We start from the raw sequence: 65,755 nt of genomic DNA, 5'->3' as shown, positions 1-65,755 counted from the left end.
TGGAATGGGGGAGGGGGAGGCGGGGAAGGACAAGGGGATCTTGTCAGGATCTCTGCAGGAAACTCCCCGGACCCTGAGGTGCCTGTGTGACTGGGTAAGTCAGGTGATTTCCTTTCAACTTCTCAGTTTCTGCGTTTTGTAAAATGTCATACCCCTCAAGTTGGGGTATATAAGTACATCGAACAAGGGCGCCGAGCAGACATTTACCGATAATAAATCTCAATCTTGTGACCCCACATTTGGTTCCAATACCCCGTGTGGGGTTGTGACCCACGGTTTCAGAACCGAAGGCCCTCCCGGCTCAGCCCACGATCCTTCGCTTGTTCCCTCTCTCCTCACGCTGACCTCACTTTCCTGCCTGGGCCAAGGCTCTGGGGAGGAGGAAGACGAGGATGACCAGGAAGAAATGAATCTAGAAGGCCTGCAGGAAGTGGTGCCCAAGGAGAAGGTGGTGCCCATCCCTGATGGCAGTGCCTTCTTCTGCCTCAGTCACACAAACCCGTGAGTGCTCAGGAGCCGGAGTGGGCGTTCCGGGAGCCGGGAGCACAGCTGAAGGCCGAGCCTCAGAAGGGAGGCGGGGACCAGGGCCCACGCTCACCCCCGGTCTCTCCTCCCTCACTGGCCCAGGCTGCGGGTGAGCTGCCACGCTCTCATCCACCACCGCATCTTCACCAACCTCATCCTGGTCTTCATCATCCTGAGCAGCGTCTCCCTGGCTGCCGAGGACCCCATCCGGGCTCACTCCTTCCGAAACCACGTGAGGGACACACAGAGGCGTCTGGCGGGACGGGGAGGAGGGGGGAGAGAGGGGAAGGGACTGGGGAGAGGGGATGAGGGAGGAGAGAGAAGGGAGGAGGGAGTCGGTCCCCTGAGGAATTAAAGAATACATCTTTTGCAAAAGTAATAGTGTGACTGCCATGTCAGAACAGGAGCCGGAATGGGAAAGGGGGGGAGACAAGAGGTGGGGGGAAGGCGGACCGGGAAGCAGAGTCTGCTCTGCTCCAAGACCCGCTGCAGAAAGCGGCCTAGGTGAGTCTGAACTCGCTCTAGATAGCTCAGCCTAGCCTAGGATACTGGGCAGAACCCGAGTTCTAGGTGCTGATCCACACGGAGAAGGCGGAGACCAAGAAATAAAAAAGACACAAGAGGAGGACAGGGACACAGAGAGGGAGAGAGAGACAGAGAGGAGGGACAGAGAAAGACAGACAGAGGAAGAGAGACAGAGAGAGAGGAGAGAGACAGAGATAGAGGAGAGACAGAAACAGAGACACAGAGAGAGGGAGAGAAGACAGAGAGAGAGGAGAGAGACAGAGATAGAGGACAGACAGAAACAGAGACACAGAAAGAGGGAGAGAGACAGAGAAGAGATACAAAGAGAGTGGGAGAAAGAACTCCAGACCCCCAAGACTGGGGAGATGATGACTCAGACTTTCAGTTGGGGGACAGGAAAGAGACCAAAACCTAGAGAGCAGATCAGAGTCTGGAGTCTGAAGCAGAGAAACCCAGAGGGAACAAATCAGGGAGGGACCACAGCTGAGACCCCCCCGGGGGGGGCGTAATCGGGGGCAGAGCCCCAGAGGTGCAAGGGGAGGCTTCTCAAGCAGCCAGAGGGTCACATGGGCACCCTGTGCTCCCCTCAGGTGCTTGGGTACTTCGACTATGCTTTCACCTCCATCTTCACTGTGGAGATCCTGCTCAAGGTGAGCCTCCCAGCCCCACCCAGCAGCCCCCGCCCCATGCCATCTGTCCGCCCGTCTGTCTCCTTGGCACTGGGCCTCGGAGCCTGGGCACCCGGGGCTGACCCACGCTGCTCTCCTCTGCTCTCCCTTCCCCCAGATGACTGCTTTTGGGGCCTTCCTCCACCAAGGCTCCTTCTGCCGGAACTGGTTCAATCTCCTGGACCTGCTGGTGGTCAGCGTGTCCCTCATCTCCTTTGGCATCCAGTGAGTCCCTCCTTCCGCCCCATGGGCCCCCCGAGAACTGGGAACCGCAGACCCCAGAATATTCCCCCTGCCGTCTCTACTGAAATGGAAATCACCAAACCGGGAATGACTAGAACCCAGAACTTCAAGCCCAGAATCCTCTCTGCCCAACTGTAGACTCTCAGAAGCCAAGATGGCCTCGAATCCCACCCTGGGGTCCTCCCACCCCCAGACCCCAATGAATCGTTCTGAACCCAAGACTCACCAAACTAGAGATCTCCAAACCTAGTCGGGCCCTGCCAAAGCTCGGACTCAGGACCTCCGAGTTAGATAGCTCCGGCAGGAATCTGGGCCCCTCTGCCAGCCTCAATGTCCAGGAAATCCCCCAAAAGCCTCTGTGACCAGGCTCTGTAAATGTGGGAGCCCCGGAGCCAGAGAACCAGCAGTCCCAAACCCCAGAACTCCAAGGGAGGAGGAGGCTGATGGTGACTCTGGTCCCCCAGTTCCAGCGCCATCTCCGTGGTCAAGATCCTGCGGGTGCTGCGGGTGCTCCGGCCCCTGCGTGCCATCAATCGGGCCAAGGGCCTCAAGGTGACTGAGCTTGTCCAGAATCTCCCTGGCTCGGGGCACAGCTCAGAGTACGGGGCTCCTTTGCCAGTCCCGGGCACTGCTCTTGTGTCCCCAGCACGTGGTCCAATGCGTCTTCGTGGCCATTCGCACAATTGGCAACATCCTGATCGTGACCAGCCTGCTCCAGTTCATGTTCGCCTGCATCGGCGTCCAGCTTTTCAAGGTAGGGAGTCCCCGGGCTGGCAGGGGCCTCAGCACGCGTGGGGCCCGCGCCAGCCAAAGCCCGCTCAACGGTCACTGCGTCTCCACAGGGCAAACTGTACAGCTGCACAGACGAAGCCAAACACACCCCCACAGAGTGCAAGTGAGTGGCCCCAAATCTCCCCCCGCTTCCCTCCACCCCCATCGTGTTCCTCGGAGGCCCTCTCCTAGGAGTACCCCCCAAAGTGTGGCAGAGCCCTGATTCCTTTGGCGTCCAAGCCCCCATTCCTCCCCAAATCCTCTTTCTTCTCCCCCTAAGAGGCACCTTCCTTGTGTACCCCGATGGAGATGTGGCCCACCCGGCCATGAAGGAGCGTGTCTGGCAGAACAGCGACTTCAACTTTGACAACGTTCTGTCGGCCATGATGGCGCTGTTCACCGTGTCCACCTTCGAAGGCTGGCCTTCGTGAGCTCCACTCCCACATATGCCCGTGGGGTTGGCTGGAAGGGCATCCCCCCCACAGCGCCCACCTGGCCAGCCGGCCTCCTAGCATCTCTGGTCCATGCACCACCCCCCAACACACACACACACACACACACACACACACACACCCCTTCAAGAAAGTCTGTTAGGACCGTTAGTTCTGGGTCTGGGTTCCTCGCTACCTAAAACTCTTGGGCCAGTTGCTTCCCTTCCCTGGGGCACTTCCCGAGTCTATGGCCACGCGCCTCCCTCGCCCCATCTTTCTCGCTCTCCTCCACCCCCCACCAGGTTGCTCTATAAGGCGATTGACGCCCACGCGGAGGACGAGGGCCCCATCTACAACTACCGACTGGAAATCTCCATCTTCTTCATTGTCTATATCATCATCATCGCCTTCTTCATGATGAACATCTTTGTGGGCTTTGTCATCATCACCTTCCGAGCCCAAGGCGAGCAAGAGTACAAGAATTGTGAGCTCGACAAGAACCAGGTCCCAGCCTTCCCCCTCCCTGCAGCGTCTCCCCGTGCCCCGGTTCCCCGTCTGACCCCGACCCTCCCCCGCCGACATCCGCCGTCTCCGTTACAGCGCCAGTGTGTGGAATATGCCCTGAAAGCCCAGCCTCTGCGACGCTACATTCCCAAGAACAGGCACCAACACCGCGTCTGGGCGACTGTCAACTCCCCCGCTTTCGAGTACCTCATGTTCCTGCTCATCCTACTCAACACCATTGCTCTGGCTATGCAGGTCAGTCAACGGCCGGCCCCCCAGCTTCCATCCCTTCTGCCTCGGCGGGCCTCCCCCTCTCCGGGCACGGCTTATTCTTCTGTAAGCGGAGAGGCTTACAGCCAGTGGTCTGGAATGAGATCGGACAAGGCCTGTTACCCAGTCTCAGGCTCTTCCTCTCCAAAGGAAGGACATTGTACCAGATGGCAGATAGGCCCTTCTGCGACCCTAAGCCCCGGCCCACCCTGTAGCCCTCTGCGCTCCTCCCTCCTCTCTCACTGGCCCGTGTTCTCTGCTCAGCACTACGAACAGACAGCTCCCTTCAATTATGCCATGGATATCCTCAACATGGTCTTCACAGGCCTGTTCACTGTGGAGATGTTGCTCAAGATCATCGCCTTCAATCCCAAGGTTGGCAGCATACTCATCCCCGTGCGCCTTCCTGGGGGGAGCGGGATGGGCCCAGCTCTGTGGGACTCAGAGTTTAGGGGGGCAGGGAAAGAGCTTCGAGATGCAGACACCATTTAATGGAAGAGGGCAACGCCAGCCTAGTGCAGGCTTAGGACGCGACTGAGGTCGGCACAGCAAGTTGGGAAAAGGGCCCAGGAGAAGGCCTCGTTTGCCTGCCTCTGGGCGCAAGGCTATTTCCGCTAGAGTTCAGGGATCTCAGCGTGCAGTTTCTCACATCGGTCCCCCTCCCCTCAGAATTACTTCTGCGATGCGTGGAACACTTTTGACGCCCTGATCGTGGTGGGCAGTGTGGTGGACATTGCAGTCACTGAGGTCAACGTGAGGATACTGCTCCCCCGCCCCAGCTTCCCCGGTGCTTTCACCCCCTTTTTCCGGACTCAAATTGTCCCGCCCCCCTTGCCCTCGGAGCAGTCTCCTCCATCATCTCCATGGTTTTGTCCACGTTCCCCGACTTCTGTCCTTTCTTCATTCTCTCTGTGTGTTTTCTTTGTGCCCTCCACTTTCTCCTCCATCTTCTCTGCTGATTCTCCATAGTTTCCTTTTCGGTCCCTCTATCCCCTCCATCGCCCCCACCGCCACCCACTCTTTCCTCTGCATTACCCTCCATTTCCCTGCTACGGGAAAGGCCCGGGCCTTCATGTTCCTCATCTCCATTGTTCCCTCATCTCCATCATTTCTTCCATCATTCATTTATCTCTTCCGTTTTCTCCCTTTTTTTCTGTTTCTGTCTCATAATGTCCACCATCATGTCCGTCATGTCTTCCATCTTCTCCTCCGCCATCTCCATCGCCCCCAGAATGGAGGCCATCTGGGTGAGGTAACTTGATTGGGTCACCGTCAGCCTGACGTGTCTCTAAGATGGCTCTGTTCCATCGCCGGTCCCCCAGAGGATTCCCAAGTCCCGGGATCCGTGTGGGCAGAAGTTTGGGGAAGGTGGCGGGGGATGGGAGTGAGGGGATCTGGGAGCGGCACCGTCTGGGGAGGGGGGGAGGCCATCAGTGTTGGAATGGATCTCCATTCCAGAGCTCGGAGGATAGCTCCCGGATCTCCATTACCTTCTTCCGCCTCTTCCGCGTCATGCGGTTGGTCAAGCTTCTCAGTAAAGGGGAAGGGATCCGTACTCTCCTGTGGACCTTTATCAAGTCTTTCCAGGTAAGGTCTAGCAGGGAAAGGCCAGGGAACTCCCCACATTTTCCGTGCTTATCCCAGATTGGAACTCATAAAACTCCCAGCATTCTTCCTGTGCCCTTCCCCTCCCACCCAAAGCTCCAAGTCCTCAAACTAGTCCTGGAGAACCAGGACCGTGGTTCTCAGAATTCTCCCCGAGAGTAACTAGGGCACTGTTGTCCCTGGATGGAAAATTGGAAGAGAAGCTGAGAGCCCTTGCACCCCTCTAAGGGAGGAGCATAGCAGATTTTAGGAAGAGGCCGGGGAAGAGGCAGAGGGGCTGGTGAGAAGGTGACCCCCAAACTGCTCCCCGCCTCCTGGCCCGCAGTTGGGCTTCTCCAGTGCTTAGAGGAAAGAAGCGCTGTCCTTGGTACCTAATTCGGCAGGAGTCATAATGGAGAGGGTGGCTTCTTCCAGAGGAGGAGGGACGGGGGAGGGGAGGGGAGGGGTCCCTCATGTCTGTTGGTGCCCCCCCCCACTCAGTATCCAGTGCTGACCCTCTGTCCATGGCTCTCTGTGTGTCCGTGTGTCTGTCCGCCATGGCCCTAAGGCTCTCCCCTACGTGGCCCTGCTCATCGCCATGATCTTCTTCATCTACGCAGTCATTGGCATGCAGGTGAGCCTCCGGGAGGGAAGGCTGGGGGAGGAAGGGGCCGCTGGCTCCCCTGGGGCATCCCATCATCCTCTCAGGTCTTCTTTCAGATGTTCGGGAAGGTGGCCCTCCAGGATGGGACCCAAATCAACCGCAACAATAACTTCCAGACCTTCCCCCAGGCGGTGCTCCTCCTCTTCCGGTGAGGAGCCCCATTTGGAGCCCTGGGGCTCTGGGATTTGGGGTGTTCTCACGGCGGAGAGCGGCCGCTCACCCTTTCTGAGGCCTGATTCCCCCCCTCTAAAGCCAAGGCGGGGAGATTCTATGTTCTCAGAGGCTCTTACTGGCTCTGCCATCTGATGATACCCTTTGGGCCATTTTAGCTGATTTCTCGGTAATAGGCCCTTTAGAACTCTTGACGCCACTTGGAAACTCAGGCAGGGTGCTTCTAAAAGGCTGCCCCTGTTGGGGAAACAGGACACTACCTAGAGCTACTCACTTCCTGTGTGACCCGAGCCTCCGATTTAAGGACTCCGGCGGCCGCCAGTACTTGCCGGCGGGGACTTTGGACCGACCCCTTTCCCTGCGCTTGCGGTTCCCCTATATCTGTCGGAGGGTGGTGGGGCCCTGGCCGCTGGCTCTCTGAAGACGGTTTTGCCCCCCGAGTCCGGACCTTGGCTCTGGCCCTAACTGCCCGTGTTCTTCTGGGGTGCCGTGGCCCAGGTGTGCCACGGGGGAGGCCTGGCAAGAGATCATGCTGGCCAGCCTGCCGGGGAAGCGCTGTGACCCCGAGTCGGACTTCGGCCCCGGAGAGGAGTTCACCTGTGGGAGTAACTTCGCCATTGTCTATTTCATCAGCTTCTTCATGCTCTGTGCGTTCCTGGTAAGCCCTGGGGGTGGGGGGCAGAGAGCAGGTCTTTGTGGGCCCTCCACCCCCTCCCCACCAAGTCCTGTGGCAGAGTTGCAGGCTCACACTGTAGAAAGGAGGATGTGGCTCCCCGCAAGGGGGGAGGGGCAAACCAAGGAAAAAGCGGGAAGGACGGGGTCTGGAGGCTGGCTCTGGCACTGACTGGTGCTGCGGGTGGGTTACTCGGCATGAGGCTCCTCATCCGCCACCCACAGTCAGCATCCCCGTAGCGCCTTCTGTCCAGTTTCGAGGTTCCCAGCTTTGAAAGCTCTACCCGAGTCACCGAGGCCGGTCTCTGCCCCCCTAAGCCTCGTTTCCTCAGTCTTCACCTTCTATGAACTGAAGCAATTTGCGCCTCATTCGCAGTCAGAGCCCAGGAGCTGATGCTCTTGGAAGTCGCCAGTGTTGGCAGAGGACCTTCTCCCAGGGGGGCTTCTGCTCCCCCTAATCTTCCTGCAGGCCGTGGTTCTCCAGGGGCCCCTCCCCTAACTCTGTTTCTCCCCTCCCCTTGGGGCAGATCATCAATTTATTCGTGGCCGTCATCATGGACAACTTCGATTACCTGACACGGGACTGGTCCATCCTCGGCCCCCACCACCTGGATGAGTTCAAGAGGGTCTGGTCTGAGTACGACCCCGGGGCCAAGTATGAGTCCATCCCCTAACCTGGCAGTGCCCCCAGCCCGGGCCCGCTTTTCCCGGATCCCCCCCGGCCCCTTGAGTCCCATGCCCGCCAAACCCTGCCCCATCCTCACCCCAGAACTTAGATTGTCCGGGAGGCACGGGAGGCTCCGAGACCTAAAAGGCTCTGCCCTCTTCTCTCTGGGCTAACTAGGGGCCACATCAAGCATCTGGACGTCGTGGCCCTGCTCCGGCGCATCCAGCCTCCACTGGGGTTTGGGAAGCTCTGCCCTCACCGTGTGGCCTGCAAGGTCTGTCCCACAGAGTAGCCGGGGGAAGTGTCCCCGGTTCCCCGGACTCCCCCAGAGTCCCCAAAGTCCCCTGGCCCTGAGACCCCTTAAGCCATTTCCAAGAGCTCTCAGCCCCCCAAAATGCTCCGTGCGCAGGGAATCCAGTCTGGGGCCTGGGCCCTTCGGGGGCCCTTCAGCCAGATTCAGTCTGTGGCTGTGTCATACCCACGTCTCCCTCTCGCACCGTGCACGTGCGCACGTGTGCTACGCAAGCTCTTGGCCTTCACAGCGACTGGTGGCCATGAACATGCCCTTGAACGCGGATGGGACGGTGACTTTTAACGCCACCCTCTTCGCCCTGGTCCGGACATCTCTGAGGATTAAGACGGAGGGTAGGAGGGCATCCGGGAAGGGATGGATGGGGGCCAGCTAAGTAAGCGGAGTGACCCCCCAGTCTACAGGAGGCACCCCTCTGGACCCTCTTCCTTGCCACCCCCAGGGAACCTGGACAGGGCCAATCAGGAACTCCGGGTCGTCATTCGCAAGATCTGGAAGCACACCAAGCCCAAACTGCTGAATGAGCTCATCCCACCTCCTGAAGGTCAAATGGCTCCCAGCTCCCCCCCAGTCACCTCAGCCCTATCTACCATCCCTGGGGGGTGTTGGGGGATTTTAAGCAAGTCCCCTCCCCTCCTAGGGCTCCCTTTCCCTGTTTTACAAGACGGACCAGGGAGGAGCTATGATTGCTAAGCACTCCGGCCAGGTCTCAAGATGAGTCTTGATCGTCCCTCCTGCCGTTTTCCCATGCCCTCCCCTCCATCCGCCCCCACCCCAAGGGAGCACCAGTGGGGCAGCTCTGTGTTTCCCCTCGCTCACATCCACCTACTTGTTTGGCCGGCCACAGAGGAGGAAGTGACTGTCGGGAAGTTTTATGCCACGTTCTTGATCCAGGATTATTTCCGAAAGTTCCGGCGTCGCAAAGAGAAGGGCCTCCTGGGGGCCGAGGACTTGCCCAGCAACTCATCTGCCCTCCAGGTCTGTGGGCATATCGAGAGGGCCCTGGGGAGGGAGCCTGAGCCTGACCTTTTCCGGGGACCAACCCAGCATCCCACTCCCATTTCACACCATTGGAATGTGAGACTAGGGGAACGGGAAGGAAGAGGCTAGAACTAGGGGACAGCGAGCCCCAGGAAGCAGGCCCAACGGGACAAGGGAAGGTCACGGAGTGGGTGCCCCCTCCTGGGTTTCCCCACCCTCAGGCCGGCCTGAAGACGCTGCAGGACCTGGCCCGGAGATCCGCCAGGCCCTCACGTGTGACCTGGAAGAAGAAGCGGAGGACGCCAACCTCGGGGAAGAGCCGGACAGGGTGAGTGCCTGAGCTGCCTCTGAGGTCAAGGACCGCTTGTCAACTCTGGAGGCTAGAGCAAGTCCCCATACCACTCTGGGTCTCACATGCAAAATGGGAGGATCGAGCTCAATCATCTTAAAGCCAAATCTCCCGGCTGTGACTACTGCCCACAGGATGCCCTGGAAGTTCCCTCGCCAACCTGCCACGATTCTGCCACTTCTGTGTCTCTCACGATGCCCACTGAGGAGGAGAGGGAAGCAGTGAGAAGACCTCCTGGAACCCACTCTCACAGGTATCGGGCAGAAGGGGCCTCGGGAAGGCCAACGGGCAAGCTTTTTACCTTTTTATCTTTGGCTGCTCTTGGAGGCCTCCCCGAGGGGCGTGGGGCCAGAAGGAGGACTTCTTCCAGGGCTGGGTAACAAAGAACAAGGAATACGACAGCTGGCGCTGAGAGGGTACTCGGAGGCTTGCGGAGCACTTTCTAAATGATTCCATTTCATCTCCCACCGACCCGGAGAGGCAGGGATCACGTCCCCGTTGAAGATGGGCGACCCGGGGCGTACAAAGACAGATGCTTGTCTTGGGTCCCACCAATAGGAACTGTCTGAGGCTGGATTGGAACTCGGTCTCACTCGGGTCTTTGTGATTCCAGGCCCAGGGTTCTAGCCATTGTGGTGCCCCTTGGCTGCATGTAGCTTAATGAATGAGTGAATGACTGAAGGGTGAAGGAGTTTATGGAAAGCATCGATTAAGCACTCGGTGTGTGAGAGTCACGATCAGAAAAGCAAGACCGGACTAGACGGCCCGATTAGCTTCTCGGCCCTGTGGGACTTAGCTGCCCTTTTGGAATCCAAGCTTAGTTTGGGGTTTTCTCTCAGTAAACATTTAGTGAATTGAAAAGAGTGATGAGTAGATGAGTAGAAAAACATCATAATTAGACAAATCGTGGCGTCTTGCTCAGTTTGAATGACGGGGCAGACGGCCAAACGTAGCGATCCCACGCCAGGCAGATTCTGTGACGTCGATCGAGCCGATCGGCGACGAGCCGCGTCCACGGCCCGGTAACGCCCGAGGAGCAAACGGGGGAAAGCGGCCCCTCCGAGTTAGGGGCTGTTTTTAAATACCAAATGAAATCAGAGCAGCCCCTAAATCCAGCTGCACACCTCCACGGACTGTGCTGGTTGTGCTCCCCACGCTCGGGCGGTTGGTGGCAGGCCGCTCCCCCGGCTCTGAGTCCACCTGTCCTATTGCTGGAGTTATGGAGGAGTTCCTGTCTCTGTTCCTGCTCGAAAGTGGCCCTACCCTCGGTGTAGCCACCATGGAGCCCAGCTTTAGGGAGGTGGGGGGGGAGGAGGGGAAGCGGGGAAGGCCGGGAAGGAACTCCCGTCTCCAGAATATCTCCCTCCTCCGTTGGCAGTGCTTCCCCCATGTCAGAAGAGCCTCCCTCGGGACCCGAGGGCTTGGCAGAGCGCGAGGAAGAGGAGGATCGTTCCCCTAGCCAGGACAGGTAAAAATGATTTCAGGGAGCCCGTGGAACCCCCCTTCACAAAGTCGCTTCTTCTACTTCCGATTTCCTCCTTGACTCTCCAGCAGACAAGCGCATCGAAACGATCTCACCGAGAGGCCCCATCACATCCTCCTCCCACCGCCTCCTTGTCCTCCTCGGGAGCCCCTCAGACAGCCGGGCAAGCCGCTGGGCCCACATCCTCGCCGTCGCCGTCTGCTGCCCCCAACGCCTGCCAGTGAGAGCCCTGCTGTGGGGAGAGCTAAAAGGGGTCTGGGGGGTGAGCCGTGGGCATCGGGGCACTGGGGGAGAGGACCCATCTCAGAGGACAGAGGTCGCTGACCCTCCGCCCCTGGCCTCTGTCAGCCCGGAAGCCCTCTTTCACCATCCAGTGCATGCAGCGTCAAGGAAGCTGTGATGACTTCCCGATCCCTGGAACCTATCAACGTGGGGGATCTTCTGGCCGCCACCAGGCCCAGGTGAGGGGAAGCCTGGGGCCCAGGGAGTGGGAACGAGCTTGATCAGCCAAACGCCGGCCAAGCCTTCTACCTCTGGGGCCTGTTTCTCCTTTCTTCAGGGCTCATGGGCCACCCCTCCTCAGCGGGGCCACCTGCTCTACGCACCTCTGCTCCTGGTGGAGGAGGGCAGGCTCCAGGGGGATTATGCCAAAGGAGGGTCCCGGGGCCCACTGCACACCTACGCCCGCCTGCATGTGCCCAGCACCCACATAGCACCTGGCCCAGGGAAGAGGGGCAGTGCTGACAGCCTAGTGGAAGCTGTAAGTCTGACTGGGCCAAGGGGAGGGAGGAGAAAGGGACCGTGCTTTCCTAGCTCCGGACGTGTGGACCCCTGTCAGGTGGTTGTGAAAGTAGTCCCCTGCCTTCCTCCTTTTCCCCTTCCCTCACTTCCCCAAATCTGCCCTTACTTAGTTCCCCTCTGGGCTCTGACGTTTCCTCTGGACTCTCTGGCCTGGCCATCCCAAACTCTCGTCCCCTCCGTCCCCTCGCCGATGCTAAAATGCCCCGTCACCCCCGCCTTCCCTCAGCCACGGACTGTCTGTCCGCAGGTGCTGATCTCTGAGGGCCTGGGCCTCTTTGCCCGTGACCCTCGCTTCGTGGCCCTGACAAAGCAGGAGATCGCTGACGCCTGCCGGCTGACCCTGGACGAGATGGACAGCGCCGCCTGTGACCTGCTGGCCCTGGGGACCACCGGGCCCCCCCCGGCCCAGCCCCAAATGTGGGGTCCCATGGGCAGCGATGAAGACGAGGAGGTCCTCGGGGCCATGCAGGTGGAGGAGGAAGAACTGGCAGATGAGATGGTCTGCGTCCCGGTCCCTTAGGAGGCGTCTCTTTCTGGGTCCCAAGAGCCCTGGAGAAGTCTCCGCAGGCCATCTCCTGTATTTGGCTCGGGATGAGGAAGAGGCAGGGAAGCCCAGTGGAGACAGAGCCTAACTATCGAGATCCAGAAAGAGCTAAAGCTGGAGATCACCAAAATATGTCAGTCCCCAAGAGGTACGCCCCCCCCGGAAGATCCCCCCAACACTAACCTCTGCGCTCAACACATCGGAGGGGGGGGTCTGTGAGAGACTCCAAGAGCTCAAAGAGCCCCCTGAGTACCGGCTCTTCCAAAGAGTCGACATGGAAGGAAAAGAGAGAAGGGGAGGGAGGGAGAGAACCATGAGACTCTGCATCGTCTCAGGCAGACGATTTCATTGCCCGGTGACATCCAAGCCTTTTCTAGCAGAGAGGGAGGGAGTGGGGGGAAGTCTGCACTGGCCTCTGCCCTCCCATATACCTCCAGGAGGGCTCTACTCCCGGAATGCTGAGGGAGCATTTAGAGGGGAAGGGCAGGAGATGTCACGATCCAGAACAACAGGAGTAGCAGTCCCCCTCTGAGTCCTTCCACAAGTAAAAGGCGCCACATCTCCTCTGAATCCGAGAAGACGGGAAGGGCCCCGTCCCCTCTGCCCGCATCTTAAACCGATCCCGTGTGGATGTGTGTGGATCCCTGCCTGGGGCCATAGCTCCATCCCTCCTGGAGGGTGGGGGGGCCAGGATGTGGACCAGAGCCGGGGGCTCTTTCCGTGAGTCTTCCTCGTCCCGGCCCTCATACCAAAGCCGGAAGTCTTCGAAGGGGCTCGTGGCCAGCGGACGGTTATTTCTTCATACTCCCAAAGAAAATGTGGGGGGAGTGCTTAAATAGCCTCGCACATGAGAGCGGCCTCTGAAGAGGCGAGGACACAGTGTGAGACCCGGAGAGTCTCGATGAGCCCTCAAGAGAGGCCTGAAGAGCTCTGAAGTGTCTCCAAGAGTGACAGAAAAGCCCTGGAAAAAAGGCCTGGAGAGACCCCAAGTGCCCTCGAGACCGCAAGTCCCCAAGAGTGCTTAAGACACTGGAGAGAACCCTCGAGAGCACTCCAAAGGCCATTTGCATCTGAGAGAGGCTTCAGAGACCCTGATTATCTACAGTATCCCCGCAGGCTCCTCCGGGCACCCATAGGAACATCCAGAGTTTTGCCGCAAGAGATAGAACACCCAAGCACTCAGGCTTTGTCACTGAAGGCGGGCCTGACGAAGACCAAATCCGGGGCCCCGTGGGTGGGGAACGTTCCCCATCTCCTTAGCCTACCTTTGGTCCTGGAGCAAACACGCTCATCCGACTGTAGTCAGCTGGAGTAGGTGACTTCAGCGCCGGGCCGTTGCTCGCTCTGTGGGATTAGGGCAAGCAGAGGTTGGGGGTCCCACGGCTAGTGAGTGTCTGAGGCCACATCTGAACTCGGGTCTTCCCGCTCGGGCCCATCTTTGCATCCACTGAGCCCCCTGTAGGCTTCCTGAAAGAAAGAGCTGATCTTAGTTTTAGGCAAACACTTGGCTTGCCTTCTCCTGACTAGGTGTGGGCAGCTATAGCTAAAGAGAGCCAGGCTACCCTCACCTGGGAGAGCTTTGGACACTATACACAATTCAAGCTGCAGCTGAGCTGACCGGGCTACCCCTGAAGGGCGAGTGTACCAAGAGAGACCAGAACAAGGTGCTGGAACGGGAGGCCGGGGTAGAAACACCAAGGAGCCAAAGAGCCAGTGCAGCGTGCCCAGTGAGGAGCAGACCAGAAGGGAGCAGGTCAACGGGCTCCCCCGAAGATGCCCTTTGGCTGCGAGGGGTACCTACCCACCCCCTCTGCCCATTGGCGATCTGTGGGAGCATACCCCTTGTGTTGGGGGATGGGAAGACATTCCACTGCAAATATTCTGTTATTTCACCAAATGCTCTGGCCTGGATACTCTGGGTGTTACCTAGGGCTGGGATCCTGAGTGCGCGTTTTAGGAGCCGTAGGCCCACAGAGGACCATGAAGCCGGGGGGCCCAAGCGCATGTGTATGTGGCTAGGTGTTGTACCAGAATAAAGATCATCCTGGAGGAGGAGAGCTCAGGTACACCAGCTCCAGCCACTATCTCGTGGGTCCACAAGGGATGGTAACAGCTCACTTGGGCTCTGGGTTTGATGGAATCATATTACATCTAGACACTGAGAGTTCCATAGACGAAGAAGGAAACGGGGGGAACACGGAGGGAAGGGAAGATATGAGGTAGACCAAGGATTCTTTTTCTTTGCAGAATTTTATTTTTTTCCAATGTCACATAAAGCATTTTTTTACATTTTTTTAAAAAAATTCTTTTGACTTCTAAAAGCTCTCCCTTGATCTCTTTTTTTTTTTTTTTTTTTTTTTTTTTTGCTGAGGCAATTGGGGACTTGCCCAGGGTCACCTCTCCCTTGATCTCTAACCCTGCCTTCTCCCCTAAGCGAGCAATCTGATACAGGTCATACAAGTGCAGTCGGGAAAAACCCATTTCCATATTAGTCATGTTATAAAGACCAAAGAGAAAAATAAAGTTTTCAAAAGTCTGTTTCGATCTGCATTCAGAGTCCATGGGTTCTTTCTCTGGAGGGGTATGGCAGTTTTCTTCGATCGTCTTGGATCTCCAGATGGCCAAGAATAGCTAAGATATTCACGGGACGTCCCGTGTCTGATGTTCTCCTGCTTCTACTCCACTTTGCGTCGGCTCGTATGAGTCTCCCCCGATTTTCCTGAACCCGTCCTGTTCCTCATTTCTTATAACATATAGTATTATATACATATTTAGATTTATATCAGAGTATTCCCTCACAATCATATACCACAACTTATCCAGCTGTTCCCTACTTAATAGAGTTCTCTTCTTCAGTAGAGTTTCATACTTCTTTTCCCATTTGTCCAATGCTGCTCTTTAATGGGTTCTTCTCTCCAGTGGGGGCTTTTTTATGTGCCTCCTTTACCATTTGGCCTCTGTTATTTTCTTCAGTATTTTTTTCCTGGCTCCTGCCAGTGCTTTCTGCTGCATCGGAATCCATTTCGAGCCATCCTTTTGCCACTGGACAGGAATTTGGGAGAATCGGGTGATTTCCTATCTTTAGTCCAACATCTTGGCTCTGCCCCAGACCAAGGATTCTGAAAAGAGACCTCCAAGAAGTCTGTGGATAGATTACAAGAGGTCCGTGACCTCATATAGGTGGGAAAACTACATTTCAATTTGACAAGTTTTAATTGAGTCTTTTTTTCCCATCCCCGTAATTTTTCCTCGAATCCCTTCCCTTTGTCCTCCCTCAGAGTTATCCCATAAAATAAATAGCATTTTAGACACGGCCCCCCCGCCAAAAAAGGAGATACAGAAAAACAGCATAAGTGATCGATACATCAAAAAGTATGAAAATCTGCACGGCACCACCTGGACATCCGCCCTCCCACCTGGATGGATGATCTCCTGTCTCTTTTTTGGAACCAGGCTCATTCTTTGTAAAGCTGGATTGTCCATTTGGAGTCATGGCTAACATGGCGGTTCTTCCGGTCCTTGCTCAGCTCACTTCCCTTTGCGTAAGTTCATGGAAATCTTTATTTTCACAAAGTATAACTGAAATTGAGTATTTCCTTGACGATGATGAGTTTTTCCAAATTTGGAGAATTCTGGACTTCCCCAGCTTGCCCAGAGGAGACCCCAAATGTTATTTAAAAACAACTACCACCCTGAGATGGACGAAGAGAAGGGGAGGAAAGACAGCGAAGAGAGGGGTGGAAGAAACAGAGACAGAGAGTGTCGTCTACTAACCTTCAGGATATTCTCCTTTCTTACCCAGTGAGGTCAGGGCAAGGCTCCCAGTCTTTCTGCCCCAGCTCCTGCTCTAGTACAAACGCATCGTCTCTCCCTCAAACACCCAAGGCTCCCAGTCTGCCCAGTCGCCGTGATCTGCTCCTTGACCCCACCTCATTTCCACCAGATGAGGTCGTCACTTTGATCTTGTCAACCTAATGCCCTACCTCCGAGTTCATGACCCAGATGTGATCAAAAATATGATCATGTGATCAAAATCTTTGATTATTCCATCTCTCCCTCTCCCTTCCACCCCTCAGCTCTTTCCCCGAGAGGAAAGGACAAGAGAAGCATTTATACGTGTCTACTATGGGCCAAGCACTTTCCAAACATTATCTCATTCCATCTTTATAACAACCCTTTGTGGTAGATGCTGTAATTATTCCCATTTTACAGTGGAGGAAATTGAGGCAGACAGAAATGAAGTGACTTAGCCAGGGTCTGACAGCTAGGAAGTATCTGAAATCATATTCTTGCCTCTCAGCCCAGTTCTCTGGTGGCACGGTGCCATCAACCGTCTTCCAGGATGACACCCTAGCACCGGTTACACTTTCCCCCCATCTACCTCAACCCCTCTGTGAGTCAGCCGAAGTCCGCATTCTTCTTCTCTCACGTCGCGTGCTCCCTTACCATAACACTGACCTTGCCCTGGCAAACCTCAGTCTTGGATTGTTCCCACGCCATCTGCTTTTACTTCTTCCTATGTTTTCTGAAGAAATGGCCCTCCTCCTTAACAAGGCCAACTTCTCTACATGCACAAGTGATCTTATTCTAACCCATCTTTCCCCAGCAAGTTTCCTTTTCTATCACCCCACTATCTCACTCACCCTCTTCACTGTCTCTTTACTGGATATTGCCCTACTGCCCAAAACAGGTCCTCACGTCTCCCATCCTCAAAGGGCTCTCACCAGATCCACCCGTACATGCTGAATTTCACCTCATACCTCTGTTCCCTAAACACATTTAGGGTTTTGAAGGCTATCTAGAAAAGGTATCTCCATTTCCCTTCCTACTCCCTTCGCTGCTTTTTACAATTTGACTTCTAACTTCATTATTCAAATGAAGCTGCTCTTTCCAAAGTTGTTCCTGAAAGATAATGATGAACATTGGAGGGGAAGTGGGAAAACTGGAACACTAATACATTGTTGGTGGAGTCGTACAATGATCCGACCGTTTTGGAGAGCGATTTGCAACTATGCCCAATTATGTCCCAATTATGGAACTATCAAACTGTGCACACCCTTTGATCCAGCAGTCTCTCTTCTGGGTCCGTATCCCAAAGAGCTCCTTAAAAAAGGGGAAAGGACCCATTGTGAAAAACCTCTGAAGCAGTCTTTTTTTATAGCGGCCAGGAACTGGAAACCGAGTGGACGTCCATCAGCTGGGGAATGGCTGAACAAGTTGTGGTCTGTGAATGTTACGGAATATTATTGTTCTGTAAGAAACGATCAGAGGGCTGATTTTGGAAAAGCCGGGAAAGGTTAAGAGGAACTGATGCCGCGTGAGGTGAACAGAACCAGGAGAGCATTGTCCAAGGCAACAAGAAGATTATGTGACGGTCAACTGTCATGGACCTGACTCTTCTCCACGATGAGGTGATTTGGGCCATTGCCACAGGCTTGGAATGGAGAGAGCCATCGGCATCCAGAGAGAGGACTGAGTGTGAATCAGAGCACAGTATTGCAATGATCAACCAGGAAAGACTCAATTCTTCTCACTGGTCCAGCGATCCAAAGTCATCCCAATAGACTTTGGACAGAAAACGCCATCTGGATCCAGAAAAGGAGACTCAATGTAAATCACCACATGCTCTATTCACTTTCTTTTTCTGTTTTGTTTTGTTTTTTTCTCTTCCATGGTTTTTCCCTTTTGCTCTGATTTTTCTCTTCCAACATGATTCATAAAGTAATGTGTGTTAAAATAAACATTTTTTTAAAAGCACAGCATTTTCACCTTTTTGTTGTTTGTTTGCTTGGGGTTTTTTCCCTCTCTCATGCTTTTTTCCCTTTTGATTTGATTTTTCTTGTGTATCATGACAATTATGGAAATATGTTTAGAAAAATTCCACATTTAACCTATATCAGATTGCTTGCTGTCTTGGAGAGGGGGGAGAGAGGGGGAAAAAATCTGGAAGCCAAGGTTCTGCAAAGGTGAACATTAAGAACTCCCTTTGCATGTATTTGGGGAAATAAAATACTATTCAAAATTTTTTAAAAAAGAAAAGAAAGAAGACCCAAAGTTTTGCATGTTCTTCTTTTTTTTTTTTTTGGCTGAGGCAATTGGGGTTAAGTGACTTGCCCAGGGTCACCCAGTCAGGAAGTGTTGAGTGTCTGAGGTCAGATTTGAACTCAGGTCCTCCTGACTTCAAGGCTGGACTGTGCCACCTAGCTGCCCCTCTATGATCTCTTAGTTGCCAAATCCAGTGGCGTTTTCTCAGCTGTGATGCTTTTTGATCTCTCTGCAGCCCGTGGCACTGTCAATCCCTCTCTTCTCCTTGCTACTCTCTTCTCGAGAGGTTTCTGTAACCCTGTTTTGTTCTGGTTTCCCTTCTACTTCTCTGAGCACTCCTCCCCAGTTGCTTTTCCTAGATCTTCATCCGTGGTGGCCGTCCTCCAGGGCTCTGTCCTGAGCCCTCTTCTTCTCCCGACTGCCTCAGCTCCCCGGGACCCGATCTTTGTCTCTCCACAAATGAGGCGCAGATCCGTTTGTTCAGCTTGATCCTCCCTTCTGACCTCCAGTCTCACGTCTTCAGCTCCTAGCGGAAATCTCATGTGCACATCTCAAAGTCGTGTTCCAAACGGAATTCATTAGCTCTTCCCCCAAGCCCTCCCCCTGCAGCTTCCTTATTACTTTCCCCAGCACTTCTACCATCCCCAACTTGTGATCTATGTGTCATCCCTGACTCCTCACTTTCTCTCACCTCCCATATACAATCTGTTGCCTAGTTCTGTTGTTTCTATCTTTGTCACATCTCTCAAATATACTCCCTTTTCTCCTCTGACACCCCCCCCCCAGTGCAGGTTCTGATCGCCTCATACCTTGATCATTTTGGGGGGCTCTGCCTGAGTCAGCTCTCTCCCCCCTTGAATCCATCCTCTACTCCAAAGCTTCTTTTTTAAAAAAAAAATTTAATATCTTTTTATTTACATGTTATATGCATAGGTAACTTCACAGCATTGACAGTTGCCAACCTTTTGTTCCAATTTTTCCCTTCCTTCCCCCCCTCCCCCAGATGGCAGGATGACCAATACATGTTAAATATATTAAAGTATAAGTTAAATGCAATATAAGCAGACACGTCTCGACAGTTATTTTGCTGGACAAAAAGAATCAGAGTTTGAAAGAATGTACAATTAGCCTGTGAAGGAAATCCAAAATGCAGGCGGACAAAAATAGAGGGATTGGGAATTCTAGGTAGTGGTTCTTAGTCATCTCCCAGAGTTCTTTCGCTGGGCGTAGCTGGTTCAGTTCATTCTTGCTCTATTGGAGCTGATTTGGTTGATCTCATTGCTGGAGAGGGCCACGTCCATCAGAATGGATCATCATCTCTTATTGTTGTTGAAGTGTATAATGATCTGGTCCTGCTCATTTCACTCAGCCTCAGTTCGTGTAAGTCTCTCCAGGCCTCTCTGTAGTCATCCTGCTGGTCATTTCTTACAGAACAATAATATTCCATAACCTTCATATACCACACTTTATTCAGCCATTCTCCAATGGATGGGCGTCCACTCCGTTTCCAGTTTCTGGCCACTCCAAAGAGGGCTGCCCCAAACATTCTTGCACATACAGGTCCCTTTCCCTTCTTTAAGATTTCTTTTACTCCAAAACTTCTTAAAGTGTGGGTTGTTACTCCATATGGGGTCACGTAACCGAAGATGGGGGGTGTGAAAAATCAGCAAGAGGTACCAAATATTCTGCCAAGTCTTCATTCTTTATATAAAAAATAACCAAGCATATTCATCTCACTAGTGGGCAAATTTGCTTTCATTTTTAATAAATGGCAACATTCTACTCATACCAAAGAATTGTTTTAAAAGAAATGTCTTGGGGGTTTCTTATCGGTAAGTACCGATTTTATTTGCCTATATACCCCGGGTCAAGTAAAAATGTCTCCGATGAAGAGTGGGAAAAGTTTCAAAGTCCTGCTCTACTCTGCTGCCCAAGTCATTTTCCTAGGTCCCAGATCTAACCGTATTGCTTACCTACCTGATAGACTCCTGTGGCTCCCTGTCATCCTAGGATGCTCTGTCTGACATTTAAAGCCCTTCATGACCTGGTCCCCGTGTACCTGTCCAGTCTCCTCATACCTTTCTTCCCTCCCTCCCCTTCAGTCTAGGGTGATACTGACCTTCCCGCTTTTCCTTAAACAAAACACTCCATCTCTCTGGCTATTTCCACGGGCTGTCAGCCAGACATAAAATCTCTCCCTTCTCATCACCACCTCTTGACTTTGCTGGCTTCCTTCAGGTCCCAGCTAAAATCTCACTTTCTAAAAGCAGCCTTTTCTGATTCCTCCTTATTTCTAGTGCCTCCTCTCAGAGATCAGCTCTGTTTTAACCAGTGTACAGCTCGTTGGAAGACAGCTAGCCATCTGCATGTCGACCATATGAGAAAGGGAGGAGACAAAAACCACACGCTGATACAGAGACGGTAATGGAAGCAGTGCGGGTTTCAGTGACTTTCTTTAGACGTGGGACCCAGGGGCCACTTGCAGGGATGTGTGAGGAGCTGTAGTTAGGGGCCAAATAGAAGGGTCCCGGGACCCTCCAAGAGTCACAAGTATTGATTTCCTTCACGGTTTTCTTCTATCACCATCTGAGATTTCAGTGGGATCTCTCCTGATTTTTGTTTTGTTTCTAATTCCATTTGAAACTTTGTAAAAGTCTCTGATCAATTTCCTTCCTAGGGTGTGAAGTGCGTAGGTGCTTAATAGCTACAATTTTGGAAGCTGCTACATTGTAGCATCATTACAGCCCGAGAAGAAATGTTGGGGACAGCAACCCCGAGGAGGGAGGCAGCCGCAAATCCCTAGTCTTGGGTATCTGTGAACAAAGGCCGCTGTATAGGCGACACACCGAGAAAATCAAAGGTTTCCAGTGAAGGCAGCAAACTTGGTCTCACAAGCGATGATTATGCCGGGTAGGGGGCCCCTGCCTGAATTCCGACTGGCAAAAATGGCTGCAAACGGGCCCTTCTTTATCGGGCTCGGGAGCGCTCCGGCCGCTCCCGTCCCGGCTTTTTCGGCTCCTGGCTCCGGATGAATGGGCAGCGGGATGGCCGCCGGGATGAAGGACGTGCCAGTCCCGTCATCCTCAGCTCCTTTCTGGCAAAAGGACATTAATAAGCATATCCTCTGAAAAGGGTTTGGAGGAACTGGGATATTTGACCTGAAAAAGAGCTGACGCACAAAGGTGACAAGGAAAAGCCTTAACCTGTTTGGCTCCAGAGGGCAGAAGCAGGTTCAGTGATGACAGTTGCAAAGCTCCTCTGGGTCGGGTCAAAGTGTCCAATAATGGGAGATTCAGGCTTGAGCTCCTTCTTCCTACAAGGAGGGTGGAGAGGCCTTATTGACCCCTGCTTTCAAAAAGGAGCCCTGACTCTGCTTATTCCTCATTGAAAGTTTCAACCCTGGAAAAATTCAGCTCAATGAGGGGAGCAGTAAATAGTGAGGGATTTATTCGGATTTATTCCCATTTCGGGCCAATGGGCTGCCTTATTCGGGCAGGAAGAAAGGAGGTCCTTAGTCTATGGAGTGGGGAGACACAGAAGGAGGGTGTGTAGATGCCTGGACTATGGGACAAGAGCGCTGAGAAAGAAAAAGAATCACGTTTGCAGAAGCAGCCTGGCTTTGTCTGGGAACAAGGATGGCTAGAAACTGCTTGGAAATGGGGGGGGGGGGGGCTGTTAGAAACTGCTCAGAGATTCCCAGGGGCTGACAAAACAAGGCTTTCCCAACCACTCTAAGCTGGGGGGGGTGCCCCTCCCTGGAGGCCTTCAAGTTAAGGCTGGCTGATTTGTGCTCCGAGGGGGTTGGAGAACTCTGGCTCCCTTCTAGACTGGGCTCATTTTCCCTTCCACTGGGAGAAGAGCTCCTTGAGTTCGGGCCACCTCTGGTCTCAAGCATGACCCCCAAAGGAGGGCTGAGAGGGATTCCGGGGGGAATGGCCATTGTGAGCTCCCTTCCACAGCTGGGAAGGAAATCTCAGAAGGCCTCCGGGAAGAAGGGGGGGGGGGGGGAAGGAGTTGGAAGCTTAGGAAGTCACCTTCCTCAGGGCCCCCCAGCGCCCCTACCAAAACCTGCTCCGTCTCCACTCCGGAAACAGCCAATGACCCTAGGAGGGCCGCCCGCCCTTGCCTCCCCAGCTCCCTTCCGCTAACGCGCCTGCGCTCTGGGAGGGGGGGGCGGGGAGTGGCGAGACGAGCAGCGGAAGGAGGAGGTGCGCCGACAAGAGCAGCTGAGGCTGTTCCAGCGATTGTAGCGCTCCGCCCCCCGTCCTGCCGCTGCCACTGCTTCTGCTCCTCCCCCCGCTGCGGCTGCGGCTGCGGCGGCTGCTGGGCATCCAAAAGGCCGCCATGGACGTGCTCAACCAGGTGGGGAGATGCGGAGGCGACCGAGGGCGATTCAGCACCACGGACAGCCGCCCCGATCTAGCTCCTGGGCCCCAGGGGTCGCTCCTCCCCCTTCGCGGAGGTCTCCGGGAGGGTAGTCTAGAGATGAACAAAAGGGCGGGGTGGCGGGGGGGGGGGGGGGGGGGGGGGGAGGAGGAGAGGGGTGCAGAAGGTAAAGGAGCCAGAGGGGAGGGGGATCTGGGGTGGGCAATAGATGGAGGAGCTAGAGAAAAAGGGGACCTGGGCGGAGGAGGGGGGAGGAGATGAAGGAGCCAGAGGGAAAGGGGATGGGGGGGGGCAGTAAGAGCCAGAGGAAAAGGGGAGGAGGGCAGTAAGAGCCAGAGGGAAAGGAAAGGGGGGCAGTAGGAGCCAGAGGAAAAGGGGAGGGGGGCAGTAAGAGCCAGAGGAAAGGAAAGGGGGGCAGTAGGAGCCAGAGGAAAAGGGGAGGGGGGCAGTAGGAGCCAGAGGAAAAGGGGAGGGGGGCAGTAGGAGCCAGAGGAAAAGGGGAGGGGGGCAGTAGGAGCCAGAGGAAAAGGGGAGGGGGCAATTGGAGCCAGAGGAAAAGGGGAGGGGGCGATTGAGCCCGAGGAAAAGGGGAGGGGGCAGTAGGAGCCAGAGGGAAAGGGGAGGGGGCAGTAGGAGCCAGAGGAAAAGGGGAGGGGGGCAGTAGAAGCCAGAGGAAAAGGGGAGGGGGCAATTGGAGCCAGAGGAAAAGGGGAGGGGGCGATTGAGCCACAGGAAAAGGGGAGGGGGCAGTAGGAGCCAGAGGGAAAGGGGAGGGGGCAGTAGAAGCCAGAAGGAAAAGGGAGGGGGGAGGAAGGGAGGAGGAGGAAAGAAGGAGATGAAGAAGCCAGAGGGGAGAGGATCTGGGATGGGCTGGAGATGAAGGAGCCAAAGGGAAAGGGGAGGGGGGAGGGAATCCAGCAGATGAAGGGACAGAGGGAAAAGGGATCAGTTGGGGGTGTAAAAGATGGAGCCAGAGATGAAGGGGAGCTGGGATGGCAGGAGATTAAGGAGCTAGAGGAAAAGGGATGGGGCGGGGGCGGGGGGGGGAGGGAGAGAAAAAGAGGGGAGGATATGAAGGAGCTAGAGGGGAGGGGGACATCCAGGCAGCAGAAGATGAAGGCACTGGGGAGGGAAGAGGGGACTTGCAGGGGCAGGGGCAGGAGATGAAGAAACCAGGGAGAAGATGAATTGGGGGAAGAGGGCATGCAGGGAATGGAGATGAAGGAGATCCAGGCGGGAGAGGAGCATTCGGGAGGTGCAAGATGAAAGTGGGATGGGGGGCTGGCACATAGGGGGGTAAGAGCTGGAGAGGATCCCTAGAATTGAGAACGGCGGGGAAGAGGGGCGATGGATCTCAGAGGATGCAGGGAAGGCCCAATTGACTAGTCATGATGAACAGTTGGTGAGGGAGAAAGCCCAGAGGACAGCCAGGAGGAAAAAAGGAAGGGCAAGAAGGGAGGGACAAGGAGAGGCGATGAATGCTCAGGACGGGGAGGAAAAAGGAGAGAACAATAATTCCTGAGAGCATACAGTAAAGCGGGGACTAGAGAGATGCTGGACACATGGGGCGGGGGTGCCGAGTTTCGGGGCGAACCATGTGAGAGGACTTTCGGACAGAAGCTAGGGAGACCCCCCTCCACTGCCAGGAGAGGGCAGGAAGCCAGGGCACACTTGAAAGGTAGAGCTAGGAACAAATTAGGAAAGGGGAGGGGGGAGCAGCCAAGAGGAGAGGAAGGGAAGGGTGGAAAAGCCAAGGGTGTTGAGGGATGCAGATGGGACAGGTGGAGAAATCCCAAAAGGCTGCCAGAAAAAAGGAGGAGGAAACAGCCCTGGAAGTGACAGAGATGCTGGAAAATTGCAGGGGGTTACCAGGGAGAAGAGGACGCTTGTCCAGGAAGTGGAGGCGGTGGGGATTAGAAGATAATTGATAAGGATGGATGTGGGGATATTTATGAGTGGGGAGAGGATTGGAGACGGCCATTTCAGAGACAGAAAGCTTGAAGGTCACCTAGAAGGAAAGGGATGGCCTCGGGGGCTTGGTGGCTCAGAAATCCCGCAGGAACATCTCGATGAAATGGGAGGTCTGGATCTGGGGGAGTAGGGGAGAAAGGGGAGGGGGGGTCAAGCAGGAGGGAGAGACACAGGGAGAGGGAGGCACAAAGAGAGCCCGAGAGGGAGCTGGAAATACATCCCCATGTCCCGGCCGGGAGGAAGGGAGAGGTCTACATGGCAGCTAGGGGAAGACAGTGGGACTGGGGAGGAAGGAGAGAGAGAAATCCCAGAGCATTCAAGAGAAGGAAGGGCTGAAATACAGAGGATGGAAATGGCGGCAGGGTACCTTGGCAGAGGAGGGAGGTCTTAGAGAGAGCACGGTGGGGGGTGGGGATGGGGTTAGATAATAAGGCTGGGGATAGGAAAGTAGAAATCTGGGAGGGGGGGAGGAGAGGAAGAGGAGGAGGAGGAGGAGGAGGAGGAGGAGGAGGAGGAGGAGGAGGAGGAGGAGGAGGAGGAGGAGGAGGAGGAGGAGGAAGGCACCTGAAGAGAGGAGGGCTGGAGGAAGGTGAAGGGAGAAATCCTGGAAGGAATCCGGGAGGATGGGGGATGAATTTTGTGAGGGAAATGGCCAGATCATGCGGGAACAGATGGCCTAGAAAGACTAGGTAGGAGAAAGAGGGAGGGAGATGGAGAAATCCTGGAGTCAGAGTCAGAAGAGCTTCGGAAGGCAAAGAGGATTGTGGGGGGACCTTCTGTCGAGCTGAGAAGTTGGGTTGACAGGAGGCAGAGTTAGGGCGAGGCTGAAGGGGCAGTGAAAGGACTGGGAAGAAAGGACCCAGGAGGGCGGGTCCCCCTTTCCCTGGCCACCCAAATCATCCTGCATGAGAGCAGGACTCTTTGCAGAGGCCGGCCCCAGGGCTAACTGGGAAGGCGGTCAGCGGCCTGGGCTCATGCTCCCCCCAGAAAGGGCTGCTCTCCTCTTCGCCCTGCCCCCATCTCCCTGCCTCTCTTCCAGGCTTCTTGCTTCCCCGTGTCCCTTTTTTCTTCTCCCCCTTCATCGGGCCTTGCCTTATCCCCCTTTTTCTCTCTCCTGTAATCTCCATTTCCCCTTTTATCTTTCTTTCTTATGGTTTCTTGTCTCTACAGCTGGTGGCTGGGGGTCAGTTCCGAGTGGTCAAGGAGCCCCTGGGCTTTCTGAAGTTACTTGAATGGGTGAGTTTCTTCGACATAGAATTTCCGGAGGGACTAGGTGGGGGGGGGGTTCTCTCTGGTTCTCAAAGGGGGCAAGAAAGGAGCCAACTAATTCTGATCTGGAACAGATCCATGGCAAAAGCTGAGAAAGGAGGGCCCCAGTTAATCCACTCTCAACCTTGGTAGGCAGAGATGGGAATAGAGGGTAGGGCGTGGCTTATCCTGGATTAGGAGAGGAGAGGGCCCAAGGATGGCTGAGCCATCTGCCATCCGCCTGCCCACCCATCGGGTGAGAGGAGGGAAGGCCGGAGAAGGCAGCTGACCGAAGCTGACCAAAGCCAAAGAGTCGGGATGCCCGGATCTCGGCAGAGGCGTATTCATGCTTAAGATGGAAGGCGGGGGGCCGGGAGAGTCCCCTGGGGTGGGCCTGGAGATGATCAGATGGCTCAGTTCCCAGTGACGAACAACAGATTAAGGTCATTCTGGAGGGAGGAGGTCTCTGGGTGTTGGCGAGATCTAGGGGGACCCTCCAGGAGAAGTAGGAGGGGGAAGGTGGGGGAGCATGGCTGGGAGACATGGTGTTTAAGGGAGGGGTACAGAGATAGGTGAGCAGGGAAAGGAAGGGAGGGAGGGAGAGAAGGAGAGAGGGAGGAAGGGAGGGAGGGAAAGGAGTGAGAGAGAAGAAAAGGGAAAGAGAGAAATCCTGACATTCTGGGTTGGAATAGATGGCTACTGAGCTCCATGGTAGTGGTTTGAGGTTTGGAGAATTAGGTTTTTTTGTTTTTTTCAAAATAAGCCATCAAATGGTGTTTACTTTTCTTAATGCAGAAAGTAATGGGGGGGGTTAGATTTTTTGTATACTTTATTTTTATTAATTGCTTTATTTTACATGTATATTAACTTTTTAATACATATTTCTTTACGAATCATGCTGGGAGACAAGAATCAAAACAAAAGGGAAAAACCACAGGAGAGGAAAAAAAAAAAACCCGAAAAAAAAAGGGAACATAGCATGTGTTGATTTACATTCAATCCCCATAGTTCTCTCTCTGGATGAAGATGGCGTTTTCTACCCAGAGTTCATTGGGATTGCCTTGGATGAAATGTCATTTATTAATTTGGGATTCACCTCGAACGGGGAGGGGCCAGAAGAATCCAAATTCAAAAATCAACATTGTGATGAGCTAGAAGCTTTGGAGTCCCAGAGCCTGGGTTCAAATGCCAGCTCTGTGATTCAGTGGTTGTGAGACCTTTTCCTTCTCGAGGCCTTGGTTTTCTCCTCTGGCCTTCCGGTTGACAGCAGGTCCCTTCCACCTCTAAATCCAGTGATCCTAAGGATAGCGAGTTAGGGTATCCAATGAACACTAACAGGGACCGATGTAAAGTTTCATCCCGAAGCTCATGGTCAATTGGGGAAGAATAGAGTGAGGAGGGCCGGAGGCTGTGTCCACTTCTGGGGGCCAAACGTAAGAGGGACATGGAAAAGCTGGAATGGATTCAAATGGGGGCCTGAGTAGAGGATGGGGAGGAGCCAGGCCCTCTGAAGGTCAGTTAAAGAAAGAGGAACAGTTGAAGCTTTGGGTTTGTGATCTGACATCCCTCTGGGTGGCAAGCGGAGCGAAGCTAAGCCCCTTGTTCTGTGGGCCAGCCGGCCCTTCCCATCATCTGGCTCCAAGCTCAGTGTCAGGTTGGCGTGATCTTGAGTCCCCTCTCCTCCTTCTCAGCTGCCCCTGGCGACACTCCGGCTTCTCACTGTCCTCCCTAGACTTTGGTTCCCAGAACACAGTCTTTCGTTGGGCTCTGAGCAGGGCAGAAGCCGGAGCCGTTCGCCCTCTTGGCTGCTCCGTGTCACCCCTCAGACTCGCAGGTTAGGCTCAAATGACCGTCATCCAACCGGCCCTCCGCCATCTTGGGCTTGGGAATCCAAGTAGGATTATTTCTATGGCCCTTTGTTTCAGCCTCAGTCAGAGGCTCTAACCTGTCCATATGTTTGCGGATCCCGAGTGCCTGTCATCTGCTCTGTCAGCTGTGGTCCTTGCAGCCTGGTACCATCTGCAGGCTTGCTAATCGGCCCAGCTAGGCCTTTATTCAATTCCCGGGTAAAAATAAGAACCAGGCCAGGGCCAAACACCCATCCGGTGAGCATTCCAGTAGAGACTTCCTGCCTACTTGACGGTGAACCATTAACGGCTGCTCTCGGGCCTGCCGTCTGATCGCCTGACCCAAATCTTTCCATCTTCCCCACGAGAATAATATGAGAAACTTCACGTGTGGTTTCTGAATTGTGGGTGGGGATTTTACAAAACGGATGTTTAAAAAAAAGGCGTTCTGAGCGTAATGGGGGCAAAGCAGTAAATAAATCTGATACAAAAAGCATCGTGCAAATCTTGGCAAAGTACCTCAGCAGACTGCCCCTCACCGACCAGGTCAGCCACCTGAGGGGGAACGGCAGCGACGGCAGGGAGGCTTGCTGGAGCCAGGCTGGCCCTGGGGGATAGGCCCTGCCTTTTGCTGCCATGGACCAGTCGTACCTTTAACAGCGTACGCCAGGTGGGATCCCGAGACCTGCTCCGTGCTTTTAGAGCAAGTCACGGAATGGTGGGTCCTAATGGCCCGGGGAGGAGGCTGCAGCTCGACAGGAAGAGGAGCTTGTCGGTCGTCTCGGCCGTCCTAAAGCAGAAGAGACTTCCCCGTGGGCTGTGGGGGGCCCTCAGCGGGCAGCTCCGAGGGGGCCGCTAATGAGAATGTCGGAGCCGGGCTCTTGGTTCGAGTGGGGTGACCCCAGCTGAGCCCCGAGAACCCTTCCCTTTCGGGGTGTCTGTGACCACCTTTCTGTGTCTCTCCCACCGCCCAAGGTTTTCGCCATCTTTGCCTTCGCTACTTGTGGCAGCTACACAGGGGAACTGAAGCTCAGTGTGGAATGTGCCAACCGCAGCGAAAGCCAGCTCAGCATCGATGTGGAGTTCGCCTACCCTTTCAGGTGCCCGCGCCTCCCCCCAGGCTCCTCCCGTGCTCAGGGGCCCCCGGCTCCACATGCTGCGCTGCTTGGGTCCCCCCCAGCTCATCGGAGACCTATGAAAGCGCCGACTTACCTGGGGCATCTATAGCCCGGCAGGCCCCAGATCTCGCTCCCTTGGGAGCTTTTCCTGTCCCTCCCCCGTCCCCTTCCGTCCCCTTTTTCTGGTCTCCACATCTGCCCGCTGCCGCTCCCGGGGTCCCTGTTCTGTGTCATCTGCAATTACCGAGTCCACATTTACTCTTCTCTGTCCCGCCCCCCTCGCTCTTGTCTCCCTCACCGGCTCTGTCTCTGTTCCATGGGGCTGCTGCGAGGTCTGGGTGGGACCCCCTGGGAGGAGAATGAAGGGAATGGCTGGGAGCATGGAGGGATACCTCAGCCTCTCTCCCAGAGGAGTAGAGGCCATTCTGGGAAGCACCACGCCCTTTGCCCTTGAACAGCCTGAGCTCTGTCCCTACCTCTGCCTGGCTTCTGTTTCTGTGTCTCTGTGTGTCTCCCTCCCTCCTCTCTCCTTCCCTCCCTCCCTTCTTCCCCTGCCCCCCCCCCAGGACAGATGGCAGGCTGTGAGGCCCCAGGCCTGACTCTGGCTTTGCCCTGCCCCCCCAGGCTGCACCAAGTGTACTTCGATGCCCCCACCTGTCAGAACGCGGGCTCCAAGAAGGTGTTCCTGGTGGGCGATTACTCCTCGTCGGCCGAGTTCTTCGTCACCGTGGCCGTGTTCGCCTTCCTCTACTCCACGGGCGCCCTGGCCACCTACATCTTCCTGCAGGACAAGTACAGAGAAAACAACAAGGGCCCCATGATCGTGAGTCAGCGGCGGCCCCCCTCCCCCCCGGCCCAGGCCCGAGCCTCGCCTCTGGGAGCCCCCTCAACCCCTTTTCCCTCCCCTCCCTCTAGGACTTCCTGGTCACAGCGGCCTTCGCTTTCCTGTGGCTGGTGAGCTCTTCCGCCTGGGCCAAGGGCCTGTCTGACGTGAAGATGGCCACCGACCCCGAGAACATCATCAAGGGGATGAGCGGCATCTGTTCCCAGCCCGGCGTGTCCTGCAAGGAACTGAGGGACCCCGTGACCTCCGGCCTCAACACCTCAGTGGTGAGATGGCTCCCCGCCCCCAGCCCACCATCCAAAAGAAGGGACTTCTCAGGAAGTGGACTTCTGGGAGTTTCCAGAGCAAGGGGAGCTTGAATGGGGAGAGGAGATGGAGGGCCAGGGGGGAGGGGGGAAGGGGTCCGGCAAAAACTCTGTCCCGTCTGCCCCCCACAGGTGTTCGGCTTCCTCAATCTGGTCCTGTGGCTGGGCAACGTGTGGTTCGTGTTCAAGGAGACCGGCTGGTCCGCCCCGTTCCTGCGCCCCCAGCCCCCCGCCCCCGAGAAGCAGCCGGCTCCCCCAGGAGACAGCTATGGGGAGTCGGGCTACGGCCAGGGCCCCGGCAGCTACGGGCCCCAGGGCGGCTACCAGCCCGACTACGGGCAGCCTGCGGGTGGCATGGGAGGCTACGGGGGCCAGCCCGCAGACTACGGCCCCCAGGGAGCCCCCACCTCCTTCTCGAATCAGATGTAGGCTCGGTGAGTGGCTGGCGTCTGGGGCTCGGGAGGTGGGGGTGGGGTTCGGCACCCTGGAGGGTTCCAACCGGCTCTGTGCTCACGCTCTGTCTCTATCTCTCTGTCCTGTCTCTGTCTCTCCCTGTCTCTGTCTCTGTCTGTCTCTTTCTCTTTCTAGGTTGGAAGCAGGGTGGGGAGTGAAGCAGCCCCCTCTGCCACCTCCTGCAGGAAGCCCTCCGGTGTGTGGCGAGTGCACGTGTGCCTGTGTGTGTGCATAGTGGGGAATATCAGAGCCTGCCTAGAAACCCCAAGTTCAATCCTACTCCCCTCCCCCACCCTGGGGGACGTTCTGGTTGTCTTTGATGTTTATATAATATATATATATATTCCATAGAAAGATATATTATTTATGTGTCTGGAGATCCCTCGCCCATTCTCCTGCCCCAAGATGCCCCTTTGTAGTCTGGGGAATGGGAGCCAGACCAACCGGATGATCCTCCCCAAGCCGGACCCCTCCCCACTCCTGGTGATGCTCCGTCCCCTACCCCCTCCATCCCTCTCCTTTCCTGGGGGTGCAGGTCGAGGGGGCTGGGACGGAGCAGGGACCCCCCATCTCCCTGGGGAGGACTCGACAAGGAGCTGGACTCAGAACAAAGCCCCAGTTGGGAGCATGTAGCGGACTCTTAGTGAACCTCCACCTGGTAGCTTTGAGAAAGGAGAGGCCGGGAGGCTCAGCCAGGCCGGGGAAGCTCCCGGAAGGGCAGGAGGCGAGGGTCCGGAGCGGCCGGTGGCCCCGGGCCCCGAGGGAGGGCGTCCGCGGCCCCGCTGGGATTGAGGAGGCCCTATCCGCGGGGCAAGCCCGTCCGCCCCAGCCCTACCTGCCGGCCTCGCCCTCCTCTCCCTGGCCCTCTCCCCCCTTTCTCTGCTGCTCTCCCGCATCCGTGACCCCTGGTGGTGCCCGTGCCGTGTGTCTATGTTGTCCAGCTTTGTGGCCCTGCCCCTTTTCTCCTTGCTGCCCTCGCCTTTCGGGGAAACACCCGCTCCGTGGATTCTCTCTTTCCGTCCCCTTGAAATAAAACGTACCAAGCCCACCACGGTTCGTCTCTTCTCTGGGAATCGAGGGAAGGGGGCGGTCAAAGAGGAAGGAGGGGAGCTGTTTGTCAAGCCATTTCTTAGAAAGTTGCCCCTTGCTCCTTGAGGTTCCTTTGAAGCCCCCAAAGTACCACTCCTCCCGTTGGAAGGCCACCCCGCTCCCCCAGCTGCCTTCTCGGTGGGGGGGTGCGGCCTGCCCACGTGTCAAGAAGGGGGAACCCTAACTGTGCACGCTCCGGGGCCGTCTCCTCGCCCGTCCGGCCTGGCGGGGGGCGGTTGAGGAGGGCTGCTTGTTCCGACTCAGTCCCTGACTCGTCTCCTTTTGTTCTTGCCTGGGCATATGAGGCTCGGAGCTTCCCTGGTGAGAGGATGCTGAGAGGCCAGATCCTGAAATCAGCAGGGTGCCTGGGAAGTTAGAAAGCACCGCCCCCTCTGCATCCCTCCACACAGGAGCCAAGGCTCCTAACCGCCAGCGTGGCCCTAAGCCACGAGCAAGCCCGGGTCTAGTGCCCACATGGCTCCTGCGGTCCTTCCTCTTGGTGGGGGCAGGTCCCTCCTCACCTCCAATCCCGGGCCACCCGAGTGCTCTGAGCACCACGTGGCCCAAGGAGAAAGGCCGGCCCCCACGGCTGAGCCCCCAAAGTCACCCAGGCAAACCCAGTCACACCTACCACAGCTCTTAAAGCACCGTTCGGACATAGCCAACTTGTGGTTTGGGAGCACTGTGGGGGGCCAGTGGAAAGGCTGTCGGGCCAGGGTTACACATCAACTCCGTGCAGGGCTTGTGCTGCGTTTGAACCCAATTCTGCCTGTCTCTGAGATCCTTGAGCTTCTGGGTCACCACATCCCCTCTCCCGCACAGCGCGTGCTGAAGGACCCAGATGTGGCTCTCCGCCTTCCGCTCTTCTCCTTCAGGTGCTCCTCTGGTGGGCAGCTCCGCGGACACCTGCCCTTCCTCCCTTCCCATGCCATGCTATTTGTGACTTTATATGCCAGCCTATGTACCCATGCCATCCTCCCCATCTGTGCCATCATCCACATCAGGCTATGTGGCCCATCTCTCTGGACTTGGGGAGCATGACAGAGGGTCCTTTCTGAGTACCGGGGGTGCAGTGCTGGAACGGGGGCCACAGGGGGGTTGCCCTCTTTCTCGGGGTTCGCCACCAGATGGGTAGAAAGAGTTGTCTGCGGGCCACAGGAGTCATTGAGGGCGCGAGGCCTGGGGCTGTGGGGCGGGGCCTGGGGCTGCGGCTCAGCCCTGCCCAGGTCCGAGCTGGAATCGGGGACTGGGGGAGGGGGCCCCGCTGGGGGACCCCGGCTCCCGGAGAAGGAGCGTAATTCGGGACGGGCCCGGGCGATCGGGGATCTCTTGGCAGGAGGCAGCTGAAGGCCAGGGAGAAGGGAGCCCGTGGGCTCGGCTCCGGTGGTTCTAGGCCGGTTTTCTTGGTCCCCGCACCGGCCGCCAGGGGGAGCCCCCGCCGGGGCTCCGCCTCCAGGGACTCCTGATGGGGCTGAGGGAGGAGGGAAAGGAGGGCTCCCCCCCCCCCCCTGCAGTCAGCAGCTTGTCTCCTCCCTTCCCGGGGCTGTGCCCCAGTGACAGGAGTTGCCTTAGCCGGGGGGGGGGGGGGGGGGGGGGGGGGGGGGGAAGACGCGCAGAGGGGAAGAGGAGGGAGGAGGGCGAAGGAAGGGGAGAGCTGGGAGGGAAGGGGGAAGGAGGAAGGAGAGATCGGGAAGGGAGGAGCGGGGGGAGGGGAGACCGAGGAGGAGGAGGGAGGAGCAGGGGGAGGAGTCCTGGCGGCCGGGAGGGCGGTGGGGGCTGCCAAGAGGGAGCGCACTGCCGCCCGTGGTGGCCATGTTCGCCCGAGGATCCCGCCGGCGCCGCTCCGGACGGGGGGTAAGGAGCGGCGGGCTGGTCGGGGGGGAAAGAGCTGGTCCCCACGGGGGCGGGGCCCCAGGCGTCCCAGGCTTCCAGCTCCAGCAGGGTGGAGATGGCTACCGGGCCCGGGGCGGGCCGGCGCGCCCTGGGAGGGAGGGGGATGGCGCAATGGAGGCTCAGGTGGGAAGCAGAGAGGCCCCCGCGCCCCTTCTTTCCCCCTCCCCGCTTCTGTCTGGGACAAGGTGAAATCAAGGAAGAAGAGGGCCAGGTGGGGGTGGGCGGGGCTGAGGGCTCCTCCTGGCCTGTCTGCCCCCAGCCTCCTGAGTCTCCAGACCCGGGCTCCGGGAGGCCGTGCAATCGCTGTGGGGACCAGTGTCCGGGCTTCCTGGTGCATGGCTGGAGGTGAGGGCCCCTCAGGGCTGACCTAAAGCCCCCTGGAGGTTGCTGAGGGGGAGGGGTGCCTCAGTTTCCACACCTGTCACCCAGAGGGGAGGGAGGACTCCCTGGGTTGTGCTCTGGAGAGTGGGCAGGGAGGGAGCGGCGAAGGCCAGACATCTCCAAAGCTTGGCCTCCCACAGGAAGATCTGTCAGCACTGCAAGTGCTCCCGGGAGGAGCACACCGGGCCCGGGGTCCCAGAGGACCTGGAGCAGCTCATGGCCCAGCTCACCTCTGACTTCCAGTGGCACTCCCTGTCAGACGCCGGCATGGGCTGCGCCTCGGAGGAGTACGCCTGGGTGCCCCCGGGCCTCAGGCCCGAGCAGGTAACCTCCGGCCTTCCACTGCCCATTGGACTTTTCTCAGGCCGCCCGCAGGGCCTCAGGTTCCCCTGGGTGTGTGTTGAGGGGGTGGAGATGAGGCAGCTCAACGAGGTCTGAGATGCTGGATGCTGGGATTCTGCTGCCTCTTAAGATGAGCCCAGTGACCTTGGCCCTCTGCCACTCCCTTGGGAGCCCCGCCACCCCTGACAAGCTGTTAGATCCGAGGCACTTCCCGTGTTCCCACCACTGGGCTAAGAGGTCACCAAATTCTGTCCACTGGGCCTCTCAGCAGCTCCTCCTAGGGCTGTTGGCTGGATCCACTGAGATCCGGCTCCGGGCACCTAGTAAGCATCTGATCTGTGCCCTTTCCCTCCTCTTCCCTTCCCCCCCTCCCCCCACCATGGACAGTAGAGTTCTCCCAGAGTTCTAGCCCCTCTGACAAAACTGCGTTCTCCAGCCCAAGCTCCGCCCCTCTCTGGTCACCCATTTCTCCTGGATGCTCCCAGAGCAGAGGCTTCTGGGGGGATGCAGACTGGGCCAGGCAGAGTCGTTAAGTACCCACATGTTCCAAGCTGCAGAAACCTGAAATGCGCAGAGGGGCAGGGCCCGGCCCAGGCGCCAGTCCTGCCCGGAGTCGGCACTTGCTCAGGTTTTCTGTGCTGGGAGCCATTTGCCCTAAAAGTCCCAGAGCAGGTTGGTTTAGGGTTGAGTTTGGGGGACAGCAGAACCAAGTGTGCTTGTGTTGGGGGGCGGAGAGCCCCTCCCCCCGGTGACCCTGCATCTATGACGGCGTCTCCTTTGCTCTTTAACCCTCAATTGTTTCCAGGTGGACCAGTTTTTCAGCTGTCTGCCCGAGGACAAAGTTCCTTATGTGAACAGCCTTGGGGAAAGGTACCGGGTTCAACAGCTGCTTCGACAACTCCCCCCACATGACAGTGAGGTGAGATTCCCCCAGACTGTGGGCAGCCTTCCAGAGCGGGCCTTCATTGAGTCCGAGGGCGGAGAGCGGGTAGGGGAAGCCTGAGAGAGAGCCCCAGTGAGCCTCACAGGGATGGCGCGGGGTGGGAGGGGGAAGCTGGGGACCGGCTGGAGGATTGGGGGTGAGGGCCCTAGGGCGGGGCCCTGGCTGGCGGGGCTCCCTGCTCGCTGGGGTGTCCGGGCGGAAGGGTGGTGTTTGAGATGGTGGGGGGCCCGCCTCCCCTCCTGCTGGGGTCTGTGGAAGGCATCCAGCTCGGGGAACTGAGTCGGCAGCAGTGGGGGACTCAGATGGTTTTAGAAGCGTTCTCCCCCCCCCCCAATGCCCCTCATCAGGCCCAGTACTGTGCAGCGCTGGAGGAGGAGGAAGAGAAGGAACTGAAGCTCTTCAGCCAAAAGCGGAGACGGGAAAACCTGGGCCGGGGAGCCGTGCGAGCGTTCCCAGTGTCCATCACCGGGGCCATCTGCGAGCAGGTGAGGAGATCCCACCCCCTCGTGTCACCCTCTCCCTGTGGCTTCGGGGATCAGTCGGGAGCACCTGTTTCTTTTTTGTTTGAGCCCCGGACCACATAGATGCCCTCCACAAGTTGTAATACAGCCAAAATGGCCCTTGCCACCTTCTGCTTCCGCCTTCATCCCCCCACCCCCACCCCTGTGCAGGCCGTCCCCTTGGTCCAAAAGGCCCTCAGTCCCCCACCCTGCTTCCTCAAATCCAGGCTCGGGCGCTGTGTCTTTGAGGAGATCTGGCTTGATCCGGGCCCAGCCACCTCCCTCAGCTGCTGGGACCTCCTCCTCCTAAATAGACTTGGGATTGACTTGGGGAATATTGCATCTGTGGGTCATTCTTTCCCCTAGTAAAAGGCGAAGCCCTTGAGGGGTCAGGGGCCGGGGGCCACAGTCTCGTGTTCCAGCCCTATGGCGGCAGACGCTTTGTGGCAGACCGTTGGCCGGCACGGGCAAAGCACCCGCCATGTGCCAGGGCCGCAGAGGAAGAGGCGGGAGCAGGGCTGCCCCAGAGGAGCGCCTGTTCTCATTTGCTCCGATTTCTTGGCACGTGGCGCCCTGCCCGTGCCCTTCCCTAGTGCGGGAAGCAGATCGGAGGAGGAGATCTGGCCGTGTTTGCCAGCCGAGCCGGCCACGGGACCTGCTGGCATCCCCAATGCTTCCTCTGTGCGACTTGTGGCGAACTGCTGGTGGATCTCATCTACTTCTACCAGGCCGGGAAGATCTACTGTGGGCGCCACCACGCCGAGTGCCTTCGGCCCCGCTGCCAAGCCTGCGACGAAGTATCTGAGGGGACCGGGGAGGGGCTTGGCAGGGGGTGGGGCCCACAGACCCAGGGCAGCAGGGAGAAGCTGGCCGTGGGCCCCCCGGCTCTTCCGTCTGCTCATTTCCCTGTCATCTCCTTCCCACCCTCTGGAACCCCAGATCATCTTCGCAGCTGAATGCACAGAGGCTGAAGGCCGGCACTGGCACATCCGACACTTTTGCTGCTTTGACTGTGAGGGGCCTCTGGGGGGGCAGCGCTACGTGATGAGGGGGAGCCGACCCCACTGCGGGGCCTGCTACGAGGCCCGGCACACCCAGTACTGCGACAGCTGTGGAGAGCGCATTGGTGAGGAAGGTGCCCCCATGCAGCCCGAGGAAGCACAATGAAGGTTTGCTTCCAGGTTTTCCTGGGCCTCCGCTCGCTGGCTGGAGAGGTTGTGGGCCATTGAGCCCGGAGCCTAGAGGCCGAGGAGGGGTGGCCAGAGGGCCTCCCGTCCGAGCTCGGCCTTAAGGGAAAAAGAGAACGGGCAGGAGGGAGCCGTGGTCTCCTCCACTTTCTCCCCACCAGCCACCAGCCTGACGCTCTATTTTCTCTCCCGGCCAGGGATGGAGCAGGGCCAGATGACTTATGGCGGGCAGCACTGGCACGCCTCCGAAAGCTGCTTCAGTTGCTGCCGCTGTGGGCGGCCCCTGCTGGGGGAGCCCTTTCTGCCCAGGCAAGGGCAGATCTTCTGCTCTCGGGCCTGCAGTCTTCCCGCTCGGGCAGAGGCGGCGGGGGCCGTGGCGACAGCGGGGGCGGCCGCCACCACCTACCGCCCGGCTCCCACCGCGACGGTGCTTCGGGCGCGCTCGAGGGCAGGCTCGCTGGCGGGCAGAGAGTGCGGCCACTTTTACCGGGCGGCTCCACAGCGCCACTCCATGCCCGTTCTGGGCCTCCGCCGGGTGGATCCTCCTCCTCGTCAGCCCCCACGGCCGACCCCTCGGCCCGCATGTCCCCCGGACCTGACGGCCATCTCGGGGGGCTCTGTGTTCTGCCGGCGAGGGGAACTCCGGGTTAGCTTCCAAGAACCCCCGGAGGCCCGAGCCTCCCAGGAGAGGGAGCAGCTCCAGGACCCTCCTCCTCCCACTCCGCCTCAATGCAGCCCTCCGGTCCAGCCCTGTCCAAGGAGGAGGCAGTGGCCTCAGAGACTGCCTCCCCATAACCACCTGGAGTGGGACTTGGCTTGGGCCTCCTCTTCTTCTCTCTCCTCCTCCTCCTCTGACTCAGAGGAAGATGGCTACTTCCTCGGGGAGCCCATTCCTTTGCCCCCAGCTCTACGGAGAGCCACTCTCGGCCCTCAGGGGAAGGAAGAGAAGTGGGGGCCTCCCCCTGGGCCTCCCAGGCAGGCTCGGAGCCAGGGCCAACACCAAGACAGGGACAGGAACTGCATCGTGGCCTGAGGCCCGGCTGGTCTCGGGCGTGCCCATACCAAAGAGATCTGGAACAGAGCTCTCTGCCTCATTTTCCCCAGCTATAAATGGGGGTTGGAGTGGATGCCAGCTGAAGCTCTCCATGTCCCTCTTCTACCACCCCGGGGTCCGTGTTCTGGCCGCCCGGCCCCCTGGCCCACCAGCACCTTTAGAGTGTTGTCCGTGCCATTGGCAGGCTGGCTCTGCTCATTAAAAGGATTATTTTCATGTTTTTGAGGCTCCAGGAAGTGTTTCTGTTAAGCTGCCCTCCCCCCCCATGTCAGTGTCTGCTGCCCCCCAATGAGGCTCATGGTCAACAGAAGAGCTGATTTTATTACCCCTTTATTCCTCCTCCTGCCCTCTGCCCCCCAGCTCTCGCCCATTTCTCCAGAAAAAGTTGGGCCAGCTTGGCTGATGGCTAGAGCTGAAGCTCGGGGGAGCAGAGAAGGGGGGCCAAGGGAGAGGAGATCCACGGGCTCTGGGCTTCTCCTCGGGGCCCCCTCTTCAGCCTCCTTTTGCGGGAGAGCCCACGGCGGCCACGTCGCCGCTAGGAGGGGCCGTCTGGAGACTCTGCGGGGGGAAGGGTGGGAAAGTGAAGAAGAGCTCGTCGTGGTGGGGCTTGCCCCCCGCGGTCCCCCCCCCCCGGCCTCGGTACTCACCGGTGGCCGCGGGGGTGTGGCGGCTCCGCTGGGTATGGAAGGTGCTGTAGGCGTCGTAGGCGAACAGGATGGTGGCCACCAGCCCCAGCACCTGGGGGCAGGAGGAGCGAGTGAGAAACAAGCAGCGGGTACCGGCCAGCCCCCGGCCCCCAGTGCCGAGGGGAAGAGAGTGGCGGGAATGCCCGCGAGCTTACCCCTCCAACTGTACTCTGAGCATCCACGTTTTTGATGATGGTGATGAGGGAGGTGATGAAGAAGAGGACAGAGGCGATGAGAGCCCGGAAGAAGTCCTGCATGGGAAGCGGGAGGGGACAGCAGTGAGGGGGGGTGCCGGGACACAGCAGCGAGTGGGCCCCAAGGCCCCAGCGATCCTCAGGGCTGGCCAGGTGGGAACTCTGGGAGGAAAGCCCCGGCCCCTAGCCCCCATCCCGCACCCCAGGGCAGGCGTGGCCTTCCTGCTCCCCGACCCCCAGGAGCACTCACAGTCCAGGGCCAGTTGATGAACTGCAGCTGGTGATGGACATTGAACATGAAGATGGCAAAGAAGACGGCCGCCAGGACCATCTCCACCACGGGGACGCTGAGGTAGCCCATCACTCGCGAGGCCGAGTAACAGATGACGATCACCAAGCACAGCACCTGGCCCGGGGACAGGGGGGACAAGGCCGAGGCTGGAACCCCACCACCTGCCAGCCCTCCGACAGAGGGCGCCGCTTGGGCGGGGGCCAAGATTTCTCCCAGGCACCCCTTCCCCTCCCCCCCCTCAGGGAACCTGGGGGAGTTGCCATCTGGACCCAGGGCCTCGGGCTCCCGCCCCCCCCCCACTTGCCCCAGGCCCACAGGCGGCCTCAGACGGCCCCCTGGCCTGTGGGACGTGAGCGGAGGCATCAGGGAATGAAGGAACAAATGAATCAATCGGTTCAGATTCAAGTGGGGGGGGAGGGGAGAGCCACAGGTGGCTCGAGATGCCTCCGTTTGAGAAGGGGAGGGGAAGTTGAGGCAAGAGCCACAGGCCCGCAACCTCCACCTCCAGACTCCCTTGCCCCCAGCAGCCCAGAAAAATGGGGGGGGGGACTATCTCCCAGCAGGCATCGAGCGAGAGGAGAGAGGGAGGAAGGCCAGAGGGAGCATCCCGGGGGCGGTGGTGGGGAGTTGCCCAGGTAAACAAGCGGCACCCGAGGCCTGCCAGGGTGGTGGGGGGGGGGAGGGGGAAGAGGAGAAAGAACCCAAGGGGAGGAAAATAGAACAGGGAGGAAGGAGACAGACCGCGGGCTTCTGGAGGGGGGACACACCTTTTTTTTTTGGCTTCCCGCCCCGCCCTACCCAGCCAGCCTCTCCCGGCTCACCTAGCCTTTCTCCCCCCACCCCCCACCCCCATTCTTTCCACTCCACGCGGGGGCGCGGGAAAAAGTTCTCTTGGTCTCCATCCGGCCTCAGTTTCCCCCTTTCTCTCCTCTCCCCCCCCACCCTCCCTATTCTCTGGGTCACACGTTTAGAGAGAAGATCCGATGGAGTGGGGGCCGTCCCTCGTCCCATCCACAGAGACCCCGAGGCTGCTCCTTCCTCCTCCTCTCCACGTGCTCAGACACACCCTTCTTTCCTCACCACGGGCAACCGGCTCCAAGCCCCCACCCCCGGCCCCGCCAGGCCCCACTGCCAAGCATCCCGACCGACCCCCGATCTTTCCCTCCCCCCGCCCCCAGGGGCACTCACCGTCTCGACCAGGAGTAAAATCCCCTTGCGGGTTCGGGAGAACGCCTTGCAGGCGGCCGAACAGTCCGGGGCCGCGCTGCGCTCCGAGTCCGCCATCCTGGGGCCACAGGGAGAGAGGCAGGCGCCGCTTCAGAGGCCCTCCTTCCTGGAGCTCCCTGCCTGGGAAGCGCTGGACGCTGCCCCACAGCTCCAGCCGCAAGGGCGATCCCCGACAGCCTGGGTCCCCCGCCGCCCAGTAGGAAGTAGGTGAGGCTGCTGTCCACCCCACCCCTGCCCCGCTCCAGCGTGAATCACCACCTCTGGGCGAGAGGCAGGGAGGGAGTGGTGAGGGCGGGGCCGCCGCTCCTGTCTCCCTATATGGAGGGGACTCGGAACGGGCGGGAGGCCCTCCTGGCCCAGGGGAGGGGAAACGCACGCTCCCTCCCGAGGTGGGAGTCTGGGAAGGCAGAATGGGCCGAGCCGGCCCGGCCTGAGGGATGGGGACAGCTGCGGTTTCCTCCCTGGAACGGCCGTCCGCCCGGGCGATGGGAGGCTCACTCCCCAGTCGGCAGTGCGGGTTCTTGGGCCTGAACTTAGGGAAGTTTACTTTGCCGGGTCTACCTAAAAAGCCACTTAGCTACAGCGTGCCCTCCTCCTCCCTTTCCCCCAGGAGACACAGGGTGAAGCTGCAACAATCTACCAATAGGAGAAAAAAGCCCCTACTAATAGGAAGACTAAAGGGAGAAGACTCATGGGAGAAAAAAAGCACCTAAGCCCTGACTGACAGCTTCTTCCCCTCCCCCCTCCAGACTCGGCTACTACTTCCCAACTCCAGCTATAACCCTCCCCAAGTCCTGGGCCTCTTGGGGGGAGGATGTCCCCAGAGGATGCAGATCCCTTGGCCCCGATCTCCAGGACCAGGCCAAGCCCTTATCCCGTGCCCCTGACCTCACCCCCTCCCTATCCCTTCTGAGAGTCGGCTCACAGGAGCTCTCCTTCGGGCCCGGCTGCCTTCAGCCCCCTTTGCCAGATGAACATCCCGCCAAGTCGGTGTATTTCATAAGCCTTGCAAAGCCAACACATCCACAGACCTTCCTGTTTTCTTCACTGAGCCCAGACCTCTTCAGCACTTCCCCATTTCTGTCGAGAACACCGCCATCCTCCCAGTCACCAAGGTTTGAAACGTCACTGTCACGGACCCTAAAGGACTCCTCAGCCGACCCACATCCCAAAAGAGCCCTCGCTAGGATCGGGACTTGCCAAGTGCCCAACTCTCTGCCTTTGCTTTAGCGCCTCGAGCGAGGCCGACTTGGCTGGCCACTTGAGGACCACTCCAGTGGTCAGGAAGGCTTGCCCACCAGGCCTCCGTTTGTGTCTTGGCGATGTGACTCACTGCTCCGGGTTCTGCTCTCAGGAGGGACTGAACAGAACTAATAGTTGACTTTGTTTTCTACGGGGTAACCCTTCAGATGTAGAAGCAAGCTTTTCAGTCTTCTCCTGGACCTCTCCCCCACTTCCCTCAGTGTTTTTCCTCCTTCAGGCTAAACATTCTCTGCTTCTTAAATTGATCCCCATATGACATAGAGTTGAGGCCCTTCCCCGTTACACACCCTCCAGTTCCCCAAAGCCCCTCTTAAACTATACTGCCCCAAGGCGGAGACGATACCAAAGATGTGGCGTGACCGGGACGAAGTAGAGCTGACTGGCCGATGCCTGCTGGTTCATAGAGACCCCGAAACTTTATCGGGCCGCCCCCATAGCTGGATCTACCCCAAGTTGATTATTCGAACCCATACGGATAACTTCCCAATCATCCCCAGTCGCATTTTATCACATGACTTCAGCTCAGCCCTCTACCCTAACTCTGGGGACTCCGACCATCCTCTTAGGACGTGTCTTCTCCAGATCTGCTGAGTATTCCAATGGTTTTGTTCAGTTCACCCAACAGAAAAAAATTAAAAGATGAAGCAGCCTATGGCTGGACAAAGAGCCCTACGGCACTCCCGGAAGACCTCCTACCGAGCTGACATCGAGTCTTAAAGGATTCATTTTTGTCTCTGACCAGCCAGTTAGTTCTGAATCCGCCACCTGAAAATGGGATTATTGTCTAATCCGTACCTCTCCATTTTCTCCTTACCAGAAATAGGAGTTATGCCCCAAACGTCGTACAGGAATGTCAGCAAACTCCATCTACAGCCTTCCTGCCAATGACTGGATCAGAAATCATGTGAAAAAGTGGCATTTCAGTCTTGCTCTCTGAAATCCCCACGTCCCTTTTAAAGAAGGATGTTCCCCGTTCGTGTCTTTTGTGATCCGTTCCTACCAACAGACAGCAAGCTCGCTGGCCTGTATCCTTGCGGGTCGGTTCTGAAAGATCAGAAGGCTTGCCTTTTCTTTCCAATTGGGAGGTACCTCATCCATTTCTCATTATCTTCCAGGTACCAGGACAGTCAGCCTAAATTCACATGAAAAAGGGGACAAAATCATCCAGAGCAACTCTGTATTTTCCTACTATTTTCTCATCTTAGGGATCCGCTCCCCATTAGCCATTTCTGTCTGTGAGGTCGTGTTCTTTGGTAAAGAAAAAAGCAGCTAAATATAAGAGATCCAGCATCTCCCCTCCTCTGCCCCATTCTCTCTGCAGCTTCCTAAGATGCATAAATGGCCGTGTCACTTGACTATTTCCTCTAGAATCTAAATCTAAAATCCAAATTTTGGCTGGGCTTTTCTAGCCTTTCCCAACTTGCCCCCCAATTACCTTTCCACATCAGGTTTCAGCTCAAATGGGCCAATGTGCCCCCACTCCTGGCTTACTTTGGGCCCCCTCTGCAGTCTGAATCCCCATTCTGATCAAGGCTTAGCCCAGATGTCATGGCTTTCCTGCAGGAGGGAGGCCTTTCCCGATCTCCTCAAGGGTCAGTGATTGCCAGCTCCCAGATTTCTTTCCATTCATCTTTGTCTAGCCTAATCCACTGAACCTTAATCTCTAAGCCTATCTTACTATATGTCATCAGACATCTCCCACCAGACCCATTTCCTTATTGGTGAGCTTCTCCAAGAAACTCATATCCATTGGGAAAAAGGGCTCAGACCCACCATGCTTCACCTTCTAGATTCTGCCAGCATGTGAGGGTACCCTCTCCTCTTTTTCACTGTCTCTTTCATCTCATCTTTATTAGCTATTAGACCAAACTCTTAGAGAGCTGGGACTTTGTCTCAGTTTTTCTTTGTACCTTCAGGATTTAGCACAGAGTGGGCACTTCATATAGGCTTGTTGACTTGACTTTTCCGTGTCTAGTCCAGGAACTTATATGCAGCAATCACCTCACGTCTGCTAGATTAGATTGGGAGACGGTGACCGCAAGATACATTTCAATTCCGGGTAAGGAAGAACTTGTTACTGGGGAGATTATTAGTCTACCTGAAAGTCATGATCAAAAAAAGAGCCTGGATATCATCTTTTAAGAAGTTATCAAGGAAAACTATCCTGACATTCTAGAACCAGAGGGTGAAAAAGAAATTGTAAGAATCCACTGATGAGCTCCTGAAAGAGATCCCCAAATGAAAACTCCCAGGATTCTGGGACTTCCAGAGAAGCCAAGGAGATGATATTGCATCCAGAAAGAAACAATTCAAGTATAGTGGAGCCACAGTCAGGGTCACACAAGATGTAGCAGCTTCTACATTCAAGGACCAGAGAGCTTGGAATATGGTATTCGGGAGAGCAATGGAGCTGGGAGTGCAACCAGAAAACCTGAGTATAATCCTTTGGAGGAAAAGGTGATCATTCAACAAAATAGAGGATTTTCAAGCATTCGTGATGAAAATTGTTGAAGGGAAAATGTGATTTTCAAATACAGGACTTTGGAGAAGCACAAGGAGATGATCAGGAAAGTGGTATCATAAGGAATTTAATAAGGTTTATCTGTTTACATTCCTATATGGGAGGATGATACTTGAAACTCATTACAACCTTCTCTATTATGGCACTTAAGAGTTTATATAGACAGGTGTGAGTTGAATCCGAAGGGACGATATGTTTTTTTTTTTTTTTAAATGATGTGATTAAGGGATGAAAGAGGAATGTGCTGGGAGAAAAGGAAAGGGAGAAGTGGAATGGTGCGAATTATCTGCCATAAAAAAAGAGGCAAGGAAAAAGCTTTTACAGTGGAGGGGAAGAGAGGGAGGTGAAGGACAGTGAGTAAACCTCATTCTTATCCAAATTGGCTCAAAGAGCCATACTGAATAGGGGTACAGAAACTTCTCTTACCCTGCAGGAAAAGAGGTCCTCTAGGAGAGGACCAAAATGACATCGCTATATCAAGGTCAAAGTTGATGATATGTCTGACTCTGGCTGAACAGACCAGTGGGAGTTCAGAAAGCTCTCCCACAGGTGGGGCGCATTTAGTCCATATGAACATTTGGAACGGAACTCTCTCTAAATTGCAGATTCACTTTTCTTTCGGTCATAGAGCCGGTAGGCCTTCTTTTGTGTGGCCACATCTTGCTGGGAGGTCCAGTGCCAGTGTCTCCCATGTTCCAAATCACTTCCAAAGTTCTTCAGAGAGACCTTGCCAGTGTCCTTGTATCACTTCTCCTGTCTTCCTTGTGAGCATCTGCCTTGTGTGAATTCTCCCTCAAATTGTCTTTTAGCTAAGTGTATAGCATGGAGACCACGTGGCCCGCTCATACTTCACCCTCTGCAGTAGTTTGATTCTTTATCTGAAAACGGTCCATATCCTTTGAGAAGAGACCCCAGCATCTGCTCCTTTATTTTGCCAGGTGATCTTCAGAATCTTCCTAAGACAATTCCAAAGTGGTTTCTGGGCCTGGTGCTGTTAGACTGGCTGGTTTCAGAGGCGTCCGGCAGTGGGGTCAGCACAACAGCTCCAGAGACCTGAGCTGGGAGCTCCACCCTGCAAAAGCAGCTCTTCTGAGCAGGACTCTTTTAGTGTTTCCTGCCACAAAGTGGGAACTTAAAGGGTTGCACCAAGTTGCAATTTGGTCTCCCAGTGTCTACTTCTTCAGACTGCACCCATAGGCGCTCAGCAGCCCAGAGGAGATAGAGGTGTTCAGATAAAAGTTTACTAATCCTCCCGTCAGGATTTAAAAAAAAAAAAAAAAAAAAAAAGGGTGTGTGTGTGTGTGTGTGTGTGTGTGTGTGTGTGTGTGTGTGAAGCACTTTGAAGTCTAATCTGCATTCTTAATACTTTCTTAGAGTCTAGGCAACAGACCAAACTGTCCAGCCCCGAATTTTAGTGATTGGCTTTCCCGGGGTGTAAAACAAAGCAGACTCCAGGTGGTTCACACTGGAGCACGCCCTGGGCTGAAGCCTCCACCCTCGCTTGCCTGGTCTTGCCTCCTGAATCTGGACTGAGGAAGTTCAAAACCGGCTTCTGACACTTATTGTGTGAGTCCTGGGCTGTCGCTAAAGCTCAGTTTGCCTGTTTCCTCAACCGTCAAATGGGGACAGTGATAGCTGTCAGCTATCTGCGCTCTTGGGAGGGCCAAACGAGACTCAACACAATGCCTGGCACACAGTGGGCACCTATTTTCTTTCCCACCCAAGGTCGGGGGCTCTGAAGGGGAGAAGCCCTGCGATTTAGCACTCTGGTCTCCAGAACTCATCCGTCACCTTAGCAAGGACCCTTGGAAAAGGGGCGACCCCCAGGTGTTCCCTCGTTCCCCAAACGCGAGAGCATAGTGGGAAGGGAGGAAGGGAGGAAACACAAGGGAAGAGTGGCGTAGAAATGGCGTGGCGTGACATGACGCGCAGCCTAGCCACAAAGCTTGGACGCGGTTTTTTTTTTTTTTTTCAGACTCGCCCGCGTCTAGAGTGGGACAGCGAGCATGCGCACAAAGTAACTGTCCAAATACGCGAACTAGGAGCCCGAGCAGCTCCTTGAGGCTAAAGGCTCGAGCGCCCCTGGCGGGCCATCCCAGGTACCCACGGCTACCGGGTTCGGGCACGCGATGAGAAAAGGGCAGCGTTCGCTTTCTTTCTCGAGCTCCGGCGGCTCCCACAGAACCTCCCCAAGCGGGAGGAGTTGTGCGCAGGTTCAAAGGCGGGGGATGGAGGGGGTGGGAAGACGGAGGGAGAGCTCCCGCTCCCGCCTGGCAGCGCAGGCGTTGTCCTTCTCTGCACGCTCTAGTTGCTCGGCACGTGCTCGAGGAGACCGACTCTGCGGTTTTCCTCCCGAACGAGCCAGTCCTCTCAGCCTCCTCGGAAGTGCCCGCCTGGTAAGGTAAGCAAGTCAGGTCTCCGGGGCGGCCACAGTCCGACCGTGAGCGGAGGGACGAACTAACTACAAGACCCAGCAGGCACCGCGCGATGCCAGACCTAAGTTTAAGGCGATAAGATGGCGGACTGCGCAGCCGAGGCTACGGTGATTTAGGCGACCCCCAGGCCTCTTTCGGTTCCAGTCGCACGGCCTTCTGGAGGAGGTTGGCGGAAGGAGGTGACAGGAGGAGAAAGATATTCTAAGGGTCCTGGGAAAGGGGGTGGGCGCATAAAGTGGTTGCGCATGCGCTAACCCGAAATAGTGTAAGTGGATTGCCGAGTGAGAGGGAGGCCAGAGCAGTCGAGCGCTCTATGCATCGGCCTGTGGCTCGCCTCCACCTGTGAGTCTGACCAATGAAGTCTGGGCTCGTCTGTTTCTTCAGTACCTGTTTCTTGTTAATTTATTCTATATAAACTTATTTTTAGTTAAAATATTAATGTATCAATCCCTTATCAATTCACAGTTATTTGTCATTTTTATTTTTAATAAATTAATGGTGATTTCTTATTTATATTCATGATAAGTTATTTTAAATAAATCATTTTACCAATTATTAATTTATTGATTTATCGTGTATTTTAGATGTAATCTATTCATTGTAAATATCATTACAAATTATATTTATATATTTATAATTATTTTATTATTTCAATAATATATATTCTATAATATATTACATTCTGTTATGTTAAAATAAATTATAAACATAATTTGTTCATTAATTATAAACTAAATTAATAAATAAAAATTTCTTATGGAAATAATAATATAATGGTTTTAATAAGATTGTTCATTTGTTAATGATGAATTAATTCATTTAATCTTGCAGATTAACTAGCATTTCTTTTCTCTCCCTCCAACTCCCGTAAAACAAACAACAGAAAAAGCCAAGAAGCCTGGCCCACCCTGCCAGATTCCCACCTGGGTCATGTTTCTTTCCTGCCTGGAGTCAGCATTGGTGCCTTTCCAAGAGCTCTGTCTTTACAGTGTTCTTTTACTGGGTCACGTTAGGTGTTTGTATAAATTGTTCCCAGGTTCTGCCCACCTCCACCATTCCTTCAAGCCTCATCACTTCTCTTGGAGTCATCCCATCTGTCATTTCTTATGGCACCTATTGGGCAACTACATTCATATACTACAATTTGTTGATCCATTTCCCTCCCTCTCAATTTCCTGTTCATTGTTACCAGAGATAGCTGCTATAAACATTTCTGTACCTATAGGTCCTTTTCTTCTTTTTCTGATCCCTTTGGAACAAAGACCTGGAAATGGGATTCCTGGGTCAAAGGTTTTCTAACTTTCGAAGAATAGTCAACATTGTTTTCCAGAATGGCTGAACCTGTTCCCGGCTCCGCTGACAGAGCCACAAAATGTCTATTTTCCCACATCCTTTCCAGCAATTGTCATTTCCTCTTTTTTTTTGGTGATCATTTTAGGCAATCTGATGGGCATGAACTAGAACTTGGTGTTGTTTTATTTTGCCTTTTCCAAGTTAGTGATTTGAAGTTTGGATTTCATCCTTTTTTGAACTGCCTGTGCGCATCCTTTGACTGTTTCTCAATGGGCAATGGTTCTTATTTATTCTTATAAATGTGACTCTATTCCTTTGAGACTACTTGCTGAGCATCATTCCCCCACTTACCAGTTCCCCTTATAATCTGAGCTGCCTTGACTTTGTGCAAAAACTTTTCTGTTTTATGCCATCACGGTTGTATTATTGTATAATATGTGTAAGATTGGTATCCAGAAGTCTACCTTAACACCTCTGAAGGCCTGTCGTTTGAACCCTTTTCTCCATTACTTCCCAAGAGATTGTTCTTTGGGAATGTGATGAGGACTCTACGCCACGGTTGGTGAATATACTTTGTTATAGACGTGGTAGCGTCTGGGACACTTTCGGTTTGTCTCTTGTGTCCTCTGCGGCTTCCCATCTCCACGTGCTTAGCATAGACTTGTGTGCCATGTTTTGGGTAAATTCGTTTTCCCGTTCTCTACCGCTCATTGTTTTGTGAGATGGTAGCATCCCGGATCTGCCACGATCCTCCATTCTGTAGTTCGGTCTGGGATTTCAGTGAGGGTATTCCTTCTGCTAGGGCCTCTTCCACATGGTCCACCGAGACATGCTACGACTTGTGCAGATCACATAGCTGGGACTTGAACTCGGGTCTCGGTGGCTATGTTCACTGAGTCAGGCTGCTTCTCTGTGATCCCATAGAGGAGCTTTAAAAAAACAATAGGCTAATACTCTTGTTGCCTTTTTCCCATCACCCTCTGTGTCAGCATAATTTCGTTTGAGATAGTTCGGAGGCTCTTGGCTTTCTTGTTGGGGAAATTCCCGAATGCCAGTTCAGCACCTCCAGAGGAAGTAGAACTCTGCCTTTAGGCGCTTGCGCCTTTCTCCATTTCCCCAGTTTTCCATTCTCGGAGTTAAATGGGAGCTCTTTAAAGGTCAGCCACGTTTTGGCTTGCTCATTCTTGCCCTCTGGTCTAAATAGTGATCTTTGTTCTAGTTATTCAACAGCGGGACTGTCTATAGACAACTGATTCAGAAATTCAGCTGCGAAGATAAGAAACCTAGCTGCTACCTGAATTGTCTTTAAGGAAATTTGAGCTTTCAAAGGGTGTAAAGGTAAAGAGGGAGTATAGTCCAGCCGTGGGGGAACAGCAGACACAAAGAACTGGAGGTAGGTGGTGGAATATTCTATGGTCTGGGAAGTTAATGAAGCAGCCAGTTTGACTAGAACTGGAGAATGCATGAATGGGACTAGCAGGGCGACTCCGCCACCGATCGGTACTTTATGAAATTGTGAAATCCGGGTAGGCACTCCTGGCTCTTTGAGGACCCGCTAGGAAAGACCACTGGAAACGGGGCGGCAGTTACGCCTCAGTTAAACACGGAGGGCACGGGGGCAAAACGCCCAGAAAGGCTGATACAAACAGAGGCAGGTGGCACAGGGGATGGCCCAAGAAGGGAGGCCCTGATGAGAGGGCAAGAGAATCGTGCAGGTGTGATGTCAGCTGACTTTTGGAAAAAATCAAGAAAATGAAGTGGAGAGGAGAGACAGAGCTTTCCAGGAATAGGGACCCTCTGGTGCAAGGGCAAAGGGACAGAGATGAGAGACGAAGGAGCGTGTTCTGGGGACTTCAAGGAGACGGATTATTACTAGATCAGGAGTTTGTGAAGTGGGGGAAGCCATAGGAAGACCGGAAATTAGCCAAGCAGTGCAAATGGTGGACTTCATATGCGATGCTTAATGAGCCACTAGAACTCTATAGGCAGGAGAGTGGCAACTCTGGGCTTTAGGCAAATTGCTTTGATAGCTGAGGGAGGGTGGGGGGGAGGCTTAAGGCAGGGAGATTAGCCTCGGTCTGCTGCGGAGAGTATTGTGATAGTCTAGAGGGGAGGGAATGGGCAGCGCGGCAGGGCAACGGGCGATGTGCTGGACCTGGAGTCGGGAAGATTTCTCTTCCCGTTTTCAAATCTCGCCTCAGACATTTACTGGCTGCATCACCCTGGTCAGTCAGACCCCGTTTGCCTCAGTTTCCTCATCTGTGAAATAAGTTGGGAAAAGAAATGGCAGAACACTCCAGCGTCATCACAGGAAAACCCCAAATGGGATCACAAAGACTCAGACCCAACCGAAAATGGCCGAAAACAACATGGCCCAATATCTCTACCAAGAAAACACCAACTAGGGTCCCAGAGAGTTGGAGTCTGCTCAGAATAACTGACCAAGGAAAGAGGAGAGGGAATAAGTACTTGCTAAATGGCTACTGTGTGCCAGACACCGTGCTAAGTGCTTTTCCCAGTGTTACCTCAGTTGATTCTCACAGCGACCCTGGGAGGTTGAGGGCAGGAGGGCCAGAATTAGAGTTGTGGGTGGATGAGTGAAGGACCGGGGACGTAGAGAGGCCGGGAAGGTCGAGATGACAAAAATCGGCCTGAGCGAGGGGGAGGAGTTGCCCGCCCCGGAGGATGGCGGTGCCCTTGGCAAGGTTAACGGGGAGATGACGCGATACTTGGAGTTCCTTAACAGAGGGAAGGCCTTACAATTAAAGAAAATCAGGAAAAGCTTCCTGGGGGAAAAGGCCATTATTTGAGGCAAGATCTGAAGGCAGCCAGGGAAGCCAGGGGGTGGGAGAGGAGGGGGAGCCACCCAAGCCCGGGGGACTGCTTTAGAAAGCTGCTGGGGCTTTGTACGGGAATAACCAAGAGGCCAGTGTTACCGGTTGGGGGTGGGAATAAGTTGTTAGAATGGAAAGGCCGTGGGAAGAAGGGAGGAGTTGAGTGGGGAGTGAGGCGATGGCAAAAGGCGAGGGGGCTCTTGATTTGATCCTGGAGGTGATGGAGTCACTGGGGTTTATTGAGTAGTGAGGTGAGATCTGAGTGATGGGAAGAGAAATCTGACTGAGGTTCTCAGCTGACAGGGTTGGTGGGGGGAGGGGAGCCACTGAAATCCTGAGGGTGAAGGGAAGAGTCGGGAAGGGCCCTGGGTGTGAGCGGGAGAGCCGATGGGCACCGGCCGATCCTTCGTTGTGGGTGGCTGCGACCCCATTTAGGGTTTTCCTGGCAGAGGTACCCGAAGGGTTGGCCGTTTCTTTCCCTAGCTCATCTGACAGATGAGGAAACTGAGGTAAACGGGGTCGAGTGACCTGCCCAGGGTCACACAGGGAGGAAACGTCCGAGGCTGACTTTGAACTCGGGTCGGCCTGGTGTTCTATCCGCTGTGCCACCTCGCCGGCAAGTGGATGGGGGGATATAAATGGATCTCCTTGCTTTAGTGAGGGCCCGGTGAAGATTCCAAGAAAAGTCTGTGGCGAACCCATCCGATCCAGATCCGCGACTCCTTTCTGCCCCACGCGAGTAGAAGCCAGCGTGGAGGAAGGTGGGGGTGCTCGGGGCTTGCCGACGAGCAGGGGGGACCAGATTTGAACACGGGGCATGGATCGGAGTTAAACCGGCTGGCGCAGGGTAGCCGGAGGAGGAAGAGTAAGGGTTGTGGAGGCTGAAGCCACGGTGGGACCAGAGCTCTGCGGGGAAACCACAAGGGGGCGGAAGACAAGCTCATGTTTCACTGGTGTTGAACTTTAAGGGGGTGGGGGCTTTGAACTGGTTTTCATGGACTTTTGGGACCTGTGACTACCATAAGTCCCTCCTCAGTTTTCCCCGTAGTTCCAAGTCTCTGTCTTTGACATGGAATGAAAGCCTTGAATGAGATCACCTAGAGTGGATGAGCTCACTTAGAATCAAGGAGATTCCCTAGAGTGAGTGAGATCACTAGAAGATCTCCTGGAGGAATGAGATCACCTTTTTGGTTCTTAAAAGGGCCAAAGACTGAGGAATGCCAGGCTTGATCTTGAAAGGGGCAGGGGAAGGAGGTTTGGGGGGAGGCTGGAGACAGTCAGGGAAGTGGAGGCCAGTACCATTCACCTGTTTATTATAGAAACCCGAATGATCCAGTGTTGCTGCCCCCGGAGGCCGGAGAGACCCACCCAGGGGGCCCGTTGTACTCCCTCCACAAAGAAAGCTTCCTCTTCCCTCCCCTGGGGAGTGAAGCTGCCCACATGAGACAGCACTAGAGCTAGGTGGGAGGGAGGGGCAAGAACACGTATGTGCAGGTTGGAGAGGAGACGCCGTGCCGTCCATCCTCAGGAGATGAGGGGCAGGCGGGCATCCCCGCCTCGCCGTCGCGACGGCCGGGACGGCATCGAGTCTTTATCCTGACGGGGAGCGGGGTGGCCGCGGCTGCCCGCCGAGGAGCTTCCCCGTCTCCCCCTCCCCCCGGATCTTCACAGCAGCGCGCAGGGGACCTCTGGTGGCCCCCGGGCCTTCTGCCCCGACCCCCGAGCGGCATCTTGCCTCGGGCAGAAGCCCCCCGTCTCCGGAGGCGCCGGCTAGCCCCTGCCCCCAAACCAGAATGGCTGAGCCTGGCACCTGCTTCCAGCTGGAGGCCTGATGGCAATGAAAGGAGACACGGGAGGATGAGAGGTTAGATGGCCTCCGGGCTGCCAGCCTCTCCTGCGGGCGTCCGACCCAGCCCCGGCCCCTCCCCGCAAAGCCCACGCCCCCCCTCCTCCATCTGGGGAGAGTGGGGAGGGGAAGGTCACAGGTCAGATCGATATCCAGAGTTCCTTGGAGCAGGTAGAAAAAAGAGGGGGGGGCCCTGCACAGTTCACATCAGCCGGGACCCAGATGGGTCGCGGGGGGGTGGCCTGGGAGGAACGGTGGTCAGGAAGCAAAGGGTGGGGCGAGGGAGCAGCATCCCTGGGTTCCGTGCAGGGAAAGGTTTATGGAGACGGGACGTTAGGAATCTAGACCAGCACCCCCAGGGTGGAGCTAGGGTTACTGAGATGTCAGACCAGTGTCTCCAGGGGCAGAAAGGTCAGACCAACGTCCCTGGGGTTCGAGGATCTGAGTCCAGGGGCCGGTCCCCCTCCAGTGCCAGGTCACTTAAGTGGGAGCTCAGCTCTGGGGGGTACAGGAAGTCTGCATAGTGTCTTGGGGTGAGGGAAGGGCGAGGGAGGAGTGAAAAGACAAAAGAGAAGCAAGAGGGAGACAGACAGACAGACAGATGGAACCAGAGACAGAGAGAGAAGAGATCGGCGTTAGAGAAAACAAAGGCAGCAGACAGAGGACAGGGACTGCCGGGCTCCCCTCGGCCCCACCTCCCCACACCCTGGAACCCCAAGGCTCCCCCTTCCCCCGGGCGCCCTCGCTCAGTACCTGCCGGAGACGGGAGGCGCTGTGAAGCTGAGGGAGTGAGGTAGGGCTGTCGCCGCCGCCGCCGCCGCCGCCGCGGAGGGCAGCGCCACTCCAGCGTAGCCCAGGTAGGGTTCGGGGCTAGCCGCGGTGCCGTGGGCAGTGTGCAGCAGGAGGCCTTGGGGGTAGCTAGAGTGATGCCAGGGGAACGGGGAGGGATGCAGGGCCTGGCCCTCTGGAAGGAGGCCCCGGGCCGAGGGGTGAAGGCCCGCCACGGGACCCCCTCCCGTCGAGCCTGCGTTTCGAATGTACCAGTCCCGGAGGCCCTCGAGGGCCAGAGCCTTGTGACCAACCCGGGGATCGGCAGCCGCCTGGTCCGGCTGACCGTGGTAACGGCTCGGCCCGGGGCCCGCCCAGAAGGAACCGGGCAGCGGGCCCCCGTCGTCGGACTTGGCGCGACCGCTCAGCCCGCGCCCGGGGCCTCCGTGGGGCGCCGGGTCCTTGGCTCGAAGGAGGGGGCTGCCCGTGCCACCTCCGCCGTCCCCTTGGAGCGTGGAAGGAGCTGGGGGAAAGAAGACAAGGAGACTTTCCCTGCAGGAAAGGGGGCCCGGGCCCTCGGCCCAGCACTGTCCACCCCGGGTCAGGTAGTAATCCAGCAGGAGGTCACCGTAGGCCGGCAGGGGCCGCCCCCGGGGAGCCGGAGGGGCGGCCGAGCTGGGCCGGGCGGCCCGGGGAGGGTCCGGAGGCCCAGCTGTTCGAGAGGAGAAGGCCGGGGGGGGTACCGGGGCCGCTCGCTCAAAAATACTCTCGTTGCTTTTGCAGGGCGGAGATACTGGCGGCCCTTCCGGGGGCAGGCGAGCACACGCAAAGCCGGAGATCCCAGCGCCTCGGTCCACCAACAGGGCCTCGGAGCTGTTGCTCCGGCGGGTTCGGCCGGAGATGAGGAAAGCCCGCTCCCAGGGGCCGTCCGCGTGTGGGAAGCCCATCTGAGAGTCCTGGCTGCCGGACCACTGGCGCGAGTGAAGGCCCTCCAGCCTGGGACAGAGAGACGGGGAACACAGTGAGATGGCGGGGCCCACGAAAAAGAACCAGGGGGCCCCCCCCCCAGCAGCCCTCCCTCCCGGTCAAAGCCCGAGTAGGTGCCTTCTCTCTCCAAAGCCTCGTTTTCCCCTTCGTTGAAGCGGAGGTCTGGATCGGACGAGGCGTGAGCCCCATCAGGGGCCGACAGTCGGGCGTTTTCTGCCTCGTGACAGGTTGGCAAGCTGGTTCTGAGCCAGCTGAGGGCAGACCTTGCCACGGGGGAGTCGCTTGCCTTTTTGGTGACGTGGTTTCCTCTGGCAGCCATGGAACCCCACTCAGAAGAATCACGGTTTTAAACGCACAGAATAAAACGGGAGGTGACTGAGGCACCTGGTCCCGTGGAAGAGGCCGCTTTCTCCCATCCGAGTTCATTGTTCCCTGGACCCCCTACCTCCAATACCTTTCCATAGGTCCTGGGTTCAAAACTCCCACTCTAACCACTGCACCGCTCTTTCAAGCACACGATTACTCCCATCCTTTCATTTGTCTGAAGAGGGGAGGGGGAAGGCCTTACCTGCAGAGCTGGGGCGCGGGGCCCCGGGCCAGGACGGGCGTGGCAGGAACACTTCTACCCTCAAAGCTGGAGATGCTCCTGGGAAGGGTCCTGGTGGGGCTGGCAGTGGGGGACAAAGCAGAGGGCCGAGGGTGGTAATTAGGGGCGTGCGGCCACTTGGCAGCAGGAAGAGCCGGCGGCACGAGGGGCACTCCTCCTACCACCTCAAGGACCCTCTCTTTCAACCGTCCAACTCTCCCACATGATCACCTGGTAGGGCTGGCCACCGAGTTCCTCCGGCTCTTCAGGTCCCCGTAGAGCTCGGCGACCGGCGGAGGAGGGGTCGCCTTCCAGGGCTGTCTACGCTCGGGGCTGCCCCCGGCCGATATGGATGCCCGCAGCTGGTCCCGGGCCTTGGGGAGCGAGGGCCGCTCGCCGTGGGGGTCCTCTGAGGGCGAGGAGAGACGGGGGACGTTTTGGTAGGGCAGCTGGGCTCCCGGTTCCTCCCAGCCCTCCGTCACAGATCACACTCACCGTTCTCGTGGCTCGCCGACTCCGAGAGAGAGCTGCTCTCCGAGCGAGAGGCATCATCTAGGGGAAGAAGGTAGAGGCCGCCCTTGGAACCGCCGGCCCCCTAGGCCCGTCGCCCACCCCTCGGCCGATCCCCACCAGCTAGTCGGCCGGTCGGCCGGGCACCCCGCTCACCTTGGCTGAGCTGGGCCACTCGGGTCCTGAGCCCGGGGAGTCCGGGACCTCCGTGGCCCGGCAGAGGAGGCTGGGTCTGGCCGGGAAGCAGGGTGAGCGGAAGGCCCAGGAGGGCCCGGCTAGCCCTCAGCTGCTCCTCCAGTTCCAGAAGTCTCTGAGACGCATCCGCCTGGACCTGCCGCCGCCGCCGCCGCTGTTCCACACTCAGCTCCGGGGCCAAGGCCAGGCGTCTGGCGGCGGCGGCGATCTGCCTCTGAACCGACACCTCTCTCTCAAGCGTCTCCAGCGCAAGCATCTGCAACCCAGGAGGGACCAAGGGAAAGGGGAACATGGGTCCTTGTGCTTGGAACTCTGACCCTCCCAGCCAACGCCGGCTCTTACGGCTGGCCCTCTGGACTTTGTCCTCTTATTTCCAACCTCCACACCCTTGGTTCTGGTCCCTCTTCCAGTGCCCCCTCCTGAGGGACCTAAGACACTCACCCCAGAGGGACAAAGTCCCCGGGACTGAGGGGGGAGAGGGGCAGCCTTGCGCCGGATGGGATGAGGCTGCTCCCCAGGCTCCAAGGGGTATTCGGCAGGCAGTCGGCCTGTCAGCTCCTGTGGTGGGGGAAGGGAGTCATCACAGGGGCTCCCATGGTAGGAGAAGGAAGTCATCGGGGGAGTCATCGGAGGACTCCCATGGTGGGAGGAAGCCATTGTGGGGGCTCCCGTACTGGGAGAAGGGGGCCATTGTGGGGGGCTCCCATAGTAGGGGAAGGGGGTCATTGTGGGGGGCTCCCCTAGTGGGAGAAGGGGGCCATTGTGGGGGGCTCCCACAGTAGGAGAAGGGGGTCATTGTGGGGCTCCCATGGTGGGAGAAGGGGGCCATTGGGGGGGGCTCCCGTAGTGGGAGAAGGGGGCCATTGTGGGGGCTCCCATAGTAGGGGAAGGAGATTATGGTGGGGCCTGCCTTCCATCCCAAGCAGCAGGGTCCCTTCACCCACCGCCTCCAGCAGGCACACCCTCCGGAGTTCTCGAAGCTTCAGAGTCAGGGTCTCCTGTAGGCCCCGCTGCCGTTCCAGCAGCACCCGAAGTCTCTCCACCTTCACTGGGGGGCTCTCTTCCAGGGGAAGTGCTGTTCAGTGGGCCAGGGGGCAGGCTGGAGGCAGTCTGCAGGCCCTCAAGCCTCCACCCTGCCAGGATCCTGGACCACACCCTGGGGATTCAGTGTCTCCCTGCCACCCAGGGTCTCCATCCCCTTGGGTGCCCTGGAGGCCTTCCCCCCCACCCCCACCCTGAGGTTTGTACCTGGACAGTTGTAGCTTGGGGAGCTGATGAGTTGCCCTCTGACCTCCATCCTAGGGCAGGTGAGAGGGGGCACAGGCTTCTAGCTGGACAGGGCCAGGGCCAGGGCCTGGGTGAGGAGAAGCTCTTGCTGCCAAGGCCCCCAGCCGTTCTTCCTCCCTCCCCTTCTCCTCCCTCCCCCCCCCCCCCAGCCCTGGGAAGTGACTCCTACCTCCTGGTTAGGGTTGGGCTTGGGTTGTTTTTTTTTTTTTTTTTTTTTTTTGGGGGGGGGCAGACGTAAGTCTCCTATCCCTCCCAGCCTTTGCCAGCACGTAGTTCTGGCAGGCCTCCCCTTGCGTGGGCCAGAGCAGGCGGCAGCTGGGACCTGGCCCCAGCTTCCAGGCACCCCAAGAGCTGCCTCTGCTCCTTAGCTCCTGGCCAGGAATGAGTCAGGGAGCACCGAAGCAAAGTCCAGGGGAGGCAGATAAACAAGGCTCTGGGAAGAGGGAGCGCCTCCTCCCCCTCCTCCTCCCCACCTGGTAGCTCCCCTGAGCCCAGGGCAGGGGTCTCATCTGCCAGCCCACAGCAAAAGCCCTCCTTGATCCCTGGCTCCCAAGCTGAGGCGGCTGGGCGGGGGGCTCTACTCCTTGTGCTCCCCCCAACAGCCCAAGCCTTCAGCTAGTTCCCCCAAGTTCTTCCGCCCTCAAGCTGCCCACCACTGACTTGATCCCGTAGAGCCCTTGTCCCCAAAGCGTCCCCCCCAAAGCTCAAGCCTCTAGGGGTTCCAGGGGTCCCGGCCTGATGAATACAATTCCCAGGGTCGCCCAGCAGCCTTGGGGCAGCCAGAGTAGCTCCTGCCATCTCCTAGAGGGGGCGGACAGGCCGAGGAGCTCCTAGGTTGGGCCCCGGGCTGGGGGCCCTTCCTCTCCGTAGGAGAGCGCTGCTGCTGCTTCTGGGGAGAAGCCGGATTCCTTTGGCAGCGCCCTTCCTACTCCCAAGCTCCAGACCTCCAGCCGTCTGGAAAAAACCCAATTTGCCTCTGCCTGCATCCTCACGGCCCGGCACCCTCCCCCAGGCCCTCTCACTTCCCTGAGCCGTCCCCCCTCCTCACCACTTGTGGGGTTCCCCTCCTGGGGCTCGGCCTGAGCCAGGTCGGGGAGCAGCAGCGCAGGAAGGCTTTCGCCAAGAGCCCAGGCCAAGCCGTAACCTGCTTGTCGGCTGGCCGGGGGGCGGGGGACAGAGGAAGAGGAGGAGGAGAAAGCCTCCACCTTTTAACCCTTTGCTCGGTGGCCCAGGTCCGAGGGGGTGGGGAAGGGGAAAGGTAAGGCTGAGGGCGTGGCAGAAGGCAGGCCCACCCCCGCCCCCTGCACGAGACCCCCGCCCTCACCCCAGGCAGCAAGCCCACCCGCCGAGGGGGGGGGGCCGGCACGGGCCGGCTCAACCTCCCGACCTCCCCCGCGTCAGGCTGTGGGTCTAGTACGTGGGGGGGGCCGGGCCCTGGATTCCAGGAATTCCTGGCCCCAGCCCTGATCAGGCCCCAGGGCCGAGGGGAGAAAAGGCGGGAGGGGGGGGCGGGGGTCATCAGCCCTTCGTAACCTCACTTTCTCTTTCCTCAGGCCGAGGGCTCGAGAAGATAGATATTGGGGAAACTGATGCTGCGGGGGAGGGGAGATGAAGGGAACGCCACCAGGGCTAGATTTGGGGAGGAGGGTGCGTCCACTTCCTGCCAGCTGGCTTGTCCCCCCTGTCCCCCAGCACCGAGAGATGAGACCACCGACCTGTCCTGTCCTGTGCTCCTTGTACCCAGAGCTCCCCTCGTCAGGGAGAACCGGTGGAGACAGGTGGGGGATCGGAGCCCCAGGCTCCACAGCCCCGAGACACCTCACCCCACCCCCCCGAGGGGCGGGGCGGGGAGATTGGAGAGGAGAAGAGAGGGAGGCGTCACATCCCCACTCCCACCCCTCCGCTCCCTTCCCTCGGCACTGCCCAACCGAACCACCACCCCCGCCTTTGGACCGGCTCCCTCAGAACCAGGGACAGGGGCCGGGCGGGGGAGCTTGCCCGGCTGCCCCCCAGGGGGGCCGGGCTGGAGGAGGGGCATCAGGCTGCTTCCTCCCTCTCCCCCCCATTCCCAGTCTCCCACTCCCCATCTCCCACTCACCGCGGCTGGGGGCCGGGCCCGAGGGGGAAAGGAGAGGAGACCCCCGAGGACTGGAGCTGAAGGAAGCGAAAGAAGCGGGCTGATCTGGGGGACCCAGCCAGGAGGCGGGGGGCGGGGGGGGGGCACTCGGGTTCGTGCCTCTGCTGCGCGCCCCCGGCCGCCCGCGCCCCCGCGCGGCTCGCTCCGCCGCCGTCTTCGGCCAGGGTGCGCGCGGCCGCCCCGGCGCGTCCCGGCACGCGCGTGCGCGGCAGCTGTTGGGCCTGGAGGGCGGGGACCCGGGAAAGTGGGAGCGCGGCCTGCTCCGGGCCCCGCCCCTCTCCCCTCCCTATTCATCGAGATGGAGCGGGGTGGGGGTCCTCCTGCCGTCCCAGCGGCCCTCCACGTGATTTGGGTCACATCCGGAACCCCTACCTCTTCCCCCCCAGCCCTGCCCGCGTGACCCCCCCCCACGCAATCTCACCCCCCCCACCCCCCTACATTCAAGCCTCAAGGAAACAAAACAAGTCCCAGCTCCCAGATCATTCACCTTGGAGGCCCAGGCTGAAGCTAGGGATGCTGGGCTCCAGTATGTCCCCAAGCACAGCTCTACGAGATCCGAGATCGCGCCCCAACTCTCACACCCGAGTGCCTCCCGTGGGTCCGGTAAAGCCCGTCTCCACCTTGACCACCTACCACACGGGGCCGCTCCAAAGGCACTTTCTTGGCCACCTTCTACTCCCGCTACCCCAGCTCGGTCCCAAGCTCTTGGCCCTGGCCATTCCACCCACGTCTAGAAAGTTCCAGCCCCTCACCTCCTCCCCCTCTCAGCTCAAGCACCCCAAGAGCTTTCTGGAGCCTCCAAGAGCCGGAGCTTCGGATGAGGTCCCCAACAGCCTCCCAAGCTCAAGCCAAACCAGGGAGTTTCATCGCCACGCTGGGCGCTGGGCAAGTGGGTGAAGTTCCCCACAGACTGGCTGTTAACAAGGGGGGTCGTGGGACACTTTATGGGAAAGGCCCCAGCCAGGGCTGTTAAGTGTGCTAACTGTGCATCAGTAGCTTAACGGGCATGTAGGGCACAACCCTAGGAGAGGACAGCTACAACTGAACCTCCAGATATGGAAACAGAGAGCCTGGGTACAGGGTGGCTCTGTCTGTGCAAGATAATGTTAGCACAAGATAATTCCACCTAGTCGGCTCGTTCCCCATCGGCCGGTTTGGATACTGAGTTGCTGCTGGGGTGGTGATCTTCCACAGGAGTCCATTCACTCCATCACTCCCACCCCAGATAACCCTGAGGCCCTTTTGTCCATCATTGGCTACAGTTTCCTCCTTTCTGGTCACGAAGACACTCTTGAAGGTGACTGGGAGCTTCTTGGAGACGGTGAGTGCTGAACAATGTCACCAGAGATGGAGCTGTATCTCAGGCCAAAAAGGCCTGGGGACTGATAGAAGGGCTCGAGTCACTTTTCAGTCACGTTCGAATCTTCATGATCCCATTTGGGAGAGATACTGGTTTGCCATTTACTTCTGCTCATTTTACAGATGAGAAAACTGAGACACACAAGGGGAAGTTGCCAAGACCATGAAGATTGTTTTGGACCAAGAAAAACTAAAGAATTGATCCCTGAGGCCAGCAGGCAGAAGGTTCTGATAGCCATCGGTTTAGCTCCATGGTCCCAGTTGGGGGAAATGGACCAATTTGAAATCCAAGTTAGGTCAAATGCCCGACTCCTCCCCATCTCCCCCCAGTCTCCAGGAGTCTCACTTTGCCATGCTCTGTCAAGAAGGCCAGCCACAGCCCCGAGGCTCAATTTCCCCTATAAAACAGCTCATGGCCCATGATTTTGCCCTCCTTTGGGTCAGTCCACCATGGGGCCTCTGGTGTCTTTTTCCTTCCTCCCCTTGCCACATAGTATCTCCCCTAACTCCACTATGCTTCCCGACCCCACTTCTCCTTACAGCTAACTCTTTTAAGGTGCTTTTAGGGCCCCTTTCAGGATTTAGCCTGCCAGCTGAGGACATGCCCCAACCCATGGGAGCTCCCTTCTCCTGGGTAATTGGGAGTTCCATTGAGGCACTTGGCTTTCCCATGCACTCCCATTCTGTTTCCTATTTATCATTCCCGGTGTCCATGGTATCCCTTCTTTTGTCTGAAACCTCGTGCCCTAAATAAATCTACCTTTTGCCAAAGAGAATGGCCATCGTGAACTCTTCTTTCGGGGTCGGCCATCATTTGGTGAAAACTCCCACAGCATAAATCATATCACTGTGATTTATCCAGTCACACAGCTAGGCTAGATTTGAACTCGGGAAGAAGTCTTTCTGATTCCATGGCCAGTGTTCTATCCACTGTGCCACCTTACTGCTCCTTGGAATTAGGTTTAAGATTAGGTTTTGGGGGAAGGTTGAGGCAATGACCGCGTGTGTGTGTGTGTGTGTGTGTGTGTGTGTGTGTGTGTAAGGTTTGGGGGGAAAGAATGAAACACTTCTTCTGACCAGCCCAGTTTGGGATTAGGCAATCAATCCACTATTCCTCCCTTGACCCAAAGTTCACATCACATTTCTACATTTCCATGTCCTCACGCCCTTATGGGGTCACATCACGTTCATGGAAGCAGCCCCTTCTGTGAGGCAAAAATGTGCTCAGCAGCTCTGCTTTGGTCAGAGAACTCCAGAAGGTATGCAGACAATGGAAAGCCCCTCTGATGATCCCAGCACCACCCTGGGTCCCATTTCTCTCTGGATGATTTAGAGTATACTTCACTTACAACATGGCTTCTGGTTCTGCCTCTTAGCCTTTTCCCTCCAAGTGTTCTCCTCCCATTTCTCCCAGAGTTCTGGGTTTTAACCAAATCTGTGCTTTCACCGATGTCGGGGACTTTTTGCCAATGCTGATCAGCACCTTCTAAGAACATTGCCTGGGTCTCATGGCTGGGCTGTGTTAGGCAGGACTTCTAGGGGGCAGAGCCAAGATGGCGGAGAGGAGAAATTGAGCCTTCTAGACTCCCAGGCTAGTTGACTCCCCGTGCTGTCTTCTAGAATTGTCTTCTTAACCTACCATGAAACCAAGGCCATCACACTTTCACTTAGAGTTGCTTGTGAATGTAGGATCTATTCATCCCCAGCCTAATTCCACTCATCCCATTCTATCCCCCCAAATTTCAGTGATACCGATGGAGTCTTTGCTCTAGGATCTCTAGTTCCCCCTCTTCATTCAACCCCTACTGTGTGCATTTCTGCACTGACAACCAATATCACGCATTTCAATGCTCATTCATTCATTTGTTGGATTTTGTGTACTGGCTAGGAGGTTTTGGGGTATCCCACTAATTTTTTTTGATATCATGGCTACTCCCTATGGGGGATCTACAGAGGCAGTGTACTTCCTTCTCAGTCCTTTTCACTTTAAAGCCTATCTGATTAGCTTTGTGAGTCTCCCGGCACATCCACTTTAACCCCTGGGAGGTGTATTCCACACCCGTCATTCTCTCATTCCTGTATTACACAGCAGCTGCGATCCCAAAGCGCAGATCCCATTGGATCCTTACTCACTGTCTGTGTCATCGGCTTCCTTCAGTGGCAGCATAAATGGGTAAACGTGAATGGAAAATGCTAAGCAGGGGAAAACAAGTGGTTCTAATACAAGGAAGCGATTCCATCTGTTCCTTCTGAACCCCGTTATCATCAGAGATGACAAAGGGAATTTAATTAGAGAACCTCTAAGTGGTTTGGTTCTGTTTTGATAATCTTAAAAGACCAGAAAGGGAAACTAATACCTTACGGGGAAAAGGTAGAGGAAGGGAAGCAAATACTCTCACATGATCTGCAGTTTTCCAAAGAAGGGGGATAGAGAAGGAGTAGGGGCCACTTGAACGTCTTTCTCATCGGAATTGGTCAAAGGAGGAAGGAAAGCACATACTCACACGGACACAGAGTTGAGTATTCACTGAACAAGAAATGGGAGATAAAAGGGGACAAGGTGGTGGGGAGGAATAAGAGAGGGATCATCAACGGAGAAATCTGTCGTTCGGTCATATCTGACACGCGCCCATCTGGGGTTTTCTTGGCAAAGATACCCGAATGGTTTGCCATTTCCTTCTCCAGTGCGTTTTACAAGCGAGGAAACTGAGGTAAATGGGGTGAAGTGACTTACCCACAAAGGTAATGTCTGAGGTTAGAATTGAACTCAAGTCCTCCTGACTCCCAGCTTGGCACTCTATCCACTGCACCACCTGGCACAGTTAGTCCTAAGCAAAACTAAGTAGTTAAGGAGGGCAGAATCACAAAGAAGAGTTCAAAAGAAAAGGAAAAAAAGAATATGAATCCGTGATTGGGCTCAGGGTGAGCAAAAGCAGAATGGATTAGAAAGCAAACTTGAACAATATGATGTTTACAAAAACAAACAACAAACCCCACACATGTGAAAGAGAAAGATGCACAGAGAGTTCAGATAAGGATCTGGTGCAAAATCTTACAAATACTGATAACTTCAGCAACCATAATTTGAGAATGATGATGAAGAAGTGCTACCCACCTCCTAACAGAGAGGTGATGAATTCTGGGTGTGGAATGGCTGACGTGAGAATACATTTTGACCACACATGTGTGTTATAAGTTTTTTCTTTTCTTTCAATTGGGGGAAGGAATGGAAAATCAATGTTTTCAAATGATAAAAAAGGAAAATAGAAGTGATATTACAAAGTTTTAAACAAGTTAATACCAGAATAGACTAGGTCCCTGTGGGATCATATATTCTCTACATCTTTCAGTTAATTATGAAATCACAAACATGTAGTTCATGGGTGAAGATCACTTATGGAAACATTGTGAGAAATGTTTCTCTTGACTCCCATGTTCATACATCAAAATTTCTACTCAGTTCTGGTCCATTCATCAGGATTTCTTGGAAGTCTTTATTTCCCTTAAAGTATTATACTCTGTTAAGCTGGGTAAATTATTTTTGGTCCTAAGTCTGTATCTATTTCATTTCCAGGGCTCTACTGGTTTATAATTATAGTGGTGATGAAATCACGTACGATGGCCTAGTACACAAATTCTCTCTGGCTACTTGCAAGTGCTTTTTTCTTTGACCTAAAGGTTTGAGGTTTGGCTATAACATTGGTGGAAGTTTTTATTTTGGGGTATCTATCAGGAAGTAAATAATGGATTGTTTTCTATTTCCCCTTTGACTTTGGACTCTAAAACATCCGGGCAGTTTTCTTTTAAGATTTCTTGAAATATGATGTCTAGGTTCTTTTTTTTTGGGGGGGGGGGCGGATGTGCACGAAGTGTTTAGGAAGTCCAGTGATTTTTATATGATCTTGCAATGTATGATGCAGAATGCTGGACTGATCATAAATTTATCCTCTCCAAGCTAAGTATCCACATTCAACAAAAGGGATGGCCTCAAGGCATTGGGGGCCAGAATTTATGTCAACAGATTAGAGTGCTTCTTTGAGCAAGCACAATCTGTTGCTATCTTAGAGGGAAAGTTGAGCCAACGAACAGTTGACATGAGTGGAGCAGAAAAGGAGTTGACAAGTTTCAGCAATCTGGTGCACAGCACTGCATTTGCTCATCTGGATCAGATGAAATTCAGTATTATGCTGATAGAAGAAAGACAAAGTGCTTTTATGAAACCCTGAAGGTCATCTATGGGCCAAAGACCTATGGTGGATCTCAATTACTCAGTGCTGAGAACCCACATTGATTAATGCTAAGGACATGATCCTAGAGAGAGGGCAGAACACTTCTATAATGTTCTCAACAGACTACCATTAGGTTCCTTTCATGTGGCAAAGCACCTGGTGCTAATTCTATTCCAGCTGAGATTTACAAGGTGGGGGGGTCCATTGCTCATACAAAAGCTGACTGAAAATTTCTGGGTCATATGGCAAGAAGAGGTTATCCTCCAGGAGTTCAAGGACACCTCCAACGTTCAGCTCTATAAAAGTAAAAGGAATAGATTGCCTGGTGATAATCACAGGGTGGAGGGGTCTCTTTTTTAGTCACTGCTGGCAAGATTCTTGCCAGAGTCCTACTTAATAGGCTGATCCTTGACCTAGAAGATTGTCATCTACCTGAGAGCCAGTGTGGCTTCAGAAGGGACGGGGAATGGTTGAAAAGATGTTTGCTGCTCGACTCCAGGAGAAGTGCCAGGAGCAGAGAACATAAGGCTGTATACAATGTTTGTAGATCTGACCAAGATCCTTGATGCTATCAGTCGTGAGGGCTTGTGGGAAATTATGTCAAGATTTGGCTGCCTAGAAAAATGCATCCGTGTTGTACATCAGTTCCATGATGGCATGTTTGCTTGGGTTATAGCCAATGGATTCTGCGATGCTCTCGCACTTCCCCAGTCACCAATGGAGTTAAAACAAGACCATATGCTGGCTCCCATGGTTTTTATCCATGATGTTTTCAGCCAGGTTGTCAAACTCCTTCAATGAGGACAAATGTGGCATCAAAGTCAGGACCGAACCAATGGTAAATTTTTCAACTTGAAGTCTACAAGCCGAAATTAAAGTGGAAGGGGTGTTGGTCCATGATTTTTTGTCTGCAGCCTCTGAAACTGAGATGCAACAAAGTGTGGATCAATTCTCTGCTGTTTGAACAGAAATGAGTGCAAGGGATAATGTTGTAAAAAAACAAACAAACAAACTACCCTGGCATGGATTCTGTCAATATAAAGTTATTATTAAATAAAATAAAATAAAATATTAAAAAAAAGAAGAAGAAGAAGAAGAAAGAAAAAAAAATTCTCTGCCATTTGTTTCATTTTGGCCTAAGAATTACCACTGAGAAAGCACAGGTGCTCCATCAGCCAGCACCATAGCATCCATACATGGAACCATAGGCTACAGCAAACGCTGTGGATAAGTTCACTTACCTTGGCAGTATACTCTCCAGGGACGTACAGATCCATAATGAAGTTGACACACAAATTGCCGGAGTTAGCTCAGTGTCTGGGAGACTCCGAAGTGGG

At 55.9% G+C, this 65,755-nt stretch overlaps 5 protein-coding genes and 2 long non-coding RNA genes across 13 annotated transcripts in view; 4 read left to right on the top strand and 3 right to left on the bottom strand.

The window, feature by feature from the left end:
- The window catches only part of CACNA1F (calcium voltage-gated channel subunit alpha1 F), a 22,886-nt gene extending 7,667 nt beyond the window's left edge, over positions 1-15,219 (top strand). Inside the window, 31 exon segments of the mRNA XM_051969194.1 lie at positions 1-94; positions 188-501; positions 628-757; positions 1,641-1,700; positions 1,837-1,943; positions 2,426-2,513; positions 2,608-2,715; positions 2,804-2,856; positions 3,013-3,159; positions 3,466-3,667; positions 3,764-3,922; positions 4,202-4,312; positions 4,607-4,690; positions 5,169-5,189; positions 5,396-5,524; positions 6,090-6,155; positions 6,242-6,333; positions 6,855-7,014; positions 7,556-7,683; positions 7,873-7,969; positions 8,238-8,340; positions 8,448-8,549; positions 8,853-8,983; positions 9,208-9,229; positions 9,232-9,314; positions 9,470-9,588; positions 10,714-10,803; positions 10,887-11,038; positions 11,167-11,279; positions 11,378-11,578; positions 11,867-15,219. The exon segment at positions 1-94 is cut by the window's left edge and continues 49 nt beyond it. Of these exon segments, the coding sequence (XP_051825154.1) occupies positions 1-94; positions 188-501; positions 628-757; positions 1,641-1,700; positions 1,837-1,943; positions 2,426-2,513; positions 2,608-2,715; positions 2,804-2,856; positions 3,013-3,159; positions 3,466-3,667; positions 3,764-3,922; positions 4,202-4,312; positions 4,607-4,690; positions 5,169-5,189; positions 5,396-5,524; positions 6,090-6,155; positions 6,242-6,333; positions 6,855-7,014; positions 7,556-7,683; positions 7,873-7,969; positions 8,238-8,340; positions 8,448-8,549; positions 8,853-8,983; positions 9,208-9,229; positions 9,232-9,314; positions 9,470-9,588; positions 10,714-10,803; positions 10,887-11,038; positions 11,167-11,279; positions 11,378-11,578; positions 11,867-12,139 (3,739 nt within the window). The 3' untranslated portion in view covers positions 12,140-15,219.
- Positions 15,220-22,434: 7,215 nt separating this feature from the next.
- On the top strand, positions 22,435-31,428 carry SYP (synaptophysin). Of its 2 annotated transcripts, none has more exons than XM_051969135.1 (7): positions 22,435-22,570; positions 25,736-25,801; positions 28,636-28,760; positions 29,403-29,601; positions 29,694-29,888; positions 30,060-30,361; positions 30,516-31,428. In XM_051969135.1, exons 1-6 carry the CDS (start codon positions 22,553-22,555, stop codon positions 30,354-30,356), a joined length of 900 nt encoding a protein of 299 aa, XP_051825095.1. In that variant the 5' UTR covers positions 22,435-22,552; the 3' UTR covers positions 30,357-30,361; positions 30,516-31,428. The 2 variants fall into 2 exon arrangements, with proteins under 2 accessions (XP_051825095.1, XP_051825096.1); XM_051969136.1 differs by lacking the exon at positions 22,435-22,570 and adding an exon at positions 24,649-24,675.
- Positions 26,630-29,390, bottom strand: LOC127543104 (uncharacterized). The gene is made up of 2 exons (XR_007949133.1): positions 28,873-29,390; positions 26,630-28,515 (listed from the first exon to the last, which is right to left on the bottom strand). It is a non-coding gene; the product is annotated as an uncharacterized LOC127543104 (long non-coding RNA).
- A 2,030-nt stretch (positions 31,429-33,458) lies between the features above and the next one.
- Positions 33,459-37,989, top strand: PRICKLE3 (prickle planar cell polarity protein 3). Its single transcript, XM_051969134.1, is given in 8 exon segments — positions 33,459-33,499; positions 33,501-33,707; positions 33,884-34,067; positions 34,891-35,004; positions 35,376-35,513; positions 36,122-36,325; positions 36,468-36,654; positions 36,913-37,989. Coding segments are annotated over 8 exon segments (1,896 nt in total). The 5' UTR covers positions 33,459-33,473; the 3' UTR covers positions 37,749-37,989.
- Positions 37,990-38,083: 94 nt separating this feature from the next.
- On the bottom strand, positions 38,084-40,368 carry PLP2 (proteolipid protein 2). The gene is made up of 5 exons (XM_051969137.1): positions 40,130-40,368; positions 38,900-39,055; positions 38,611-38,706; positions 38,417-38,507; positions 38,084-38,327 (listed from the first exon to the last, which is right to left on the bottom strand). The coding sequence occupies exons 1-5, from the start codon at positions 40,223-40,225 to the stop codon at positions 38,305-38,307; spliced, it is 462 nt and encodes a 153-aa protein (XP_051825097.1). The 5' UTR covers positions 40,226-40,368; the 3' UTR covers positions 38,084-38,304.
- An 11,442-nt stretch (positions 40,369-51,810) lies between these two features.
- CCDC120 (coiled-coil domain containing 120) lies at positions 51,811-58,909 on the bottom strand. Of its 6 annotated transcripts, none has more exons than XM_051967920.1 (10): positions 58,792-58,909; positions 56,655-56,760; positions 56,351-56,481; positions 55,848-55,964; positions 55,368-55,662; positions 55,197-55,253; positions 54,933-55,110; positions 54,684-54,782; positions 53,114-54,124; positions 51,811-52,887 (listed from the first exon to the last, which is right to left on the bottom strand). In XM_051967920.1, exons 2-10 carry the CDS (start codon positions 56,701-56,703, stop codon positions 52,773-52,775), a joined length of 2,052 nt encoding a protein of 683 aa, XP_051823880.1. In that variant the 5' UTR covers positions 56,704-56,760; positions 58,792-58,909; the 3' UTR covers positions 51,811-52,772. The 6 variants fall into 6 exon arrangements, with proteins under 6 accessions (XP_051823880.1, XP_051823885.1, XP_051823883.1 ...); XM_051967925.1 differs by having other exon boundaries at positions 51,811-52,342; XM_051967923.1 differs by lacking the exon at positions 58,792-58,909 and adding an exon at positions 58,409-58,760.
- Positions 58,910-59,270: 361 nt separating this feature from the next.
- On the top strand, positions 59,271-60,965 carry LOC127542380 (uncharacterized). Its single transcript, XR_007948656.1, has 2 exons — positions 59,271-60,151; positions 60,313-60,965. It is a non-coding gene; the product is annotated as an uncharacterized LOC127542380 (long non-coding RNA).
- The last annotated feature ends 4,790 nt before the right edge of the window (positions 60,966-65,755 follow it).

Source organism: Antechinus flavipes, chromosome X, assembly GCF_016432865.1.
Source record: "Antechinus flavipes isolate AdamAnt ecotype Samford, QLD, Australia chromosome X, AdamAnt_v2, whole genome shotgun sequence".
NCBI lineage: Eukaryota > Metazoa > Chordata > Mammalia > Dasyuromorphia > Dasyuridae > Antechinus > Antechinus flavipes.
This window is presented reverse-complemented; position numbering and strand designations above follow the sequence as displayed.

What these genes read in the sequence shown, in the direction of transcription:
- SYP (XM_051969135.1), top strand. An exon ending in ACAACAAGGGCCCCATGATC is followed by an intron (nt 29,602 to 29,693) that starts GTGAGTCAGCGG and finishes CCCTCCCTCTAG; the next exon opens with GACTTCCTGGTCACAGCGGC. An exon ending in CCGGCCTCAACACCTCAGTG is followed by an intron (nt 29,889 to 30,059) that starts GTGAGATGGCTC and finishes TGCCCCCCACAG; the next exon opens with GTGTTCGGCTTCCTCAATCT.
- PLP2 (XM_051969137.1), bottom strand. Translation starts at nt 40,225, where the DNA reads ATGGCGGACTCGGAGCGCAGCGCGGCCCCGGACTGTTCGGCCGCCTGC. An exon ending in TCATCAACTGGCCCTGGACT is followed by an intron (nt 38,707 to 38,899) that starts GTGAGTGCTCCT and finishes CTTCCCATGCAG; the next exon opens with GACTTCTTCCGGGCTCTCAT. An exon ending in CCACACCCCCGCGGCCACCG is followed by an intron (nt 38,328 to 38,416) that starts GTGAGTACCGAG and finishes TTCCCCCCGCAG; the next exon opens with AGTCTCCAGACGGCCCCTCC.
- CCDC120 (XM_051967920.1), bottom strand. Translation starts at nt 56,703, where the DNA reads ATGGAGGTCAGAGGGCAACTCATCAGCTCCCCAAGCTACAACTGTCCA. An exon ending in GGGGACTTTGTCCCTCTGGG is followed by an intron (nt 55,663 to 55,847) that starts GTGAGTGTCTTA and finishes CCTGGGTTGCAG; the next exon opens with ATGCTTGCGCTGGAGACGCT. An exon ending in TCGGTGGCCAGCCCTACCAG is followed by an intron (nt 54,783 to 54,932) that starts GTGATCATGTGG and finishes CCCCACTGCCAG; the next exon opens with CCCCACCAGGACCCTTCCCA.